This window comes from Nyctereutes procyonoides, unplaced genomic scaffold, assembly GCF_905146905.1.
Source record: "Nyctereutes procyonoides isolate TBG_1078 unplaced genomic scaffold, NYPRO_anot_genome, whole genome shotgun sequence".
Taxonomy (NCBI): domain Eukaryota; kingdom Metazoa; phylum Chordata; class Mammalia; order Carnivora; family Canidae; genus Nyctereutes; species Nyctereutes procyonoides.
In genome coordinates this window covers 17,044,410-17,116,498 of record NW_026575036.1, presented here as the reverse complement: position 1 = coordinate 17,116,498, position 72,089 = coordinate 17,044,410, and the positions used below count along the sequence as shown (strand labels likewise).

Here is a 72,089-nt window from a genome sequence, read left to right as displayed (position 1 = left end):
AAGAGTCTTTGCAGTGGGATCTCAGGACCCTAAGATAATGACCTGAGCCAAAACCAAGAGTCAGACACTTAACCAATTGTGCTACCCAGGCTCCCCAAGAAATGCCTTTTTAGGGATAAAGACAGTTTTGATTTGGGACAAAATGAGTTTGAGGTATTTATAAGACATTGAAGTAGAAATTTCCAGGAGGCCCCAGACTTTAAGAGCATAACAAGTTGAAACTGGAATTGGTTGAAATTACTGAGAGGAGACTATAGATACAAGAACACAAATGGGAGCTGAATCTAAATACGCCTCCAGGTAGTGGTTAGAGGGGGATATGTCTTCAGTCACCTGTTAGACATTTTTTTAAGCTATAAGTCTCATTGTCACCTCACACCCAAAGCAGTTAAAATAGAGCTCATATTCTCCTTCTGGTTCCCAGCACCTTCTTCCCCTTCATTGGAGTTCACATTTCTGAGAAGTTTAGCTCTGGTTCTTCTAGTTACTCAGACACCAAGCTTTCGAGTCAACGGTGACTCCTCATTCTTTTTCACCCCTTTTTTTAGTCATTAAGGCTTATTATTTCTTTCATTCATTCCTTATTTTTATTTTCATGGACTTTTCCTTAAGCTATTTTAATGATCTCTCAAATAAACTCTCAAATGTTGGCCTCTTACCCACTTTTCTTTGTTTGCAAAGCATTTTTTTAGTGTTTAATCATTAAGCCAAGTACTATGCCAAATGCATTATATAAAAATATTTTTTTAATTTTCATATACTCCTATGAGAAATCTGGGAACATAAAGTGTTTAAGTACCTTGCTGATGGCCATACCAAGCCAGGGATCCAACCCAGATACATGGGAACCTGAAGTCATCTGTTAACTTGTATCATTTTCTTCCTCCACAAAACTACCACATTAATAATCTTAAAACCTTTTTCATATTTTACCTCTTCAACATCCTTCTTCACCCATGAGATAAAGTGGTAAAAAGGTTTTGGCAGTATACAAAGCCCTCTGTAAATATGACTTCCACCCATTTCTCCAAACTTTCATTAATCATCTGTTCTGGTAAAGTTGATGTGATCCCACACCCTGCCCCACTGCTATAATATACTTAGCTCAGAATAGTGTTTTATCTCACACTATAGCCCTAAAATGGTTACTCCTCACCCCATCCCTTACAATTTAAAATAATTAATCGCATTTCTCTGATGTAAACTATAGTTACCTAAACCATTAATGTAGAGGGTTTTTTTGTGCCTATCATTCAAATTTTACTTTTTCCTTAAAGAATAAAATGATTTTAAGATTTTGTTGATTTATTTATTTGAGAAAGAGAGAAAGAGAACACACAGGAGGAGGGACAAAGGGAGATGGAGAGAGAGACTCTCAAGCATAGTTTGGAGCCTGATGCAGGGCTCGATCTCAGGACCCTGAGATCATGACCCGAGCTGAAATCAAGAGTCTGACACTCAACCAACTGAGCCCACCCAGGCACCCCAGGGAAAAAAAAATAAATCCCTTTATTATTCTTTTCATGCACAAAATTATAAACTCTAAGTCCATTTTATAAATGTTTAGGAAGTAGTGATGACTGTAAGACATACTAACCACCCAGTGGTATCATATTCACTGTATTATTTTTTTAATCATTAATGAAGACTATAAAGTCTTTGTACCAGTCTAGTCACCTTTCAAAGTTGGATATATCTATCATTGTTGGATATAAGAATTTTCCAACTGACTTCAAGCCATTTGATGGTAACTATAGTTGCAAGACAAATTCAGTTCTAATTTTCTAAAATAATATTTTTAAATATACTAATGCCTTAAGCTGATGTCCTGTAGCCATTTACTTTCCAAGTGATTGAATAAATTTGTCAAAACATATTTGGCAGTACTTTTCTTGGTAAAGCCACACTATAGTACATGATTATAACAACGGGAATATCTATAAGCTTGACATCCTAAGAGTTGTTCCTTGTTTGAATTATGTTGCAAAGTTTGACACATGCTGAACACTACATTTTCACTATCCCACTTTTTTTCCATTTAATCTTCAAGCATTCCAGTGACTACTGTGTTTTTCAAAAATCCTAAAAATACATTATTTCTTTAAAATAGATAGGGGTGCCTGGGTGGCTTAGTAGCTTAAGCATCTGACTCCAGCTCAGGTCATGGTCTCAAGGTCTTGGAATGGAGCCCCATGTGGGGCTCTGTAGTCATGGGGAATCTGATTGTCCCTTCTCTTCTGCCCACTCCTGACTCATGCTCTCTCTCACTCTCTCTCGCTCAAATAAATAAATAAATAAAATCTTTAATAAAATAAAATAATTGGTATATATTTTTCTACTGTTTTATAATCTTAGAATAGAAGATCCTTCATGAATCACCTAGTCCAATATTTCAGCTCACAAGTGAGAAAATGAAGACCTACAGTGGCGCTATGCTCAAAGTTTATAATTTGTTAGTGCTAGAACTTGAGGTTCTTCAATTTTGACTTAATGCTTTTTCTACTTAACACACTATATTCTGTTTTGTATTCTTAATATATTTTTAAGAAAAATATAGTTTGAAAATTCAAAAGTTCTGGCAAATCTTATTCTTCTTACAGTTGACAGCAGCCTCAGCACTGAACCTTGATACTCAGAAGCAAGTGCTCTTAACCACACAAGCTGCTTCTTCTGTGGTTCATATCTCTTGCTCTGAATTAATATAAATACTTTTCCTTGCTTTTTCAACTCAGAGGCATAATCTGTAGAATTTTGCCCCACACTACACACACATTCCTTAAGTCCCTATCCTTTGAATATTTTTATGTCAGAATTTTTGATACTGTCAATATTTCCTGTTTATAAGTAATTATTTTTCAGGGCTGGAATTTCCTTCTTTGTTTCTCCAAATCTTTCCGCCTTATTTAGCTTGAGATCTTTGCAGCTTGGTTCATGGATTCTAGCCTTGCCCGTTGCACAGTATATACTGATCCAGATGATAAACCAGTGAACTATGTCAAAAGCACTCTCAATATTACATTTGACAAAAAGTTTTGTACTTTTCACATAGCTTGTTGCCCCGTAAAAGGGTTAACGGCACAATTTTTTAAAAAATAAATTAAGAAGTATTTATAGGAAAAAAAAGTACTTTTCTTACCAAGAAAAGTACTGCCAAATATGTTTTGACAAATTTATTCAATCACTTGGAAAGTAAATGGCTCCTTTTTAAAACTGGTTAGTTTGGTATATATCTTTCACTAATTCTTGCACTAAATTACTTTTGATAGACACATCAATCACATTCCCATTAATGGCCATATGGGGTTGTTTTGGGTACATATGTCAGAGTTTAGCTAAGCTACCCCATGGCGTTGCTGCCTTAGCATCCATTGTATTTGGGCAGGCAGCCTTCAGTGACTTTTAAACTGACACTCGCCCCCTCATGCATCCGTGTGCCCTAATAGCAGCTATTGTGACTTTGTTAAATTAACATTAATTAAAAAGAATCCCCTGAGTATTACAGTTCAACAACAGGAGGAACTGAAATACAGATTATTACTTCCAGGTCCTGGAGGAAATAACCAGTATATCTCCAGTGGCCACAGCCTGAGGTCAAAGTGGAGTGTAGACAGAAAGAATCAGGTGCAGGTGCACTGCCTTGAATAGGGTCAGTGCTTTATGAGGGTGGAGTGCTTTGAAATTCCCAGACTAAGTCTAGATTGGTCAATTGAAACCAAAAATAACAGGATTTTGATAAGCTCCAAGGAGGTCTTATCCAAGGCGTGCACAAAGGGAAGGCCTGGGAGGTAGGGGAGAATGTTTCCCATGAAGGTGCAGTGGTTGTTGTCACACCAGAACTTCACACTTGCGACTCTGTGGGCTGTTATCTAGGCTATGGGCTCAAGGGGGAGCGGGTAATGTCAATTCAAGGTCCTCACAGGTCACTTGACCACAGGAAATGGATGTTAAGACAAAAATATTATGGAGTAGTTTAGCTAAACTCCATAGCAGTACACAGAGTCACAAGTAAATATAAATATAAAGTTCCCCAACAGAACTTGTGATCAACAGTCTCTCCTGCCTCCCAGTAGCTTCCCCTTTGGTTTACCAAAACTCTACTCTTTTGGTTTGAATGAACCAATCTGGCCTTAGCCTGAGACCCCAAAGCACTCCAACCACAGGCCCTATTAATGGCAGCACCTCAAGTCCTAACTTACTCTACCTTGAACTTCCCATGGAGCCCCTGGAAGGACGCTGTACTTCTTCCACGCCCTGTGAGTAATGGACTTTTCTATTTCATTTCCTTTTGAGGTCTGTTGCTGAACCATGGCTCACCATCTGGCATCCTGTGCACCACTTAGTAAATGTTAATTTGATAAATTCATAATTATTTAAGTAAATTTTTTATTTTAAAGCAGTTTTAGATTAATAGAAAAATTGTGAAAGTAATATAGAGGTCAAGCAGATCTGCTCCTGTGTGTTTTCTTCCAGGAAATTTAGAGTTTTAAATTTAGGTGTCTGAGCCATTTTGCATTAATTTTTATGAAAGGTGTATGGTCTGTACATAACTGTTGTTCATTAGTTTCAAATGTAGGGTTCAATAATTTATCAGTTGCATATAATACCCAGTACTCATCTCATCATGTGCTCTCCTTAATGTACATAACTGTTTTTGAAAAGTTTGCTTATGTGGCTGGGTCATGTTGCAGCACTGAGTTCTTCTCAATCTCTTTAGCAGCGAAAAAGTTTGGAGGTTGAGTTTTTCTCTCTGTACTTTAACCAGTAGCATGAAAGCATTTTCTTGGATGTAACACTCTTTGCTGGTACAAATTTCTATGTTAAAATTTAGAGGCACTAGACCCTTAAAATCTTTCTGTATCTTGAATTTTGTAGGAAATTTCTGGCTTTCTGTCACTAAGATGAGTCTTGCAGAAGATGAGAAGGGCCTTTGAAATATCCTACATCTTGTTTAGAAAGATATTTCCTCAAACTAAGTAATATGTAATTATGAACTAATATCTATAATTATTTAACTTGTAATAAAATAAATTATTGATTATAGTTATTGTGTAGTCAGTATTGTTAATGACAAATGAGGTCTTTTTAGATTTACTTAAAAAGCATTCCTCTTGTCAGTTAAGTTACACAAATTTTTAACTAGAAAAAAATGTTTCATTGAATATACATAAGGTAGTTGGTGGTTGGAACAGTAGTTTTCTCCCCATTTTAGGAAAAATCAAACCAAGTATTGGGGATAGATTTATGAGTGATTTAGGAAAAAACTCAGATTTCTAACTTCTACCATAATATTTTCAAATAGGATACCCTCCAGAAAATTGCTATGATATTGGCAGCATGAGTAGGATTATGGGTAAGAGAAGAGAATAGTATGTCTTTGATCAATCAGGAGGATTCCTCTAAAGGTTCCAAAGTAAGATTTTTCAGCAATTTCCTCTTAGTAGCCATTACATGTGCCTTTTGGTGCTGTAATACCAAACAGTCTTTTGGTAGCTGTGGAGCCTCTACATTTTGAGTGGAGAAAGGAATCAGTATAGAATAAGTATCCTTTGAGGATGCACACCTTTGCAAAGGGGTGTCATTCCAATTTTGTGCAGTGCTGTTTTGACTTTGGCATGTCTCTGAGTGTTAAGCATGCAAGGACTGAATTCTGAAGACACAGTATCTCAATGTATTCAGACCTCACTGGGTTGGAACTTGACCTGGATATAATTCTTTCCCTTCTACCAGAATTTAATTTAGATATATATGCTTTTCTTTTTTTTTTCCTTTTCCCACCACAGAATAGAAAAACCTGATGTAGTTATTGTCTGGCATCAGCTATGAGTTTAAGAAACATTCTCTTGCCAGATTTTTGACAGAGACTTCATTAGTGTCTGTCTGCCCACTGAGAAAGAATATATGTAAGGGAGTACTTGCTTAGAAGATTCCAGCTTGGTAAATCTGATAGGAAACAACTCAAGTATAAATCATTGCCTTGACAAGGAAAACAACTCTAATTGCCATTTCCACTTATGCTTAATTTTCCAGTGTGTGAGACAGGAAAACTAAAGATGAAAGTGTAACTGTTTGCTGGCATAAAAGTTCTCAGGCAGTTTTTGAAAGAATCAACAAGCATAAGAAATTATTAAATCTTGATAGAAGTAGGTCACCTTTAGTGCATAAAAGAGGAAAAAATAAGATAGGTCAGAAAGAAGAAAAGAAGAAGAAGAAAAAGTTGGAGGAGATCCTGGGAAAACAAGTGAGATTACCATGTGACAATAATGGAAAAGTCTCAGGGTTGGAAGTCAGCACAACTGTGTATTTGTTTCAGCTCAGCTGCTAAATAGCTATTTGATTTTAGGCAAAGAGATCACTTTCTTGGATTCAGTTTCTCCTTGTATTCCATGGAGGTCACAACATCTGAGATTTCCTTCGATTTCAGCTTCTATGTAGCCATAAGATGAAAAACCATAGGTGAAAACATTTTTATAAACACAAAACTCTATACAAGGGTCAGGTGTTATTCTGATTGATGAAATTTCTTACCTGAAGAGGAGACCAGGGGCAGATTTCACAGCTGTTCCTGACAAGTGTGGAGAGTCTGTGTGCAGCTGTAGCACACGCACACCCTGCTCCAGGTTGAGCCTTACAGGCATGAGGAGTTTCGCACTCAAGTGGGGCTAGAGGGATGGTGCCAGTGACGCCTGGATGCCCAGAAGCCTTCTCAGCATTGCACACGGGGCGAGGACAGGCATGTTACAAACATTGATTCTTGTAACCCTTTCTTGAAAACAGACAATCTCCTTAGTAGAATTTTACTTCCTTTAGCCTCTGAAAAGACCAAAGAGTTTCCAGGCTTCCTCACAGATTGGCTTTCTTCAACTGGTTTTTGTAGCCTTTGCATCAGCAGCCCCATAGATTAGGACTACATTCTGTAAGGAAAAACAAGGAACATGACCCAATTAGTTGTCATCAGTGCCCACACACATGCCCTTCATCATCTGAGAATGCTGAGCCCACGATGTAGTTTAGGAAGTCAGGAAAGTGACAAAATAAACACTTTTGAGGGAATTTCTTGTTTCACTTTGTTTCACTAAGCTCTTCCTTTCTCCCCTGTGGCTTTGTAAAATATGTTTTTTAAGGACTTCTGGGGGAAGATGGTGGAGTAGGAGGACCCAAATCACCTTGCTGCATGCATACAACTACATAACACTCGCATCAGTGTAAACAACCCAGAAAACAATCCAGAAAAGGATGTAAAGTGTGACACTATATACCTAAAACATGAAGGCAGGGAGTAAATATTTTTTAGAATGAATTCAAATTTATGTTACCATCAACTTAATATAGACTGCTATATGCACAAGAGGTTATATGTAACCTAATTGTAAACACAAATAAAAAACTGGTAATAGATATGCAAAAGATTTTTTAAAAAAGGAATCTAAGTGTATCACTAAAGAAAAGCAGGAAACCATGAAGGAACAGACAAGGAAAGAAAGGAACAGAGAAGAACTATAAAAACAACCATGAAACAAGTAACATAATGGCAATAAGTACATACCCATCAATAATTAATTTGAATGTCAATGGATTAAATGCTCTAATCAAAATATGGAGTGTAATGGAATGGATAAACAAAACCTATCTCTATGCTGCTTAGAAGAGATTCATTTCAGCAATGCCTGAGTTGCTCAGTAGTTGAGCATCTGCCCTTCCACTCAGGGCATGATCCTGGTCCTGGGCTTGGGTCCCACACTGGGCTCCCACAGGGAGCTTGCTTCTCTCTCTGTCTATGTCTCTACCTATGTCTCTGCCTCTCATTAATGAATAAATAAAATCTTTTTCTTTTTTTAAGAAGAGATTAATTTCAGACTTAAAGACTCATGTAGACTGAAAGTGAAGGGATGGAAAAACGTGTATCACGTGAAATGGAAGTGAAAAGAAAGCTGGCGTAACAATACTTAGACAACATAGACTTTAAAATAAAAACTGTAATAGGAGACAAGAAGGATACTACATACTGATAAAGGGAACAATCCAACAGGAAGATATAACAATTGTAACTATTTATGCACCCAACATGACAGCACCCAAATATGTAAAGCAGCTAATAACAAACATTAAGGAAGAAATTGATGGCAATACAATAATAGTAGGAGACTTTAACACTCTACTTCCATTAATAGACAGATCATAAAAAAGAAAATCAACAAGGAAACAGTGCCTTTTAAAGACACATTGGACCAGATATATCTAACAGATATATTCAGAACATTCCATCCTAAAATAGCAAAATACACATTATTTTCAAATGCACATGGAACATTCTCCAGAACAGATCACAGACCAAACCACAAAACAAGTCTCAACAAATTCAAAAAGATTAAAGACTTACAATGAATCTTTTCTGACTACGATGCTATGAAACCAGAAATAATCCAAGAGAAAAAAATCTACAGAACAAAAATGCATGGAGGTTAAATAACATGCTACTAAACAATGAGTGGGTAAACCAAGAAATCAAAAGGAAATTAAAAAAAATACATGGAAACAAATGAAAGTGAAAACACAATGGGCCAAAATCTTTGGGATACAGCAAGTGGTTTTAAGAGGGAAGCTTATAGTCATGCAGTCCTACTTCAAGAAGCAAGAAAAAAATCTCAAATAAACAACTAGCATTATACCTACCAAATCAGTAGAAGGAAGGAAATAATAATAAGGGTTAAAGTATAAGTAAACAAAATAGAAGCTAAGAAGCAATAGAACAGATCAATAAAACCAGGAGCTGACTCTTTGAAAAGATCAACAACACTGATAAACTCATCAGGAAAAAAAAAAGAGAATACTCAAATAAAATCAGAAATGAAAGGAGAGAAATAACAACTGACACCACAAAAATACAAAGGATTGTAAGAGAATCTTATGAGAAATTGTAGGCCAACCAACTAGACAACCTAGAAGAAATAGATAAATCTTAGAAACATATAAGCTCCCAAAACTAAGTCAAGAAGAAATAGAAAACTTGAACAGACTGAAAACCAGCAAGGAAATTGAATTAGTAATCAAAAAACTCCTAACAAACACAAGTTCAGGACCAGATGGCTTCACAGGTGAATTCTACCAAACATTTAAAGAGTTAATACTTATTCTTCTCAAACCATTTCAAAAAATAAAAGAGGAAGGGAAAGAAGCTTCCAAATTTTTTCTGAGGCCAGTATTACCCTGATACCAAAACCAGATAAAGCAGATAAAGACAACACAAAAAAAGAGAACTACAGGCTAATATCTCTGATGAATGTAGATGCAAAAATCCTCAACATCATATTAGCAAACTGAATCCAACAATATATATTTTTTTAAAAAATCGGGGATCCCTGGGTAGCTCAGCGGTTTAGCACCTGCCTTTGGCCCAGGGTGTGATCCTGGAGTCCCGGGATCGAGTCCCACATCAGGCTCCCTGCATGGAGCCTGCTTCTCCCTCTGCCTGTGTCTCTGCCTCTCTCTCTCCGTGTCTCTCATGAATAAAAAATAAATAAAAATAAAAATAAATCACTCACAAAGATCAAGTGGGAAAGTGGAATTCATTCCCAGGATGGAAGGATGGTTCGATATTGGCACACCAATCAACATGATATGCCACACTGACAAGAGAAGATAAAAAGCATATGATTATTTCAACAGATGCAGAAAAAACATTTGACAAAGTACAACATCCATTAATGATAAAAACTCTCAACAAAGTAGATTTAGAAGGCACATACCTCAACATAATAAAAGGCCATATAAAAAAAACCCACAGCTAATATCATACTTAATTTTGAAAAACTGACAACTTTTGCCTTAAGATCAAGAACAGGACAAGGATGTCCACTCTCACACTTTTATTCAACATAGTAATGGAAGTCCTAGCCACAGCAATCAGACAGGAAAAAGAAATAAAAGGCATCCAAATTGGTAAGGAAGAAGTAGAACTTTCACTATTTGAAGATGACATGATACTATATGCAGAAAACAGTAATATACCTGTATACTGAAAACTATAAAACATTGATGAAAGAAACTGAAAGATATTCCATGCACAAATTGAAGGAACAAATATTATTAAATGTCAATACTACCCAAAGCAATCTACAGTTTAATGCAATCCCTATTAAAATACCACCAGGATTTTTCACAGACCTAGAACAAGTAATCCTAACATTTGTATGGAACCATAAAAGACCCTGAGTAGCCAAAACAATGTTGAAAAGAAAAAAAAAATGAAGGTATCATAATCCCAGACTTCACGATATTACAAAGCTGTGTAATGAAAATAGTATGGTACTGGCACAAAAAAACAGACACACAGATCAATAGGACACAACCCAGAACCCAGAAATGAACCCATGACTACATGGCCAATTAATCTTTGACAAAGGAAGGAAGAATATGTAATGGTAAAAAGTCTCTTCAACAATGGTATTGGGAAAACCAGACAGCTACATGCAAAAGAATGAAAGAATGAAACTGGACCACTTTCTTATATCATACACAAAAATAAACTCAAAATGGGTTAAGGACCATAAAAGTCCTAGAAGACAGCACAGGCAGTAATTTCTTTGACATCAGCTGTAGTAACATTTTTCCTAGACATAGGGAAGGGAAACAGGGCAAGGGAAATAAGGCAAAAGCAACTATTGGGACTACATAAAAATAAAAAGCTTCTGCACAGGGAAGGAAACTGTCAGCAAAACAAAAAGATGATACACTGAATGGGAGAAGATATTTGCAAATGATATATCCAAAAGGGGGTTAGAGTTCAAAATATATTAGGAACTTATACAACTCAACACCAAAAACAAACAACCCAATTAAAAATGGGCAGAAGACATAAACAGACATTTCTCCAAAGCAGGCATATAGAAGGACAACAGACACGAGAAAAGATGCTCAACATCACCAATCATCAGAGAAATGTAAATAAATCAAAACCACAATATCACTTCATATTTGTCAGAATGGCTAAAATTAAAAACACAAGAAACAAGTGTTGGCCAGGATGTGGAGAAAAACAACCCTCATGCACTGTTAGTGGGAACACAGACTGGTGCAACCACTGTGAAAAAAAAATGTGGAGACTCCTCAAAAAAATAAAAATAGAACTACCACACGATGCAGTAATTCCACTATTAGGTATACACCCAAAGAGTAAAAAACACTAATTTGAAAACATATATGCACTCATATTTATTGCAGCATTATTAACAATAGCCAAAATATGGAAGCAGCCCAAGTGTCCATTTATAGGTTAGTGAATAAAAAGATAAAGATGAACGGAATAATACTCATAAAAAGGATGAAATCTTGCTATTTGCAACAACATGGATGGACTTAAAGGGTAAAATGCTAAGTGAAATAAGTCACTCCGAGAAAGACAAATGCCATATGATTTTTATACATATGTGGAAGTTAAGAAACTAAACAAAGAAAAAAAAAGAAACAAAAAAACAGACTCTTAAATCCAGAGAACAAATTGATGGTTACCAGAGGGGAGGTGGGGGGGGGAGGGTGTAAAATACATCTGAAACTAATACAACACTGTATGTTAATTATATTGGAATTAAAAGATGCTTTTTTATTTATTTACTGAATAGGAAATAATTTTCATGATAAATTATCAAAATAATATTTAAAAATCAATTAAAAAGTTTACTCCTGTCAGTCCAGTTTATCTCCTGCCCCCTACAGACAGCAGGGCGTTAGTTGCTTCTGTATCTATTCAGTGTTTCTTTGTATCCAAACGAGTGTGTGTGAGTAGGTTTGTCTTATTTCTCCACTTCCCTAGAGAAAATGTTGCAGACTAAATACACTTAGGTGCTCCCTGTTGCCCAAACTTTTCTAACATAGCCTGCTATTTAGGTATTCCTTGATGTTCAGGTTGCATGATCCCATTTACAGTAAACAGAAAAAGCCAATTCTGATTCATTGAAGAGGTTATTCCTCTTCTGAGGAGGAAATTAAATCCTGTGTTGCAATTTTAATTTTAAAGTAAATTTTGGTGCCGTGGCATAGCCCTGACCCTAAGCAGTAGCCTCATCTCACTGTCTTGGAACATTCTGTTGGCATTTGATGTCCTTAGTATCCCGAAGAATTCATCACATAAAAGTACTTCAGGGACACCTGGGTGACTCAGCAGCTGAGCATCTGCCTTCAGCTCAGGGCGTGATCCTGGAGTCCTGGGATCGAGTCCCGCCCGCATCAGACTGCCACAAGGAGCCCGCTTCTCTCTCTGCCTGTGTCTCTGCCTCTCTGTGTGTGTCTCTCATGAACAAATAAATAAAATCTTTAAAGAAAAACAACAACAACAACAACAACAAAAAGACACAGGTCAGATCAGGGCATTCATGCTTGAAATTCTAATAGTTTCTCATCCCCTTCAAGTAAAAACTGAAGTTCTTACAATACCACAAGGCCTACATGATCTAGCTCCTTTACTTCTTAGTGAAACCACATGATAAGAAGTTCAAATAAATTTAACGATGGTAAAGACCATTAAGAAAATTAAAGAGTAATATGTGGCAGCATTTCTCATTCCACTGAGCAATAATAAATAATTACTATATACAGGTTACTACTAAAACTTCAGGTATGAGGATAGTTATTATTGAATACTAAGTACAGGCATTGACTTAAATAACCATAGATTGCCTTTCACAAGGGCACCTTTATATTTAAGGGAAACAAATAGAAATACATGCTTTTGCTGTTTTGGCTGAACCATTGTCCTATCTAGTAATTAGCCGATAAGAGAATAAGCCAGAAATCACAGCAGGAAAAGAATTAATTGACAATGGTAGACCTAAACAGGCTGAATTGAAGATATTTGGGTCTCTCCTTTGGCATTTCTCAGAATTCAGAGACAGCATCAGTAATGAAATAATTCAGTGCCTTCTAAATTATATATATATCATAACCTCATAAAATGCTATTTTGTTCTACAAACCCATGAAAAGATCCCAACTATACCTTTTTCATCACACTCATAAGAAGGATATTTGTTTCTTCATTTGCTTACAAATACTGAGTCAGATATTAAATGCCAGAGACAAATTCCAGCCAACTGATGAGAAGACTTTAGGATTCCGATGACTTATTTTCTTCCATGTAACTTTTGCAGAACAAATTATACTGCTAAAATTCCCAAACGATATATGAAAAAAAAAAAACGCACTTTCAAATTCTTGAAGGAAGTACTTCACACTATTCATCACAAGTGTATTCCAAACTCTTTTAACATATGCTGTAGTCAAACTGTAGACAGTCAAAAATGTCTATTGAATGCACGAATCAATAAATGGACAAGTGTAAGTCTCCGTTGTATATTTCTTAGTAGAAAGGAAATGAAGGATCAGGAGCACCTCGGATATTCCTAGCCCTATGTTTAGAACAGGATCCTTTTTTTTTTTTTTCCCATTGAAATTCCTTCCTGTTACATATGTTTAGTCTTTGCTTTAGTCCCAGTGAAGCAGTGTGGGTAGCAGAATGAGCAAAACAATCCTGAGCTCCTATCATGGCATCTTGCTTACTGAGTGACATGTTACTTCTGTGTTTCTTTGCTATCTGGAAAATTAGGCAAATACTACATCGTTCACAGAAACCTAGTGAGGATTAAAGGAGATGTAATCTCGGAGCCTTCGCCTTGCGGCTATTGGAACACTCTTCCTTTAGCTATTCCCTTCTTCACATTCAGGATGCAACACAAATATTTTCTTCTCCACAATGCCCTTATCACCTTATTTATTTCAAGTGTCCCCTTCTTTACTCCTCTCTGTCATATCACACTTTAAAAATTTTCTGCATAACACTTACTATTATCTTAAATTATCTTTTTTTTTAAGATTTTATTTATTTATTCATTAGAGACACAGAGAGAGAGAGAGGCAGAGAGAAGCAGGCTTCAGGCAGGAAGCCTGATGCGGGACTAGATCCCAGGTCTCCAGATCATGCCCCGGGCTGAAGGCAGACGCTCAACAGCTGAGCCACCCAAGGGTCCTTATCTCAAATTATCTTATTCACTGATCATATTCTGCCTTTTTCTTAGAACATAATTTCTTTGATACCAGGGACCTTGTCCCCCTAGTTCACTGCTCAGTTCCCTACTCTGAAAATAAATGTATTGAATGGATGAATGACAACTACTAGCCCAAAGATGTAAATCAAAAAAATGTTAGGTTTTTTCCTTCTTCCTAAGGGCAGGGCCAATATATTGGGCATGGTTCAAAGCATATAGTACATGATCAAGAAATAGCTTGGGAAAAAAATAGGAGAAATTTCTGTCCTATTAGAACCTCTAGACATATGCCTAAAAATATGTCCTTTGGTATCCTATATTAATTTTGATTTGCACAAGTGTGTATACATAGCTGTTTAAGTTCACAAAAAAAAATTGCTCTCTTCTGAAGGTAAACCCAACTGGCCTTCCCAACACCATCTCTACATAAAGTTGGATAATAATGTCCTTTGAGTTTATTCAGCCAAATATTCAGCTAAGAATTTGTCTTCAGCCAAAAATTCATTGCAGGATGCTCAGGGTTTGCTTCTTTATCATTGTTTATGATGTCTTAAGAACAATGACTCGTTCCTTTTTTTGGGAGGGGGGATTTTATTTATTTATCCATGGGAGACACAGAGGCAGAGACATAGGCAGAGGGAAAAGCAGGCTCCCTGCAGGGAACCAGTTGTGGGACTCGATCCTGGGACTCCAGGATCATGCCCTGAGTCAAAGCCAAATGCTCAACCCCTGAGCCACATGGTTGTCCCTCAATGACTAGTTTCTAAAGGGATTTTCTTTTTAATTAAGGACAGTGATTAAAAAAAAAAAAAGGCATTGCTCCTGGACCTGATGAAACAGCCCAAGAAGTGAGCACAACAGCATTGTTAACCCACACAACTTCTTTCTAGCCTCTTCACTGATAACAAGAGTTTTTATAATGAAGAGCCTGGGAAGTTCTCTGTGACTCAAATAAAATAAGGAAGCTACATATCAGCTGACAAAAATTTCAAAGGTAAAAAGGAATTGACAGAAAAACAAACTATCTGGTTTGTGGAAATTTGGCTTGCTCCACAATATACTACTTCAAATGATGCAGAATCCTATTGCTCTATAATTCAAAGAATTTGCCCTATAATATGGAACTTTAACTTATAAATTACTATAAGTCATTTCACTACTGATGAATGTTTTATTTCTATCCAGTAGTACAAAGTGCTGTGGTGCTTCTTCATAGAATTACAGTAAAATAAAAAAAAGGAATTACAGTAAAATCAATACCTCTTATAAAATTGATAGTGTCCATGCAAGGAACAAGAAATAACACAAAGCTCAAATAGTGCATATTTTGATTATGAAGGTGGAATGAATCCAGTGTAAGAGTTTTTGACAAGTCTTTGCTTTACATGATCATTTACTCTTCAATCAAAATTATATTTAGTCCTTTTATTCCCCAGCTATCCAGATAAACTTGAGGTTAACTGTTTTCCAATTCTGAGTCCTAAATTACATATTTCCAAAAAAAAGAACCCCGCAAAACCTATAAATGTATTTCAAATTCAGCCTTTTCAAAGAGGAACCGTTGTTGGTTATATAGAACTATGGGAGAGGTCTAGTAGAAATTTGGGAGACATTCGAACCATGGCAGGCTGACTACAGCATCACCCCGGGAGCAGCCTTCCTCATACTGAATCGTGGCTCTGCCACTTACTAGCTGTGTGAATTTGGAAGCTTTTCAATCTTTTTGTTCTGCATTTTTTTCATCTATAAAATGCACATAATACAGAATTATACCTACTTCATATGATTGTCTCCAATAGTTCCTGTGAGAATTAAATTAGTTAATCATGGAGAGCTCACAGAACAGTACCTGGCATGCAGTAAAATTCAATAATTTGTATTTAATGATGATAATAAGCTTCTCCATTTCTGGAGCCAGAGTAATCAAAGGTAATGGATGGAAGAAACCTCAGTCCAAGTATTTCCTTCCTCTGTGATCACCAAGCTGATATGATATGAATACAGGACTCCTGCTGGTCCTTCTTCCCGCATGAGTGGAGCAATCTGGCTGCAGTAGGAAAGAGTAGGTTAAGCAGCAAGAGAAATAGAGAGATCAAGATAGGGGAAAATATATTCTGAGGCCCAGTTCCAACCCTGAGGTTCTAGGACAGGCTCAGATTCTTGATGTTCTTTCTTTAATCTTCCAATAAATTTCCTTTTGTTTTACTTTGTTTTTGCTTAAGTTGGGGTTGTTTTTGTTACTTACAGCTGATAGCTTCTCACTGGAGCATGGGGCTGAGTAATGGCAGAAAGGTCACACCCTCATTTAAGGCTTGCCAGGTTCTTAGGCTTTAGCCTCACTCCAGAGTCTATTTCCACCAGGCCTTTTTTGGGGATCCTTTAACATTGACTTCAGGGACAGAAGGGCACTAAGTAAAGTAGGAGAAGGAAAAAAAAAAAACATAGAAAAACAAGTAGGTAGTCTATGGCTCTGTGATAGAGACACTTTCTGTTTTTTTGTTTTCCAAGTATGTGGCGTCAGAATTGTGAAAATAATTCCAAGAACATAGATTAATCATTTCAATAAAGAAAGACCCACAGGGGGACTATTTTAGATATTTACTTAGATTTATATAACATCAGCTATTTACTAAGGTCAGTGTAATGAATCATTTAAAATAATCCAAGAGAGAAGTTTGGATTCTGGTGACAGTTGCGATCTACTCTTTTAGGACAAAATACAAGGCTTATTGCTCTTATTCTATTTTTTTTACATACTTGAGAGATTTAGAATCAATTAATTCAATGTTATATAGCACCATCTGAGCCAAATGTCTAAAAATGTCTAATGATTTCTCAACCCATGACCCAAAAAATATGAACTGATAATGAAATGTTTAAAGTAGGTAAGTTTATATGTTATATAAATAAAGTATTTAATATCATGGAGGTGAACTGAATTGCTAGATTTGGCAGCATAAGAGAATAGGAACATTTGCTGTTTAATCTACCAACAACCTGTTTAATATCAGTTGTAATTACAAATGAATTAGTACTTTTAAAAAGACATCAACACAGGCGTATAGAAGTCAGTTTCCCCAAAATCCATCCCAAGTGATTGCAAATTCTTCCCTTTCCTTTTTCCACACCCTTTGGCAGTATCCTTCCATAGTGACTCTGCCTTGGCTCTGTGATTCACTTTGTCTAATGAAACAGGAGCAAACATAAAATAAGCAGAGACTTGAAGATTGCTTGTGCATTGTGACTTGCCCTGTCTTGCTGTGCTTGGGAGCCCTGACAATGCTACCATGTGAAAGAACACAAGCTAGCCTGCTGGAGACATATGGCCGTGTCCTGACAACCCCAGTGAACAGTTAGCTACCTTCCTAGTCAAAATAGTTTATCTGAACTTGTGAATCTAGCTGAGACCAGTAGGAAATCACCCAACTGAGTCCAGTCCACATTGCTGACTTAATCAGAATCTTGAGTTATAAAAATAGTTGTTGTTTTAACTATTTTGACTTTCTTGGATATTCCTTTTATGTTTTGATCTACAAAAGTGAAAACAAAGGTATTGATAATAAATGTAAAATTTTATAGAATTGATTAATAACATTTATAACCTCCTATTATATCAGATCATGCATGGGTTAAATTATTGTGATTTAAGTCACCTTTTTTTTAAAAAAAGATTTTATTTATTTATTCATGAGAGACAGAGAGAGAGAGAGAGAGAGAGAGAGGCAGAGACACAGGCAGAGGGAGAAGCAGGCTCCATGCAGGGAGCTTGATGTGGGACTTGATCCCGGAACTCCAGAATCACACGCTGAGCTGAAGGCAGCCGCTTAACCGCTGAGCCACCCAGGTGTCCCATCACCTTTTTAAGAAAGAACATTCTCATTAGATATAAGAATTGTCTATTTTAATTGGCAAGGCAGGCAACATAAATGAAAAATTGCATATCCATAGATGAGTGTATAGCTTCGCCTTTGTTTTTTGTTGTTGTTGTTGTTGGGACAGACACCATTATGGGAAGATGGCATCCATAACAGCCTACTTATTTATGTAAAACAAAACAAACAAAAACCTTTCCTCCCACAACATCGGTAAATATAACAGCAAAAGTATTACATTCACATTGAAGCAATAGAAAATCATTATGCATACAAATGAGAACAAAATTAATGCTGCATTGTTACCGTTATTCGACATGTCTTGATTTGAAAAGAGAAAAATTTAGGTATGATGGTCCACTATTTTAAAAATATCGATGTAACAGAAAATATGTAACATTCAAACTAAACCTCAGTGACTCAGAGCTCCAACACATTTTCAGGGAAAGCTGTGAAATTGGCTACCTGAAGAATTTATCATGTAACTGAATGACAAAGAATATGGTCTTAAAATGGGATAAAAGACAAGAGGAACACGGGCTGCAAATACAACTGCTGATATTGCAAAGAGCAATGCCTTTTATAAAAAAAAGACTTTATTTATTTATTCATGAGAGACACAGAGAAAAAGACAGAAACATAGGCAGAGGGAGAAGCAGGCTCCATGCAGGGAGCTCAATGTGGGACTCAATCCTGGGAGTCCAGGATCATGCCCTGAGCCAAAGGCAGACACTTAACCACTGAGCCACCCAGGCGTCCCAGAGCAATGCCTTTTATCTTTAGCCTCAATGTCCTTTCTAGAAGTTGTGCCTTGATTTTCCACTATACATTTACATGCAAGAATATTTTAATTTTAGATATATTGGATAGACATTCATTGGTGATATGCATCAAATGTTTTATATCACTGTGATCACCAAACTGATACTATAATTCTAATAATCAAAGATACAGGTATTTCTTTTTATAGTTACTACACACACAACATACAAATTTCTAAGTAAATGCTTATTTAGAACATTACTTTTCTTCCAATAAGTGGTAAATATGTTTCTAAGTAGTACATATGTAGATATATATTTCAAAATAAATGTTTCAACATTTGTATAAAAGACATATTCTTAGTGTTAATGAGTATTGCTATAAATTGAATTACTGCTGGAGGATCTTGTATGTCATTTTTATTTTAATTTATTTATTTATTTATTTATTTATTTATTTATTTATTTTTATTAAAGATTTTATTTATTTATTCATGAGAGACACACAGAGAGAGGCAGAAACACAGGCAGAGGGAGAAGCAGGCCCCAGGCAGGGAGCCTGATGTAGGACTCAATTCCGGGACTTCAGGATCATGCCCTGGGCCATGATCCAGGCAGGCTCCAAACCGCTGAGCCACCTAGAGATCCCCTGTCATTTTTATTTTAAACTAAGGAGGCATTCTACTGAAACACACACACACACACACACACACACACACACAAAGAAAAACTATATTGGCCTCTAAGCATCAAGGTAGTTGAATGTCAGGTAAAAGATTAGGAAATGAAAATTCCATAGAATATTGCTAGATTTAAATCTGACTAGAGTTATTCTAGTTTGGCATCCTTAGGCATCTAGTTATTCATATTTATTCAAGCAGTCAGTCAAAAACAATTTACTGCATATTTGCTGTATAAGTGCCTGACATTTGTGAGTACAACAGACACAGTCCTTGACTACCTGAAGATCATACTAGTCTAGTAAAGAATAAAGACAAGGAAGCTGTCAGTTTCCATGGTGTGATAATGACTATAAGAAAAATAGAAAAATATTCAGTTATGAAGGCAGCAGTGTCATGGAAAACTTCCTGAATATATCTTCTTATAATTTATCTTCTCATTTGATATTAAATTATACATACTTTACAGCAATGAGGAGTTTCAGGTACTTAGCAAATAACTACTGATTGATCTAGTAATTATATTTTTTATGGGGGTCTAAGAAAAAAACGTAGAAAATACAATCACACATACACCTCTATGTTTATTATAATAAAATGTTTTGGTTTGTTATAAAGAGTGGTATATTCCTATACTGGATGAATCCATGGATGTTCTTATGAGAGCAGCTCAAAGAAGACTATTCCCAAATAAAGTTGGTGCAACGTGTGACTTAGGTTCTTAATGTTACCAACCTTGCTATGTAGGCCATAATGGATTGGACCAGTAATTGGTATTGAAGTCAAAGGGGGTTATTTATGGATCATATTGAGTTCTAGTATGGTTCAGAGTGAAAACCTGCCTATTGTGTACATTGTGAGTGAAAGCAGACAGATCCAATATGAACCTCTGTGGGTTCTGGTGTAGGGAAGGAGGTAGAGAACCTAAGAGAAGGCAGATATTTTGAACTCTGTTTTTATCTACAGTGGCATTGAGCTGTTGTCAAACTTCTCCATGAGGTTCGCCATACATTCCAGTTTTATAAGCATTGGGACTCACAGTGACAGATGATATAGACGGGAAGACAATATCCTTTCTTAATTTATGTTTCTTTATCCAATTTCAATGACTCCCCTTAGCTCTTCTTTACATCATTAAAAAACTCAAGTAATGTGATTCTAAAAAATGTAACATATGTAACATTTTTAGAACACCAAACTGCTGTTTTTAGAAGACAAGCTCATTAACTATATAGTTAGCAAATACCCATCACAAAAGTTACCAAAATCCTTGTCTTTTTAAGTTAAAGAACCAAAATTCCATTTTAAATAATGTCAAAAAGTTTTCCACAAACTCCTTCGGATGGTAGGTAATGATTCAATTATCTAACACTATTTATTTAACATTACACAAAAAAATACTGTAAAAGATAATTAAACTATTTGTGACACAGCCTCAGTCACATTTAATAGCTAATACATATCCCTTACTGGTGTGTGATTACAACTATCAGACAGGTATCTCCTTTTCTCATTTGATCCTGGCAGACTCACTTACCTAGGATCACATGTGTTAAAGGTAGAATTGGGATTTGAATCCATGTCTTGTGATGCCAGCCTGAGTGTTCTATGTCTTACAGGTGCCTTACAACTTCAGACAAAAGACAATCAATCAGAACTTAGTGTACAGTAAATAGGAAGTTTATTTTTATTTTATTCAATTATTTTGTCCTTTATTAGAAGGAAGTTATTTTAATAATTATAAAATGGTTCTAAACTAGAACATTTTTAACTCTAATTTTGATCATGGTTAATTTATCTTTATCAAATATTAAGCCCAAATTAAACCATTAAGAAATAGAAGGCCAAATTTGATCAGAATCTTCTTCTTAGATGATTGCCAATTATCTGTCATAATGAGCTACTTTTCTTCCAAAAACTACCATTATTTCAATTTGATAAAAATTTGCTAATAGAGGAAAACTGGAGTATGAAGAAAGTAAAATTATACTAATTCCTTACAGCTTATGAGAAACACTTAACTGGGAATTTACTAAGAAAAATAGCAGTACATCTGGAGGATCATAGAACACATGCTAACAAATTTATGATCTTCCAAATTGAATTACTTATCTCTTGAGACTGAGAAAATATCATTGGATGGTAAATAGTCCATGGAAGTTTTCATATATATATCTATGAGAAAACTAACATAAAGAGCCACTATAATATCAAACACTATAAAACTCAGAAAATACATAAATAATCTACCAAGTCACATCATATATCACTGTAAACCATTTGGAGGTTTGCAGAAACTTTCAAATTGCATTTATTTCATCTAAAATGAATGACTAAAACATTCATTTCCTATGTTACTCATATAGCAATACAAATACAATTACTGCTTTCTCCCCTTATCAAGTAACTGGCTCTATAGAACAGCTGTCAGAGAATGGCTGACTTCTTGTCTAATGGCCAGATAGAAGGGAAACAAGAATTTTCCAACAACAAAACTTTTGAGAACTATTATGTCATTTTGTAAAATATATATATATATATATATATATATATATATATATATTATACACTATATATATTTAATTCCAAAGGAATTAAAACTGTGTTTATAAGGTCCAAGGTCCAGATTTGAATGGTATTAGAAATGAAAAAAAAAAGTAGAAAATATAAAGTTTTTCACAGATTCTTAATAACGGGAAAATGCAGTTGTAATTATCTAATTCAAGTTTGCACTGGTCACATTTCCAAAATGCTCTCCGATAAAAATAAGCAAGTAATATTTGCCTAAAGCTAAACATACTTAAAGAATGTCTTTCTGGGACACCTGGGTGGCTCAGTGGTTAAGCATCTGCCTTTGGCTCAGGGCGTGATCTGAGCGTCCCGGGATCGAGTCCCACGGCAGGCTCCCTACCTGGAGCCTGCTTCCCCCTCTGCCTGTGTGTCTCTGCTTCTCTGTGTGTCTCTCATGAATAAATAAAAAAATAAAAATAAAAAAGAATGTCTTTCAAAAGTAATGAAAAAATCATTAGTATTTATAACATTATGTAGGTAAATAAAATGGTATATTTCCTGTTGTACTAAGACTGGAAAAGATGTCCAAGATCGCCACCTCCAGTGTAATTGAGGAAAATGCATTTTGAAAACAAGATTAGCAAAAAGGGGATTAATGGTTGTTCAGTACAATTAGTTCTCCCCACTAAAGAATTAACATTACTCTGAATTTTGATTGTGCAAGCAGACATCAGTCTGGCCTTTTAATCCAGGTCCTATTATATTCTTCTTCCTTTTTATATAAGTATTCTGGATGCATTCCATAATAAACGAGCTTCCTGAATAAAATATTTTAATAAAGAAATTCTGACAGTCAACAATATACGAAGAAATGTTTCCTCTCTGGACTACCCCTTCCTATTCACTCTTCATCTTTCTTCACCTTCCTACTTCACCTTCTTCCCTCTTTTCCTGCATGTCCTAAAGTTCTCACACTCCTCATTCCCAGAAGTCCTTGTATGTATGTAGGCAGGCAGTGAGGGGTGTGTGGGGCGGGGGGGGGGGGGGGGGGGGGGGGGATGGTGATGGCTGGAGGCTTGGAAGGGACACACATAGATATCCTCATAGGATACTGAAATGTTAATGCCTGATTAGCCTTCATGTGTTGTTTTCCCCTGCATTATTTCAAAAAGGGACAAAATCCTATGATCAAGCCATAGATTTCTAGGTGGGTCAATTAAAAATCGCTCTCCAAGATCAGAAAGCTCTCCTCTGCTTGTGGATCTCCCTGGTCCAAAGGCCTCCTTACACCTTACACTGTATTTGGTCAACCAGTTTGAAGCCCAAATCCTTAACACAGGCATCATTTAACATTCCAGATCGGGCCAGGTTTCTTAATCTACATTTTGTTCTTTCACTATATTTTGAGAGACCGATGGATTGTAAAAGAAATAAAGTTCCCTGACCAGAATTTACTGAGATCAGTCTTTCTGAAAGAAAGCAGGCATTTCCTGCTTCATGAGAGGAAGCAGGTACTTCCTCTAATGAAACATTTCTCCTGAGAAGACTATATGTCTCCTCCTGGCTTCAAAACCTTTCAGGCCAAACATTTTAGGGTGCTCCCCTCAACCTCCATGTTCCTTAAGAATGCCCTTCTCCTTAATCCAACGGGATCTAAGGAGGGACCACAGGGCAATTCCCTTCATCATTTTCTGGCTATCCTCTCAAATAGCGAGTTTTCCTCCAGCCCATTTATCATAGGTATGTTTGTAGGATGTGTGCTCTCTTTGCTCCTCATTGCATATAGCAGAACATTGTTTTCTACATAAAAATAATCTCAACTTCTTTGCTTTCTTTATTTATATAATTTTTATAAATTTATTTTTTATTGGTGTTCAATTTGCCAACATACAGAATAACACCCAGTGCTCATCCCGTCAAGTGCCCCCTCAGTGCCCGTCACCCATTCATCCCCACCCCCCACCCTACTCTCCTTCCACGACCCCTAGTTCGTTTCCCAGAGTTAGGAGTCTTTATGTTCTGTCTCCCTTTCTGATATTTCCCACACATTTCTTCTCCCTTCCCTTATATTCCCTTTCACTATTATTTATATTCCCCAAATGAATGAGAACATATAATGTTTGTCCTTCTCCGATTGACTTACTTCACTCAGCATAATACCCTCCAGTTCCATCCATGTCGAAGCAAATGGGGGGTATTTGTCATTTCTAATGGCTGAGGAATATTCCATTGTATACATAGACCACATCTTCTTTATCCATTCATCTTTCGATGGACACCGAGGCTCCTTCCACAGTTTGGCTATTGTGGACATGGCTGCTAGAAACATCCGGGTGCAGGTCTCCCGGCGTTTCACTGCATCTGTATCTTTGGGGTGAATCCCCAGCAGTGCAATTACTGGGTCGTAGGAAAGATCTATTTTTAACTCTTTGAGGCACCTCCACACAGTTTTCCAGAGTGGCTGCACCAGTTCACATTCCCACCAACAGTGTAAGAGGGTTCCCTTTTCTCCACATCCTCTCCAACATTTGTTGTTTCCTGCCTTGTTAATTTTCCCCATTCTCACTGGTGTGAGGTGGTATCTCATTGTAGTTTTGATTTGTATTTCCCTGATGGCAAGTGATGCAGAGCATTTTCTCATGTGCGTGTTGGCCATGTCTATGTCTTCCTCTGTTAGATTTCTCTTCATGTCTTTTGCCCATTTCATGATTGGATTGTTTGTTTCTTTGGTGTTGAGTTTAATAAGTTCTTTATAGATCTTGGAAACTAGCCCTTTATCTGATACGTCATTTGCAAATATCTTCTCCCATTCTGTAGGTTGTCTTTTAGTTTTGTTGACTGTATCCTTTGCTGTGCAAAAGCTTCTTATCTTGATGAAGCCCCAATAGTTCGTTTTTACTTTTGTTTCTTTTGCCTTCGTGGATGTATCTTGCAAGAAGTTACTGTGGCCAAGTTCAAAAAGGGTGTTGCCTGTGTTCTCCTCTAGGATTTTGATGGAACCTTGTCTCACATTTAGATCTTTCATCCATTTTGAGTTTATCTTTGTATATGGTGCCAGAGAGTGGTCTAGTTTCATTCTTCTGCATGTGGATGTCCAATTTTCCCAGCACCATTTATTGAAGAGACTGTCTTTCTTCCAGTGGATAGTCTTTCCTCCTTTATCGAATATTAGTTGACCATAAAGTTCAGGGTCCACCTCTGGGTTCTCTATTCTGTTCCATTGATCTATGTGTCTGTTTTTGTGCCAGTACCACACTGTCTTGATGACCACAGCTTTGTAGTACAACCTGAAATCTGGCATTGTGATGCCCCCAGATATGGTTTTCTTTTTTAAAATTCCCCTGGCTATTCGGGGTCTTTTCTGATTCCACACAAATCTTAAAATAATTTGTTCTAACTCTCTGAAGAAAGTCCATGGTATTTTGATAGGGATTGCATTAAACGTGTAAATTGCCCTGGGTGACACTGACATTTTCACAATATTAATTCTGCCAATCCATGAGCATGGAATATATTTCCATCTCTTTGTGTCTTCCTCAATTTCTTTCAGAAGTGTTCTATAGTTTTTAGGGTATAGATCCTTTACCTCTTTGGTTAGGTTTATTCCTAGGTATCTTATGCTTTTGGCTGCAACTGTAAATGGGATTGACTCCTTAATTTCTCTTTCTTCAGTCTCATTGTTAGTGTATAGAAATGCCACTGATTTCTGGGCATTGATTTTGTATCCTGCCACGCTACCAAATTGCTGTATGAGTTCTAGCAATCTTGGGGTGGAGGCTTTTGGGTTTTCTATGTAGAGTATCATGTCATCGGCGAAGAGGGAGAGTTTGACTTCTTTGCCAATTTGAATGCCTTTAATGTCTTTTTGTTGTCTGATTGCTGAGGCTAGGACTTCCAGTACTATGTTGAATAGCAGTGGTGAGAGTGGACATCCCTGTCTTGTTCCTGATCTTAGGGGAAAGGCTCCCAGTGCTTCCCCATTGAGAATGATATTTGCTCTGGGCTTTTCATAGATGGCTTTTAAGATGTCAAGGAATGTTCCCTCTATCCCTACACTCTGAAGAGTTTTGATCAGGAATGGATGCTGTATTTTGTCAAATGCTTTCTTTGCAACTAATGAGAGGATCATATGGTTCTTGGTTTTTCTCTTGCTGATATGGTGAATCACATTGATCATTTTACGAGTGTTGAACCAGCCTTGTGTCCCGGGAATAAATCCTACTTGGTCATGGTGAATAATTTTCTTAATGTACTGTTGGATCTTATTGGCTAGTATCTTGTTGAGAATTTTTGCATCCATGTTCATCAGGGATATTGGTCTGTAATTCTCCTTTTTGGTGGGGTCTTTGTCTGGTTTTGGAATTAAGGTGATGCTGGCCTCATAGAACAAATTTGGAAGTACTCCATCTCTTTCTATCTTTCCAAACAGCTTTAGTAGAATAGGTATGGTTTCTTCTTTAAACGTTTGATAGAATTCCCCTGGGAAGCCATCTGGCCCTGGACTTTTGTGTCTTGGGAGGTTTTTGATGACTGCTTCAATTTCCTCCCTGGTTATTGGCCTGTTCAGGTTGTCTATTTCTTCCTGTTCCAGTTTTGGTAGTTTGTGGCTTTCCAGGAATGCGTCCATTTCTTCTAGATTGCCTAATTTATTGGCGTAGAGCTGTTCATAATATGTTTTTAAAATCATTTGTATTTCCTTGGTGTTGGTAGTGATCTCTCCTTTCTCATTCATGATTTTATTAATTTGAGTCTTCTCTCTCTTCTTTTTAATAAGGCTGGCTAATGGTTTAATCTATCTTATTGATTCTTTCAAAGAACCAACTCCTGGTTGTTGATCTGTTCCACAGTTCTTCTGGTCTCGATTTCATTGAGTTCTGCTCGAATCTTTATTAACTCTCTTCTTCTGCTGGGTGTAGGATCTATTTGCTGTTTTTTCTCTAGCTCCTTTATGTGTAAGGTTAGCTTTTGTATTTGAGTTCTTTCCAGTTTTTGGATGGATGCTTGTATTGCGATGTATTTCCCCATCAGGACTGCTTTTGCTGCATCCCAAAGATTTTGAACGGTTGTATCTTCATTCTCATTAGTTTCCATGAATCTTTTTAATTCTTCCTTAATTGCCTGGTTGACCCTTTCATCTTTTAGCAGGATGGTCCTTAACCTCCACATGTTTGAAGTCCTTCCAAACTTCTTGTTGTGATTTAGTTCTAATTTCAAGGCATTATGGTCTGAGAATATGCAGGAGACGATCCCGATCTTTTGGTATCGGTTCAGACCCGATTTGTGACCCAGTATGTGGTCTATTCTGGAGAAAGTTCCATGTGCACTTGAGAAGAATGTGTATTCAGCTGAGTTTGGATGTAAAGTTCTGTAGATATATGTGAAATCCATCTGGTCCAGTGTATCATTTAGAGCTCTCGTTTCTTTGGAGATGTTGTGCTTAGAAGACCTATCGAGGGTAGAAAGAGCTAGATTGAAGTCACCAAGTATAAGTGTTATTATTATCTAAGTATATCTTAACTTTGGTTATTAATTGATTGATATATTTGGCAGCTCCCACATTCGGGGCATATATATTGAGGATTGTTAAGTCCTCTTGCTGGATAGATCCTTTAAGTATGATATAGTGTCCCTCTTCATCTCTCACTACAGTCTTTGGGGTAAATTTTAGTTTATCTGATAGAAGGATGGCTACCCCTGCTTTCTTTTGAGGACCATTTGAATGGTAAATGGTTCTCCAACCTTTTATTTTCAGGCTGTAGGTGTCCTTCTGTCTAAAATGAGTCTCTTGTAGACAGCAAATAGATGGGTCCTGCTTTTTTATCCAGTCTGAAACCCGCGCCTTTTGATGGGGTCATTAAGCCCATTCACGTTCAGAGTTACTATTGACAGATATGAGTTTAGTGTCATCATGATATCTATTTAGTCCTTGTTTTTGTGGCTTGTTCCACTGAACTTCTTCTTAAAGGGGAGTTTTAAGAGTCCCCCTTAAAATTTCTTGCAGAGCTGGTTTGGAGGTCACATATTCTTTCAGTTCCTGCCTGTCTTGGAAGCTCTTTATCTCTCCTTCCATTTTGAATGAGAGCCTTGCTGGATAAAGTATTCTTGGTTGCATGTTCTTCTCATTTAGGACCCTGAATATATCCTGCCAGCCCTTCTGGCCTGCCAGGTCTCTGTGGAGAGGTCTGCTGTTACCCTAATATTCCTCCCCATGAAAGTCAGGGATTTCTTGTCTCTTGCTGCTTTAAGGATCTTCTCTTTATCCTTGGAATTTGCAAGCTTAACTATTAAACGTCGAGGTGTTGAACGATTTTTATTGATTTGGGGGGGGTCTCTCTATTTCCTGGATCTGAGAGCCTGTTTCCCTTCCCAGATTAGGAAAGTTTTCAGCTAGGATTTGTTCAAATACATATTCTGGCCCTTTGTCCCTTTCGGCGCCCTCGGGAACCCCAATTAAACGTAGGTTTTTCTTCCTCAGGCTGTCGTTTATTTCCCTTAATCTGTCTTCATGGTATTTTAATTGTTTGTCTCTTTTTTCCTCAGTTTCCCTCTTTGCCATCAACTTGTCTTCTATGTCACTCACTCGTTCTTCCACCTCGTTGACCCTCGTCGTTAGGACTTCTAGTTTGGATTGCATCTCGTTCAATTGATTTTTAATTTCTGCCTGATTGAATTTAAATTCTGCAGTCATGAAGTCTCGTGAGTCCTTAATGCTTTTTTCTAGAGCCAGCAGTAGCTGTATAATAGTGCTTCTGAATTGGCTTTCTGACATTGAATTGTAATCCAGATTTTGTAACTCTGTGGGAGAGAGGGCTGTTTCTGATTCTTTTGAGGTGAGGTTTTCCTTCTAGTCATTTTGCTCAGTGCAGAGTGGCCAAAAACAAGTTGTACTGGGAAAAGGAGAAAAAGAGAGGAGAGAAAGAAGGAAAGAAAAGAGAAAAAGAAAAAAGGAAGAAAAAAAGGAAAAAAGAGAAGAAAAAGAGAAAGAAAAAGAAAGAAAGGAAAAAAAGGGTGGGGGAAGCAAACAGAAATCAAAAAGCAAAAAACAAAACAAAACAAAAGGAAAACACGGGGGAGTATCTTCTGATTCTGTATACTTTAAGTTGCTTGACTTCCCCTGGAACTGGTCCGTCCAGCTGGTCTTCTGGGGGAGGGGCCTGCTGTGCTGATTCTCAGGTGTTAGCCCTTGGGGGAGCTGCTCTGCCCGCTGCCTGGTGCAGGGCTCAGCGGGGGTTGTTTACCCTGAGAGGCCCCAGGAGGAACAACCCCAGTGGCGGGGCCAGCTCTGCAGCCTGCAGCCTGGAGTCAGCCCCGCAGTGAACTCCGGGGCTCTCCGTCTGCAGGGCCTGGAGGCTCCGGGGCGGGGCCGCTGATCTGCTCAGCTCGGGGCAGGAGCGTCCTCGCGGTCCTGGGCCCTCCCGGCCTCTGCCTGTCCCGGGGGAGGCCGGATCCTGGGCTGTGTCCCGGCGCCCTGTGCTCCGGGGCCTGCGCTGGTGGATTCGCGCTCCCGCCCCGCAGCCCCCTCCGCGGAGCCGCCGCCCGAGCCCCTCCGAGCTGCTCCGGTCGGTCCCGCCGTGCGCGCTGCAGCCCTTAGGGAGCTCGGCGCACTCTCCCGGGGCGCAGGTGCCTGTTAGTGTCCCCGGGAGCCCGAGGGCATCCCCGCCCTCCGGGTCCTGCTCCAACTCCCTGCGAGCCCCTTTCCGCCCGCCCGGGAAGGTTGGTGCAGCTCCTGCTCCTCCGGGACGGGGCTCTCCTGTCCTGGGGACACTCGCCCCGGCCTCAGCCCGGCTCCTCGCGGGGCCCCTCCCCCTCGGAGGCCTTTTGTTCCTTTATCTCTTTTTCCCCGTCTTCCTACCTTGATAGAAGCGCGGACTCTTCTCACTGTAGCATTCCAGCTGGTCTCTCTTTACATCTCAGGCCGAATTCGCAGATTTTCAGGATGATTTGAAGGTTATCTAGGTAATTTGGTGGGGCAGGTGATTTGGGGACCCTGCTCTTTTGCCATCCTGCCCCTCCTCTCTCTCTCAACTTCTTTGAAGCACAGGCTGTCAGATTATACAAATTTAGAGATTTAGTATAGCACCCGGTGTAAAAGGGCAGGTGCTCTTGGAGCCATACTTCCTAGGTTTGCAATGTATCAATCCCTCTACTTCAATTTCCTCATCAATAGAATGGGAATAGCATCAGCCTCAGTTAGTATGAGGCTTAAATAAATTAGTCCATATTTAAGACTTAGACTAGTACCGAGGGCATATCAAGCGCTCCATTAATGTCACTGTTGCCATCACCTAGTGCTCAAGTGGGATAATTTTGCTGAGCAGTTTCTGTTCACACCCCTTTATTCTGCGTGGAATGTTCAGTCTTTACCCATTCTCACCAAATACAGTCTCAGATGTAATTTTTCCCATGAAATATTTCAGTCAAATGTAGTATCTATTTCCAAGTAAACTCCCTTGCTTTAAATTCCACCGTAGTGATATCATGCTTTGCAATAGGTAGCCCCCAATTAAGAGGTGAACTACTCTTGTCTGGAATAGGTTAGTCACTTTTGTGTTTTTGATACCATTCTTACATAAGGGATCTTCAAATAGTTGTTGGACTTAATTATAAATTTTATGATTAGGTATATTAATGGGCCATATTATCAGTCTGTAATTCATTGTCCCCACCTATTTTTAGCTCTCTTTAGTTCTTCTAAGCAAAAAATAACCCCCAACTTCCTTATCCACAAATGGAAAGACTATATATAGTACATGACAACTATAATCAAGACAAAGTTCCTGAGCCGGTAATGGTAGAGGAACTTTTATCATATTAACTCTTCAGCAGATTGACTAACATAAAAGAGAAAATATATATATAATTTAAAAGCACTGAGGAACAAACAAAAGCAGGCAGGAATTGGATTGGATAGGATTTGACAATTGGAAGAGCCCACTGGGTGAGAACCATGTTTATATGACTTTTTTCCGAGCCCAGAAAGCTGCAACATCACTGGCTTGAGGTGTGAGAGCACGGTGTTTAAGGTGGCTAAAAATGAAGAGAAATCCTGGAAAGGAAGGACATAAAAGAGGAACCCCCAAACCCATGTATAAGTTGCTGGCTGACATATAAGTGGGGAAAACTCCAAGAAGCCCAGTGAAAGTCAGAACTGAACATCTAACAGAGCAGGGATCTCTTCTCCTTACCAAAATGTGGTATTTGAGTCCTGCCAAGGTAAAGGTTTTGGAAAAGCATTCCCGGCTTTCTAAAGACCTACACTAACAATGAAACCCAAAACTCTACAAGTTCAAGGTGATCATCCAGTAGTTTCACTGTCTTCCATTACTATGAGAATAAAAGGAAGATTATATACTTATCCACAATAGTGATGGGCATTCATACAGATGCTTACAAATTCTGTTCAGTTCCATTATTTCAAGACTAATAAAATGTAAGATTTGGTGGGTGGTAAACAAAGAAAAATGGCTAGTGGCATAGAATGAATGAGCCACTGGTATCCAGTTTAGATTAGAAAATATGTTAAAGAAAAAAAAAAGAAAAAAAAGAAAATGTGTTAAATAGACACGGTAAATTATTACAAAACATGAATTTATTTACAAGCAAAATGAAACCATGGTATCTGAACAAACTTCTTAAAAAGGAAAACAAGTCTTTTATTCTTATAAATAGATGTACTTTAAAATCAGTGACATAAACCCACAATTTTAGAAGTAAAATAAGCTTCTCCATTTTACAGAAGTTATCTAATAAAATATAAAACTTAAAAGCATCTACAACATTTATAGGTTTTTTTTAAAAAAAGGATTAAGCTTTTCCAGTCAAAATTAAAAAAAAATTCCAAAGTGTATCACGTTTGACAATTTGCTTCCAAATGGGAGTCTCTTTAGAGAAACTAAGTAACAATTTTCAAACAACTATGCCCCTCCATTTGGTAGCTGGAATCATCTAATTAAAACAAAGGTCTTTACTTCAATGTAAATATGGCTAACACTCCAATCCTGATGGGTATTTTTTCCCTCCCTTAAATTCATAAGTACGTACATATTTCACTCCGAGACACCATCACCAAAACAGAAATGGAGGATAACATGGCAGATGGAAGATTATCTGGCTCTGGAATAGCCGAAACTGGTGTGGGCCTCATATTCCTGACTTATAAAAACAGAGAGTATAATCATTCCTCATGCTTACTTCGAATTTTAAACTTTACTATGAATTTGAAGATAGACTTGAATTTGAAGGTAGACTTCAAGCTCTTCTCCCTCCCCCCATCAATTGACAGCAGTTAACCTGGATTCTGGAGTCAGCCTGCCTACATATGAATCCCAGCTCAGCCAGTTATTTTGCAATCTTGGGAAAAGTATTTAATCTCCCTTTACTCAGTTTCTTCATGTGTAGAGCAGATATATTAAAAACAGTACTGATCCCACAATGTTGTTATGATCCATAAAAAATGTGGGTAAAGCACTTACAACAGTGGCTAATACAACGACACAGGAGGTTTCAAATTTGTCACCATCATCATTCACTGAGTGTGGGAAAAGATCTTGTCTATGTCGTATGAAGTAAAGAATGCCATATGGGAAGATATATTAGGTTAAATCACCTAAGACATTATAAAACACAAAATTATATAACACAAAACTGATTGTTTTTCATATTTACCTTAGCTTCATATAATTTAGAAAATATTATGAATAACATTATAATAAATAGACATGGATGACTATAAATTACTTTGTAGTTCAAAACTTAAAACTATAAAAAAAGTTTTAACTCAGATTAAGAAAGTTTAATTACCAGAACACTCAGAAATGTAGTACAATATCACCACCTAGTGGATACTGTATTTAAAAACATTTTATAGATCGTGCTTGCCCTATTTATCTTTAGGAGGAAAATCCTTTTCAAATAGAAGCACATTCTCTTCACTAATGTAAAGGGGATTTAAAAAAATAGAAAACAAATTTAAACTATATTAGCAGTAATCTTAAACACTATAGCTAAAAATACCTCCTACTAAGTTGTGTATCTCAAATTTATTTCTAAACAAGGTAGCAGAGTTAAAAGTACAATTTTTGTTCGGAAATTTAAAATATATTGAAGACAGCATGCAATTCACCAGAAATACTTCACCATGACTTCTCAATTAATGCAAAAAATATTAGTTGTAACAAACAATGAATTTCACATCACTGGGTTGTGGAGCATCTTAAAAAAAAAAAAATCTTACACTACCTACTAATCTGAATCTCTTCTGAAGCATTCCTGATAAACAGAAATCTTGCCAATGAGTGGGGAAACTTGTTCTTTTCTGGATCCATTCCCAGCCAGAGACTACGTAATTAGAGAATGTATGTTTTGAATCAGTTGAAATCTGTTGGCCTTTGATATAAACTTCAGGGAATAAACAACAGTCCACTCTTTTTTCCAAATAATTACTCTTCAATTATCAGAGCTTATCAAGTTGTAGGATCTCTACTTCTCCAAGTTAAGCATCCTACATATTCCTTTAAAAGCCATTTATCTTACAACTGTTTGTGCACCTTTAAACAGCTGCTAGCATTTTAAAAAATGACTTCATACAATACAAAAAAATAGTATGTCATGAATGTTCCGGCTAATGCAAAGTAAAGACAGAATACGAATTCTCTCTCCACATTTTACTCCTCTTAACGAAAAACTTTCTCAGTGAGGCAGAGTATCAGTTAAAAACTCACAGGCATGGGAGTCAGGCCAATCTATGTTCTTAAGTGACAGTGCAGACTTTGGGCAACTTGCCTGATCTGCCTTAACTTTAGTTTCTCCAGCAGTCATATAAAAATATGAGTAGGATCAAATGAGATAATGTTTATAAATCAGCCAGTATAATGCCTAAACATTGTAGGTGCTCAAAAAAGCTAGCAATTATTAGTTACCATTAGTTTTCTTCCCTCTCTTATTTTGTTATGTGCCCCCAACCCCAATGGTTCAACTGAACTGTATCATTGTCAAGTTTCAGTGTGAAAAAAAAAAATACAATATTTAATATTTATCTCCTCAGAAAAATACCATATCTCTTTTTGTCTGATGGTGATGCACTGGGCTCAAATTAAATTAACATTAAATTTATCAAATGCCCAACTTTTAATAATCAAAATACATTATTGGATTTCTTCATTTTGGCAACACTTCTTACCCTAGAAATAATTTCCAAATGTTACAGAATTTAGCGTTAGATTCATGGATAATGTTAAATATCATCTATCCATTTTTACTATAATTTTCTCAGCTATACAAGTTTTAATATATTGGAATTGTCTTATTGTCATCATTTAGATACATAAAAAAGTACTCTAGTAGTTAGATGCACCCTAACTAAAGTAACACAAATTATTCATGATTTTTGAAATCTCTTCCCCCTTAAAAGTTTAATAAGCATCAGACATTTTACGGCTTACATTCTAATGGTTGAAAGTTACTTATTGTTCTTATTTAAATAAACAGCAATAATTTTGAAATCACATCCTATTATAATAACAAATAACATATTTACAAGTAGATACATGTATAAGTTTTAAACACTATGGTAAATAAAAAAAAATTAAAACTAGGTCCGAAAATTTAGGCAGAAAAAAGTTTAGAATGGCTTTCATTATGAAGCATGTGATTTATTTCCTAAAATTAGCTTATGGTTACATAGTATGTTTTTTCTAGGACTCACTTCATTCTATGCTAAAAACTTCATTCAGTATACATTTATTTGACATTTACTATATATTTACGAACTTTATGGATATATGACAGGGGCTGAATTATTTCTGAAATAAGGCTAGACACTTGTCAGGCTAAAATAACTACAGTCAAGACAAATACTGTTCTCATTTGAAGTGAGGAGAAAAGATTAAACCACCAAGTGGCTTTATTGAATCTAACAACACAAATACAGAAATCCTAACTTTCATTTTAAATGCTTTTTCTACAAGCCCATGGTTCCTAAGTCATATTCAAATTTCCATTCAAAAAAGCTTTCTCATTTTATTTGCATTTTATTTCTTTCTTGTTTCACTTAAGGAAATTCTAGTTGCCTCAAAGATAATAAATGCTCTCCAGCCTAATTAACATGAATTCTTTTTTATATCACATTTCACTTAAATGTTTACCAAAAATAACTGTCCACTATTTGGGGGGCATAATAAAAATGAGGATGGATCCCTTTTCCTCTCCTCTCTTGTCTTCAGACAATTACAAAGAAAAAGAAAATGTCAAGCACAGTGGCAGTTAAATTCAAACTAGAAATACACGACATTAAGCTATTTATCTAATAGAAATAAACTGCATTAAGCTACTTATATTAATGTACCTCATGAAAGACTAAGCATGTTCCAGAAATAGCTTTAAGAGGAGGAAGAGGCCAGACAGCTAACATAATTTCTCTTACCAAAATGACATTCTATGTTTAAGCTCAGGAACATTGTATTCCCAAATAATTTAAAAACACAGTCAGATACATAAAAAGATTTCTGGTATCCACTAAAAGAAAACATAAATAATACATGAGGAAACACATAGCACACTGCAAGCTTACAAATGCCATATAAAGGAAATACTTTTTATCAATGGAATTTCATATAAGGTAGAAAAAGTTCAAAAAGTTTATTACAAGGCTTAAAAATTTATGGACTAAATCTTTTTATGATATTTTTAAAAATTATTCTACTTAAAAGACTTTAACAATAATTGCTAGGCTCCACAGCTCTCCAACTTATCAATACTTTTTAATAATCATCTTTTAATCAAGAGATTCAATTACATTTAATTTTTTAAAGACTCATGTCAAAAGTATGTACTTAATTCTTGAAAAATATTCAAACCACAAATGCAACTTAGGATATTTCTAAAAGCTATGCTCCACAGCACCATTTAATTCACAGTATTCTTTTCTAAAATGTTGTGTTGTATTTTATATACTTTATAGAAAACATGGAAGATTAACCTGTTTCCCTCTGAGTGTGGATTTCCTCCAAACACTCTTAAAATAGCAAGAATTCAACACTTACAAATGAACTGGGACAATGATTCCCCCATGGAGTGGAATGGTTTCCTCATGCTTGCCAGAAAGGATTAGAGAGGAAGTTTTTGCTTCTCAGAAATATTCCTAACCACAAACGCCTTGTATTAATAATATCAGATCAAGAAGTTATGTATTTTGACTTCCTGAAACTCAGAGCTCCATTACAAAATAATAATTTCTTTGCTTCTTATCTAATTACCAAAGGAAAAAAAAAAGTAAAAATATCTGTCAACCATCAGTTACAACTTGAGAGTCAACCTACTTTCTAACTACTGAACAGAGTACAAGACTGTCCTGTACTTATTACTCAAGACTATACCTATAATTTTCACCTGCACAATTTTATATTTGCAAATGCAGGATATTTTCCAAATCTATCCACTGTTTAAAACCCAGAGAAAGCACAATCCAACAATGAAGACAAAGTATTTTTTTCAGTTATTTTTAAGTTTACAAATGTAAAGTGAGATTAAAAGATAAATTTATTCACAGTTCTAAGTTTTTGCATGTCAAAGTTAACATGTCCAAATAATACTTTTCTGCAATGGAATGACACACAATGAATACATGAGACAGTAGACACGGAATCCAAAGACACATAAAAAAACCCTATCTGAGCAGTTGCTTCCTCATCTACAAAAGAAAACTAGATCAAATGATTTCTAAACTTCCTTTCAATTCTAACTATTTTGGATAATGGAATCAAATACCAATTGCCTTTTCTTCTGTAATTATGTAGTTTTATGTAAATTTACCTTTCAGTAAAGATATATTTTTATTTAAAATATCTCAGCAAAAAAATTATTTCCTACAAAATTTAAGAGGTTTATCCTAAAATATCCTTTGGTAACTTCAGTGGGTGAAAGGTATCCCACAAAAAGATGTCTACCCAGAACCTGTAAATGTGCCCTCATTTGGTAAAAGGGTCTTTGTAGATTTAATTAAAGATCTCCATGTGAGACCCTCCTGGATTAGTATAAACCCTAACCCAATGACATTGTCCTTATAGAGAAAGAAGACCATGTGAAGACAGAGGCAGAGATTGGAGTGCTGCGCTGGAAACCAAGGAACAGCAAGGACTGCACACAGCCACCAGCAGTTAAGATTCTCCCTCAAAGCCTCCATAAGTAACCAGCCTTGCCAACACTTTAATTTTAGACTTCTAGACTCAAGGGTTATAAGAGACATTCTTTTAAGCTACCAAGTGTGTGGTTATCTGTTACGGCAGCCATAAAAAAACTAAAACAGTAATGTATTTCAGACAGAAAATCTCTTTTAAAAGGTACTATGATTGACACAATTTATCTTTGGCCATCACACATTTCATACCAAGAATTAATCAAAAGGGGGCACCTGGCTGGCTCAGTCAGTTGAGTGTTCCACTTTTTGATGTTGGGGTCATGAGTTCGAGCCCTACTTTAGGTATACAGATTACTTAAATAATATTTAAAAAAAAATTAGTAGGGCCCCTGGGTGGCTCGGTCAGTTAAGCACCCAATTCTTGATTTCAGTTCAGATCATCATCTCAGGGTTGTGAGACTAAGCCCCATGTTGAGCTCTGCGCTAGGGGTGGAGGCTGCTTAAAATTCTCTTTTCCTTTCTCCTGCCTTCCTCCCTCCTCTCCCTTCACTCACATGCTCTCTCTCTCTCTAAAAAAAAAAAAAAAAAAAAAAAAAAAACAAAAAAACAAAAAACAAAACAACAACAACAAAAAAAAAAACTTAAAATTAAATAAATAAAATAAAAATAAAGAATCAGTGAAAGGGCTTGATCATTTCTAGACTTTTAACAAAAATCAACGACTTAATTACAAGATAATCTAGATGAGCCTCTAATTTTTAACATTTACTATGTGTGAGCCTATTTTGTCTTATGATTATATTTACTGAGATGTTAAGTAACTTTTCAATCAAGAATATTACCTGATGATTTGCACATATTTTCAAATACTTTGCCTGCTACTGCTTTCTAAAGACAATTAATAAATAAGTTTCAGTACCAAAAAGCTCAGTTTTCTTAAACTTGTACCTGTAAAATGTTTCCCAGCTTTCTGTATGGCCAGCACTATCAAAGGGGTATCATGAAATAACTGTAAACAATTTCATTTCCCATTATTCAGGCTTATGGAGCAAGTCTTAAACTCTTCTCAGTTCTTAACCACTTCCTTGGATTTATTATATATGTTTAAAACACATATATCTGATGCTTAAAACACAAAAAATCTGACGTGATCGGTGGATCACCACCGTGCCTAAAAGAAAGTCCATAATTTTTACCTGTTCAGTTGTTCATTGTGGAGATAGTCTAAATAAGAAGTCTGTTTTTAGGATTCAAGATATCTCTGATGTTACCACATAAACCTCTGGATGTCCTGACTATTTGGCCACTGAAAAGTCTTGTTCAAGAAGATATAAAAAGTTAAGAAATTGACAACTGCATAGCAACCCAGTTCACAAACAAGTCTAGATATAGGTGGCAGAGGTATGTTAAGCCTATAAATAACATAAGGTAAAATGAAGTAACGAAATTCTAGCAGTTTCTGAGGTACTGTAACAGTAAACAAGCAAATAAAAAACATTAAATTCCAGAAAATCGACTTTGATTTCAGCGAGTCAGCTATACTCCAGCCAGCAAATATATAGACTGGAACTAACAAGTATTTCACAATTTCGTACCTCTGAAAAACTCTTTTCCATACATAGAATGTATAATGTCTATTATCTGCAAGCAAGTATTTATGAGCATAAGTAAATTTCCAAACTAAAAAAAGAGAGACCAAGGTAATCACAAAAAACTGAATTCTACGTTTCCAAACTAAGGAAAGAAAAGCCCGAATTTTGCTAGGAGACAGTAGGTGAGGAAAGGAAAAAAAGAGAGTAAAAGAGAAAAAGTAGAAGAGCTGAGGAAAATGTAGACAGGCTTCATGACTACTTCGATCGCCAATAACAATCCCACCATTAACAACTACAAAAACACAAAATAGAAACACTAGAAGGATGTAGGGCCAAGTCAAAAGGAAAAGCATACTCAAGTTCTTAAAGGACATGGAATAAACCAAAAGAAACTGAAGAATTTTCCTGAACTCTGAAAATGGTCCTTTAATAGAGGGAAGCCTCTCTTCCTTTTTCTTTTGTAGTTCAGTTTTCCAGGCTTCAGTTAGTTTTTGTGCAATGACGTTTCCTGCGCAGAAGACAGCCCAGATGATATTAGTTTGACGAAACATGAAGCCACAAAATCCAAGCAAAGCTGAAGTTTTATGATTTCCATAAAGACACATCAAATAGGCAAAAAGAGTAAAAAACATGGATCCTGCTTCTGTATAATAAAGGAAGTTAAAAAAATAGAGTGTGGGAAATACTGCTAATGTCAATGTTGACAAGATTCTCTGGACACTTGAGGCAGCCTAAGGGGAAGAGAAAACACATGTAAAATTATTTTCACGATAAAATGAATATGCCATTTCTGCTAAGAGAGATTTATTAAAAAAACAAAAACTGTCTGAATCTTAAGTAAAATTATCCAATATTAATCTTATTTCTAGCTTTGCAAAAATACAGTATACATTTTAAGGACACTTTCCGGTCCCTTTTAGTTGTATCTATCAGTTTGGAAGCCATGAAGACAATACATGTTTACGTCAAAGCCTCTATGTCCTGAAATACTTTGAGTTATTCAGCAAATAGAGTTAAGGGAGTTATTGTGTGAAAGACATTGAACTAAATTCTGTAAGGAACATGTTGATGAATGGCACATAGGGCACATGGTTTCACTTCCTTGAACTTAAGTCTTAGGGCCTCCAATCAGCATTTATTTAACCATCATCATCAATTCCTTTTAAAGACAACCCCTTGAAAACTCTACTTTAGAGAAAATATAACTATGTATATAGCATTTATACTACCCATATATACTATACCCAATGATCTTACTGTTTCATGATGAACTTACTGGGTTCTTCCTGAAAACAGTGGGCCCAGTGTAAAGTTAAATATCTTATTTTGGTGTTTCTCACTATTTCAGATTTTGAAAGCATTCTTACCTTCTGAAATTTTATCCTTCATTTAATCTAAATCACCAAATCAAACCATGCCACTCTCTTGGTTAAAACTGTAAGGCTGGGCAGCCCGGGTGGCTCAACGGTTTAACGCCGCCTTCAGCCAGGGCCTGATCCTGGGGACCCAGGATCGAGTCCCATGTCGAGCTCCCTGCGTGGCGCCTGCTTCTCCCTCCGCCTGTGTCTCTGCCTCTCTCTTTCTCTCTCTCTGTGTCTCCAATGAATAAATAAATAATCTTAAAAAACAAAAATAAAATAAAAATAATTTTAAAAAAACTATAAGGCTGTCCATCACTGACTAAAGTCCAAAATCCTTTCCATGACACATAAGGACATTCATGGCTTCACCTCTACTTGTCCAGCCTCACATCCTTATACTTTATAATCCTGTGATCCCAAATAGAAATTCCCTCTGCATCTTGTTGCTCAACTATTTTCTACCTTTGTTTATGCTTTTTCTCCTGTCAGGATTCATTTCCCACCCTATAGACCTGTCTGTTCATCAAGATTCAGGTCAGGGACCATCTTTTCTGCGAAGTCTTACCCAATGACACCTATACATCTTCCTGTCAGGCTGCAAAATAAGTGCTCCTCTACTCCTTCTCTGTCCTCGTAACATCTTACGTCTATCTCCCTCTCACAATTTACACTATTGAAATCATTTGAGTTAAAAATAATTATTATAATTACTATTTATTGAGTCCTTACTGTTCTAGTGGACATTGTTCTAAGCACCTTCCATTTATTAAGCTCCTGTACAGTCCTATGATACAGATCTGTATTATTTCCATTTAACAGATGAAGATATGGGGCAGCCCGGGTGGCTCAGTGGTTTAGCGCCACCTTTAGCCCAGGGTGTGATCCTGGAGACCTGGGATCGAGTCCCATGTCGGGCTCCCTGCATGGAGCCTGCTTCTCCCTCTGCCTGTCTCTCTCTCTCTCTCTCTCATGAATAAATAAATAAAATCTTAAAAAATAAACAAAAAAAAAACAGATGAAGATATGGAGTCACTAAGAGTAACCTGCTGAAAGTAACACAACTTGTAAATGGACAGAATTCATAGCTGGGCAAGCCACCTCAAAATTCCTGGGTTAAATATAGGTATTTCTGTCTTCCCTAATGAAAATAAAAGTTTGGTTAAAAAAAAAAAAGCCTTATTTATTTCTGTAGTCTCAGTACTTAGCACATGTAAAAAGCACAATAAACATTTACTGAACTCGTCTGATTTTCAAATACTTCTTTTAGGTTTTACAAATAAATAAGTCATTCAAGTATTTAAATACAAATTCCTCCTAAAATGGGGGGTGGTGAGGGGCTTGCTTTTTTTTTTTATATATAAATTCATTTTTCATTGATGTTCAATTTGCCAACATATAGAGTAACACCCAGTGCTCATCCCGTCAAGTGGGGCTTGCTTTTTTATCTTAAAAAAATTTATACACACACTAAGTGTCGAAGAAACTTTTCACCAGATCTCATAAAACCAAACTGTCAAAATTGTGGACCTGACTATGTATAAACTTGCAATAAATTATTTTGGAAACATACCTTGTGCCTGGGTTGTACCTTGCGGAAAAGCAAATACAGTAAATAGAAGTTGCCCACACTGAAGAGAAGATTGACAAATCTGAGCATTCCGATGGAGCAGACAACATGTTCAGACCATCCAAAGATCCAGCTGGCAGGTTTGACCACTCCAACTGACAGCAGATATAGGCCAGGTAGCGTCGTAATCATGGGATCCCACTTAAAAAGAAGGAAAGGCCAACAATGAAGCAAGAGCAAGATGAAATACAGACAGGCCCCACAAGGGGGTCAAGTTCGAAAACACCTCTACCAACAACCAGACATTCTGGGGGCGTTATTCTGCTACACGGTGGTTGGAAAAGTACTCAGCACAGGTCTCCTCTAAAGAAAAGTTCTGCGTCCATTTCGCCTCTGTACCCGTTTTGTTGCAGAGGCAGCTGGAGCCAGTAGACAACAATCCTCCGTCTTCGTTTCCAACACCTACCCTTCCGAGACCCTGTATTTTGGAGACTAAACTCCCCCAAACGTCCCAGTTTTAGACTGTTGGGAAATATTGGCTGGAACTCTGATGGTTTTGAAGAAAAAGAAGATTTTATTTTATTTTATTTTAATTTTGAGAAAGAAGCAGAGAGATCAAATCACAGGTTCTATGATGATAGGTAACCTCTACTGAGCCAAGAATCACGCCGAATCCTCTGTACTTAACCCCGCAAAACGTCCTACGGGACATCCTGTTAGAACAGCCGTTCGCAAATGAGTAACCAGAAATTAATCAAAATTAATTCCCTGGGTCGCAGGTCCTCGTAAACACGCAAAGGTCTAAAATCAGGCCTTCAACTACAGACTTTATACTTCCCACCACGATTCGACATCGCCTTCCCGGAAGAGTACAGGTGATACTACTACATCTGCTTTATTTTTTGATCTCTTATATTTACGTAGCCAATGGTATATTCAAACATGATGCCGTTTCCCCGGGTCCCAGTCTATCCAATTAAGAGGGGATCCCTGGGTGGCGCAGCGGTTTGGCGCCTGCCTTTGGCCCAGGGCGCGATCCTGGAGACCCGGGATCGAGTCCCACGTCGGGCTCCCGGTGCATGGAGCCTGCTTCTCCCTCTGCCTCTCTCTCTCTCTCTCTCTCTGTGTGTGACTATCATAAATAAATAAAATTTAAAAATAAATAAATAAATAAATAAATAAATAAATAAGTAAAAATATCCAATTAAGAGAAAAAGTCCCTGTAAACAAACGTCCAGGACGGAGTTAACGTCACTCGCCACTCCTTGATGGCTGAATGTCCTCCTAACGTCTTAACATCTATCTCCCTCTCACAATTTACACTATTGAAATCATTTGAGTTAAAAATAATTATTATAATTACTTTTGAGTCCGTACTGTTCTAGTGGGCATTGTTCTAAGCACCTTCCATTAATTAAGCTTCCCTCCCACCCCACCCCACCCCCGCCCCGAAATAGACCCTGAGGCCCTGGACCAGGGCACTCCAGCGATGCTTTCTGACATTTCCAAGCGGTGGCCCGATGCCTCTCGTCTGGGGACCGGGCACGAAAACCTGGGAGAGGTTACTCCTCTCCCATCGCCTCCCGAGAACAGGGAAACCGACTGGGTACCTGGGTTGTACCTTGCGGTAAAGCAGACCGTTTCCCAGGAGTCCATCTCCCGGAACAGGACCTCCTGGGGCGCAGGTGCGCTCCTATTCGCTCCTTAGATGGGCAGGCACAGGAGCGAACGGATTACCCACTCCCCTTCGTATTTCCAAGCTGAGAGGCTAGAGCGGAGGGACCAGAGGACCAGGGTGGAAGGAAGAAGTGCTGGGTGGGGGGACAGGCCACAGGCCGGGGGCCCCACCTGCGAGAGGGAGAAGTGGCCCTCGCAGTAGCGCTGCGCCTGCGGCAGGTGGAAGATCTCGTCCATGTAGGGCTCTCGCAGCGCCCGGCTGAAGGCGGAGAAGAGGAGACAGGACACCAGAAAGGTGCAGCTCAGGGCAGCCGAAAAGTAGTAGCCCTCGAGCTGCGCCATGCCCGTCCCCATAGCCACCGCGCCAGAACCGCGCCCTGGAAAACCTGCTCGGGGCTCCCCGAGCCCGCAGAGCCGAGCTGGAAACTCGGGCTCGAAATGGGCGCGCAAGGCGGGACTGGCCGGACTGGACTGAGCATAGCCGGAAAGCAAAGGATGCTGGGAGAGCGCGGACCTTCCCCCTCCCGGCCCCCCCCAGCGAACTTCCGGAGGAATCCGGTCACTGTTTCCGGAGTGACGAGTTTAGGTAACGGACCGGGCTGCTGGCCTGTCAATCACGGTGCGCGGAGGCCCCGGAGTGGACAGAGCCACCAGGAGGGGCGGGCCTCGGGGGGTCCCCGCGCGCCGCACATTCGCGGCTAGTGCTTCCAGCCCGCAGCTTCCCGGCGGGGTTTTTTCTCCAGCTCGTTTCCACTTCCTGACCAGGAGGTGGCGGCCCTCCCCCGCGTTTGCTTTTCAGAATTTGCCCGTTTCCTCCCCATTTTTTTTTTTTGTCCTGTGATCTGAATTGCAATCTGCGATGGCAGAGTATTTGATATCCCCGAAGCTTTTCAGAATTTGCCCGTTTCCTCCCCATTTTTTTTTTTTTTTTTTTGTCCTGTGATCTGAATTGCAATCTGCGATGGCAGAGCATTTGATATCCTCAACTTTGGCGGGTGGGAGGGGAACGTTGGTTATGGAAGCTAAGATTAATACTTTCCGGTTAAAACGTGAAGATCCTGCTGAGTGAACCTCACGAATTACAAGTTTTTTGTTTGTTTGTTTTTTGTTTTGTTTTGTTTTTAAGGTTAAAAAAGAACTCTTTCAGGGCAGCCGGGGTGGCTCAGCGGTTGAGCGCCTGTCTTGGGCCCAGGGCGTGACCCTGGAGACCCGGGATCGAGTCCCACGTCCGGCTCCTTGCATGGGGCCTGCTTCTCCCTCTGCCTCTCTCTCTGTCTCTGATGAATAAATAAATGAAATCTTAAAAAAAAAAAAAAAGACTCTTGCAGAATGTGGGTACTCTCAAAGGGGATTTAGTGACATCGGGATTCATAGTGCACTCTGATAACCGGATTGAAGTACTCTACAGGGGTTGGGGAAAGCAATCATCTCAGGATTTGGGTCGTTTTCGATAAGAGGAAGGCGGGCTCTATGCCTTCAAGTTTGATTGTGCTTGTTAACATCTCTATCGCAGTATTTTATCTTCATTTTCAGATAATAAGCACTGGCACTATGCACCACTTGTATTGGTAGCCCCGCCGCTTAGGAATTAGTTGAACAGTTAGGAAATCGGGGCCAAGAAAATACGGAGTCAGGACAGCTTTAAAAAAACAAAAACAAAAACAAAAACCAAAAAACAAAACGGCACCAACATCCTGTTTTGCAGCTTGGAGAGGACCGCGCTAACATTTTGGTTTGCAGCCCTGGCAGAAATGACTTCTGCAGAACATCCTAGAATAAGACAGTTAACCACAAAGCATTTGTTAATATAACAGGCAAGGGACTTTGAAGGTATAAAGCCCTCAAATGTCAGCAAAAGAAAAGAAAAGAAAAAAAAAAAGACCTTCAACACGAAGACATTAACCTAACCAGTAGACAGATCTTGACCAAACCCCTGATGGGCACAACTTAGCACACCCTGATGGCTTAAGAAAGTTCTGCAAAAGAGCTCCTAAAAACCCCTAAACTTAGAAACTTGGAAGATGACCCTGGGGAGGTGGTCCCTCTTGGGGAGCTTTATACTATTGCTCAATGAACTTTGCTTTACTGCCCACCACTTTTTATCTGGTCTACCTCTTCATTCTTCCAAGAGGGGTGATCAAGAACCCCGGGGCACTGAGGGGACACATCCTGTAATGCTGCAAATGGCTTTCACATACTAACCGCTTACACTGGTGGACTGTTACAGGTTGTGTAGATGTCACACATTTCTTGTATTAGGAGTTAGGGGCAGGAGGTGAGAGAGTATTTGAAGAATGCTCAAGTAAATTACATCTTGTAATTTGGCTTTGAGCATAGTTGGCAGTGTTTTGCAGAAAAATAACCTCTTGAATTAATCTCAGGTTATCTTCGGTAGAAATGCACCAGAAAAGAGTCAGGATTTGTTTCGTGTTACAAACCTCAGGGTTCTCAGTTCAGCTCTTTCTCTGGGTCAAAGCTAATTCACACAATTTAAACAAATTAAACTGCATGCCTATTCAGTTTCTGCCATTTCCTCATTAATAAGAGGAGCACAAGGTGAATAAGGGGTAAGATGGGAACATATTTAAACCACTGGAATAAAATCAAGTCAGGATCCTGCTTTGATGTGATGCTTAGGTTTGTTTTCCCTACTACCTCCCATATTAGTGTTGAGTACATGGTGTACTTACCTATTTGAGATCATGTCCAGATGATCCAGTCTTCAAAAAGTTGATATGGTCTATGAGTAATAGCCCCAGATCCCATGACTAACTAACTGTGACGTATACAGTATAGGGGTGGAAGAAGATCTTTTCCCTCTAACCTTCTAAGTTCTAACTCAGAGCTCAGTAACAAAAGACAGATTGGAGAGAAAGCATAGAAATTTATTTAATATTAATTTTACATGACATAGGAGCCTTCATATGGAAGCAAAAACCTGAAGAGATAGTTCAACTAGAGTATTTTTTGTGCTAAGTTTGATGAGTGGAAAGTAGTGAAAGGATATGGTAAGACAAAAGGTATGAGGTAAGTGTAGTAAACTGGAGGAAACTTAGCAAGCCCTGTTCATTCAAATTTCTCTGTGTTCCTTCAGCTTCAAAAATAAGGATACTTTCTTGTGGGTATCAGAAGGGCACCTCTCATGTGAAGTTTTTATGACCTGCTTCAGGTCAGAAAGTCCTCCCTAGATTTTATGATCTACTTCATTGGAAGACCAGAAAATGCTTCCTGCACATGCCATTTCTCAAATTCCTTAGGCTTCAAATACTCAATATGCCAAGTTATCATATTTTGAACTAGCATGTCTTAAATCTCACTTCCCAATAATACCCTGCAGTCCATTGATCTTATCAATGGGAAATAGAAATAGTGGGAAATTTTTGAAGGTAGTAGAACAAGGCCAGAGATTTATGCTGCACATTTCTTTCCATAATAATTGTCAGCAACAGCTTACACTATACATCTGACTCATATATACATCTGACTATATATATATATAACTATATATATACACACATATATGTATATAGTTAAACATGAGCCTGCTCTATTATGTACATACATGGCTAAGTTGTACAAAACTGGATTATTTCTTAAAGTTTTTTGGCTGGCCTGAAAAGAACTTGATTTTAATCATCTGTTCTAAAAATCGGATGAAATTGATTCTGTTTCATTTAAGAAACACACTCACGACATAGCAAACAAATACCTATTTTCATGCTGTATTACAGTGAAGCGATTCTTCATTTTCTTTCCTTTCTAAAGGTTAGAAAACTGATTTTAATTTTTCACAATTGAGAAAAATTTTTGTAACAATAAAAATTCCCGATAGATTTCTACAGCATCTAGAAATACCTGAGGAAAACAATGTTTATAGCTATTAACTGGCATTGTAGAGTATCCCAAATATATCAAGTATTTAGAGATCTATATTTTTAAAAATACATGCACTGGCGGGGGGTATATATATATATATATATCTCACACATCCTTTTAAGGTATTTGGAAGGTTTCAAGAAAATATGGGGTTTTAGAACTACTGGGCATCTTCCTTAATAATCTACTTGATTTCATTTCTCAAAAGAATCTGAGGTTCAAATAAATGATTCACCTGAAATCACATAGGAAATTAGTGGCAGAGGCATGAGTAGAAATTAGAATATCAGCTCAAGAGTAATAAAATAACCCCATAGCCTTATGGTTTATTTTTTTTAAAGATTTTATTTATTTATTCATGAGACACAGAGAGAAAGACAGAGAGAGAGAGAGAGAGAGAGAGAGAGAGAGGCAGAGACACAGGCAGAGGGAGAAGCAGGCTCCATGAAGAGAGCCTGACATGGGACTTGATCCTGGGGTCTCCAGGATCAGGCCCTGGGCTGAAGGCGTTGCTAAACCATTGAGCCACCCAGACTGCCCCTTATGGGTTTAAAACAATATTCAGCTTACACTGAAATGAATGTTTTGTTAGTCCCAATAACCTTATATTTACATTCTACCCCTTTATGTTTCTATCAAATTGCAAAAAACAGGTATCATTTTTTTAGATGTCCACATTGCAGAGTAATTGTATTAAAATCTGCTGGAGAGCTTTGTAAAACAAATTAGATTCCGAGGTACCATCTCAAACCACTGAATAATAATTTTCAGATTTGGAAACCATCAGTGCAAAATATGAATGCTAAGAAATCCTATTCATCCAATAGTGACAAAATGCTCCACTAATTTGTTGGTGAATTATTTTTACTGTCTGCAAATTGATGAAGTTTTGTCACTTATCACTTTGGAATTACCACATCTCCAGTAAACTATAAATGCTTTTCCAAGGACTGCCACTAAATCAAGACCTAATAAAATAGCTATCTCTGGGGATTTTGATGAAGTAAGTTATATTTTATTAGGCTTATCTTTAAAAACTGGATCACCATTCATAATCACCTTATATTCTCTATTCAGGATTTCACCCCAATTTCCCAAAGATATTTATTTTGTGGAAAAGAGTTATCCCTAGAATGAGTAAATTCCATTAACATTGCACATCAATCAAATTCTCTATTTTGTGCTGTTTACTTGAATTATGATATAAAAAGGAAAAAAAGAGCAATTTCTGTTGGAGTTCTAAGGATAAGTAATGTGCACAAGAAATAAACTTTTTTTTTTGTTTAAGCCATTCGGATTTTGCATTTATTACTGCCATAAAACTTAGCCCATCCTGATCAATTCTGATATTCCTGATTTGATGAACTCATATGGTATTTTATGTATGAACTTTGTGTGGAACACTTATTCCCAAGCACTGAATTTCCCTAGATTGTAATTCTAAAAATTGAGAAATTTGTCTAAGTACCTTCTTACTTTGAAGTGATAGTCCAAGTATGATTCTTTCTCTAATTGAATGCTTTTCACTTGCTGCTGAACCAAAACACTGACCACTTGATAGTCATAGTTAGTCATGAGATGGCTTACTCAGTTCTAGGTGACAGTTCTAGCCATAGCAGGATACTGCACCTTAGATCAGGATTATAGATGATGACATTCAAAAAGCAGCTCAAGCTTTTTTTATTATCATATTTTATTTAAATTCAATTAATTAACATATAGTGCATAATTAGTTTCAAATGTAGAGTTCAGTTATTCATCAGTTGCATATAACACAACACTCAGTGCTCATTAAATCAAGTATTTTCCTTAATGCCCATAACCCAGTTACCCCATCCTCTCACCCCACACCCCTCCAGCAACCCTCAGTTTGTTTCCTATAGTTAATTGTCTCTTAGGGCTTGCCTGCCTCTCTGATTTCATCTTAATTTATTTTTCCCATCATTCCCCTATGATCCTTTGTTTCATTTCTTAAATTGCACATATGAGTGAAACCATATGAATTATCTTTCCCTAATTGACTTATTTCACTTAGCATAATACCCCACCCTCATCCCATCCACATCATTTCAAATGGTAAGATTTAATCATTTTTGATAACTGACTAGTATTCGTGTGTGTGTGTGTGTGTGTGTGTGTGTGTGTGTGTGACATCTACTTTAACCATTCATCTGTCATGAACAGATGGGCTCTTCCCATACTTTAGCTATTGTGGACATTGCTGCTATAAGCATTGGGGTGCAAGTGCCCCTTCCAATCACAATATTTGTATCCTTTGAGTAAATACCTAGTAGTGCAATTGCTGGGTCTATTTTTAGCTTTTTGAGGAACTTCCTTACTGTTTTCCAGAGTAGCTGTACTAGCTTGCGCTCCCACCAACAGTGTAAGGAGGTTCCCCTTTCTCTATGTCCTTGCCAATATTTGTTGTTTCCTGACTTGCTAATTTTAGCCATTCTCACTGGTGTGAGATGGTATCTCATTGTGGTTTTGGTTTGTCTTTCCTTGATGATGAGTGATATTGCGTATCTTTTCATGTGCCTGTTAGCCATCTATATGTCTTCTTTGGAGACATGTCTGTTCATATCTTGTGCCCATTTCTTAACTGGATTATTTGTTTTGGGGGTGTTGAGTTTGATAAGATTTTTATAGATCTTGGATACTAGCCCTTTAAATACTAGTACACATTTGCAAATATCTTCTCCCACTCAGTAAGTTGTCTTTTGGTTTTATCGATTGTTTCCTTTGTTGTGCAAAAGCTTTTTATTTTGATGAAGTCTCAGCAGTTAATTTTTGCTTTCCTTTCCCTTGCTTTTGGAGGTATGCCTAGCAAGAAGTTGCTGCGGACAACTCCAGCATTGAAGTCAATTTCAACATATTAATGAAAAAAATAATTGTATTATTTTTTGAAAGAGAGAATGCACAAGTAGGAGGGAGGGGCAGAGAAGAGAGAGAGAGAGAGAGAATCTTAAGCAGACTTCACACCCAGCATGGAGTTCCATGTGGGGCTCGATCTCACGACCCTGAGATCATGACCTGAGCCAAAATCAAGAGTCTGATGCTTAATCAGCTGAGTCCCCCATGACCCCTCCCAAATAATTTTTATAATTAACCAATGAATGAATTATTAAAAAAAAAACAGACATTTTCTTATACAGATGCATTAGCCAGTATTTTAACTCTTTACTGAAATATCTTGAAGGTAGAATGTAGGGTGACCAATCTTCTTGGTGTTGGAAGACTTTGCATTTGTGGCCTTGCAAGTTCCAGGAAATCCTTCAATTCCAGACAAACAAGATGGCTGGTCAGTTGGAAAGCTGTACCATACAAACCAAAGCAAAACTTCCTACATATCCTTTATAATAGTGCTTCTTATGGTGTGGTCTCTGGACCAGCAGCATTAGCATCACCTGGATACCTGTTAGAAATGCAAGTTATTAAACAATGCTTGAGACTTACTTAAACAGGAACTCTGGGAGTAGAGCCAAGCAATCTATGTCTTATAAAACACTCATTTAAAAATCAATTATTATTTTCTTAAATTCTTAGGTGAACCTGAGTTTGAGAATACTGAATTCTCTACATTAGTTTTGTTCTTCTGGTCACTTTTGCTGTTTGGTCACCTCCCTGGGATCTTTGTATTCTTTCATCTTTTTTTTTTTTTCTTCTCATAGAGACGAATTTAGCTTATCCAGTTCTTCATCTCCAGGCTTTATTCTGCTGAAAAACACAAAGCTCATCACCAAAACACATAGATTCCTTCCTCGTCAGCAGATGGAGAAGAAAATTTAAATGCTTACAATTTAATATTTTTCTATCATATATAGCCATAATCAAACACATCGAATTTTTCTTTTTAAAAAAATCTCTATGTAAAAAGGATTTTTTTTGCATTGTGATAAATGCAAAAGGAGCAGCTGAATAGTCCTACAGCTATTGCTGCCATTTAAATGAGAAACATTCCAGGGGTAAAGAAACTTCACAAAGGCTTTTGTCCTTACACTGTATAAAATTTAAGGAAACCACAAATTGATTATTAAGTGGATTGATTGAGCTATTATACTGATAAAATCACAGTACCCTTAAATCAACCAAAATGAAAAATTAAAAGAAAGACACGAAATTAATAATTTTATAGTTGTAATTTTACAGTTTTAATGAACATAGTAATATGACCTTACTATAAAAAATTTCAGAATTTGGATTGAGATTTACTGTGCAGTTGTTATTACTGAAAAGACACTTATCCAAGTCAATGTGAAATATTGAAGAGGTTTTCTGGGGTGCCTGGCTGGCTCAGTTGGGGGAAAGTGTGACTCTTGATCTCAAGGTTGTGTGTTCAAGCTTGATGTTGGATGTGGAGATTGCTTCAAAATAAAATCTTAAAAAAATAATAAAAATAAAATTAAGTAGAAATCCTGGAGCATTTTTTTAAAAGAAATATTGAGGAAGGTTTCAGTTTGTTTATTTCCCTTTTGGTTTTGGAGGCAGAGCTAGAAGACATGGGAACACCCTTATGCTGATCATTTGGTGCCCTGTACCAATTTCAAGTTTGGCATACATTCAAAAGAGTATTCTTTATTTGTATGATATTAATTTAGTGAGAACAGAGATACTCTGGATTTTCATTAATGAAATTTAAATGCAGAAACCCTCATTTAGACTTTATTTCCACTGCACAAAGCAGAGACATTGTAGGAATAGCTCCAGTTCTCTGGTCCCTCTTTTTTTAAGTTTCCTTTTGGTCTTGTTTTGATTTGTATTGCTTTACTTACTGAAACAGCAAATCATATTGAAGGATTTATAATGATTTAGCACAATAAAATATAATAGTATGCTGTTTATTACTGTCTCAAAGTTTTAGTTTCTGTAACTGCCAGGTTTTGATGACTGATGATACATCTGTGCAAAAATGGTTGAAATACATCCCTATATTAAAGAATTGGTTTTTCAAAAACTTATTTCCACTAGAGGGTGCTGAAAACTGCAGCAGAATCAGGACCAATTTATTACCTTTCCAGATTGATTCCAGTAATGTTTTAGCTGTACTTATCAATCAGCACTCAAAATCTGCTTAACAGGAATGCTACCCAGATTGGCTACTTGTGGTTTATCAAGTTCATTATTTTCTGTATTAATAATTCATTACCATTTTTTTTGTATTGAGGTTCCTTATCATATACAGTTTGAGAAACACTCTATGGTGATAAATGCAAATTTAAGTCAAAAAACAAAATTAAAAAGATGAAAAACCTTTGTGATATGTCCAGAAGATACATAATGAGACTAATTTTTAACCTGGTAACCTTAGAAATGTAATGTAATGAATATCTAAGCATGGTGTTTCCATTTGGCCAAGATAACTTAATACAGTATTCAACACTCTAAAGTTTTCCCTTCTTTTATTTTCAAGAATTCGGTGCTCTGTGAGTGAAAATTTATTCATCAATCTAGCTTAAATGAAGGCAGTTTTTGGAAATTGGCAAATTTTGTGTTTTCTCTCAGGAATATAGGTACTCCACCTTTGTAGAGAGAGGCTGGTAACAGTTCTGTTTCTCCACCTCTGCAGCCTCACTATCAGATGGTTCATTGCAAAATTGGCCAAATTCCTTGGAAGGTGGTTGTGTGCTAGCACCAATGAGGCCAGAGTAGACATACAATCTATTTGCAGATAGAAAACGCTCTTCTCCTCTGCTGTTTTGTAGGTCTCCTGGCTAGAACCCTCATGATTGCCTTATTCCTGAGCAGATGTGGTGATACTCTTAAACTACAATTGGCAAACCTTGTAACCAGCTCTTCAGACAGAATTTTTTTTTTAAGTGGAGAGAAACTGAATTGTTCCTTCTGAATGTGGAATGCTATGGGTCCTATAATCATTTAACTTAAATAGCAATGATACCAGCAGTCAAAAAAACTATTTTATAAAACTTACATTAATTACTACACTTTAAAATATCTATACAGGTGTAAGATCCTTTAAAAAATAACTTTAAAAAAGAAAGAAATTAGTTTTATTGAGATATGACTTATACACAATAAAATTCACTCTTTTTAAATGTACAGTTCTATGTTTAATCCTTCATAGGTACCAATACAAGTCTCTTCATATGCTAATTAGCCAAGCTCAAATAGTTGAATCAAAGATAATTAATATGCTAAATGGTTGGTCAAAATATTTCGATTCAGTTTAACCAATTCACAAACATATTATTTCCCAATCTGATGTAAACATAACAGCTTTCTTAAAATATCATATGCTTTCTGTAATGTAGAATATTTAATTATCATAAATCTGGTTGCACTAATTTCTTGCACAAGTTCATAATCAGCTTACATTCATTCAATGCCACTGACCTAGGCAAGAAGGCCTGGAAATACAGTTTTTGTGGAAAGATATTCTTTTTCCAAATGATTTCCTCATGATTCCACTACTAATGTCTTTTTTTTTCTTTTTGACACATCTACCATAAGTATAAGGCCAAGGTTGACAGACATTTTCTGTAAAGATCTAGATAGTAACTATTTTCAGTGTTATGGCCATATGGTCTCTGCTGCAACTACTTTACTCTGCTTCTGTAGTGTGAAAACACCCATAGACCGTACATAAACACAAAAGTATGGCTGTATTCCAATAAAAATTTATTTACATAAACAAGTAACAGGCGGGATTTGACTCACTGATTATAGTTTGCCAAAGCCCCCAGTAAACCTAATAGTTTCCAACTTACTTATTAAGATTAAGATGTCAAAACAGTTTTGTAATGGTGATATTAACAATAAATAATCAGGACAGTATTTAAAAGCCTATCTATCCTGTGAATACCAACAGTATTATTTCAACTTAGAATAGCTATTATTTACAAACTAGGTTAACATAAACACACATTCTTTCCTCCATCCCAGCTGGAGCTCTATAAATGTGCTACCATAGGACAGTGGATCTATTGGGAAATAATTTAAGACCACCAATAATTCACCAATTCATTAAATCTTCAACTACACTTCTGCATTAGAGAAGAAGCTTAACTAGGTCATGGAATCTCTGGGTATTCCTCATTGAGAAAGGGAGGGCTGTTGCTTCTAAGAAATGGAGATTTGAGGACCTTCTCCAGGCTCGTTGATCTGTAGGAATACTTTCTCTTACTGAGGGTTCCATGTTGAAAGGTACATTAACTAGGGTCAGGAAAATATTAAACCCCTATCAGCTGCTATCTGAATCATTTGTTTCAAAAGGTGAAACAGCATGAAAAATGAACTTGCAAGTGAGGCAGGTTCTGCAGAGCAGGAAAATGTGCGTGAAATTTTAAAAAATATCTGCTAAGTGTCATACAGGAGAAGGTTATATGGAAGAGCAGGTTTTCAATGATGATGACATTGGCTTCTTTTACAGGATTTTAACAGACACATTTATATAACTCAAATAGGATGGATTTTGACTGACAAAAATGCTATGACCAGAGACTCACAGGTCCCCTTAGAACAATAGTTCAGTATTTGCTAATTCAGTGTTTATGATGACTTAGTGGGACATAATTACCAAGAATAAAGAGAATCAACCATATATCACATCAAGCAGAAGAATTTAAAACCACTGCCCAATTAGCCTCTTGTTTTATTCTCTCTGTCATAAGAATGTCAGGTCCTAAATAGGGACTGTTTCTTAAGCCTGAGTTCTGAAATGGGAATGAACAAAGAGTTGAGTAACAGTAGCCAACTCACAGATATTTACATGTACTATGAATGAGAAATAAATAAATGTTGCTTGAGGTTGTTACTGCTGTGAAGCTACTTAATATAGTGCACTTATCATCTTGCCAAAATTACTTATCAGTGAAAAATTATTTATGTAAACATTTGATAACAAATAACATGTTAGTATGCATAGTATCAAACACACAGTAGCCCTCCATAATTATTGAATGAATGAATAAATAAATGGATGAAATAAATAAAAAAAACCTAAGAGATATCATAGGATATAATATCACCCACATTTGTTTGGGAAGGATAAAAGTAGTTAACATGATTGGGGTTCTTTGTTCCTCTGCATTATGCAGGCATCCACACCTTCTTGTGCAATGCCCATCACGTTCCTAAGACATGATGGAGAAAATTCAACAAACTGATTTGACTACATTGGGCTTCCGGTCATTAGGGATGTTTTTGACTCTGGCAGAGTGGATATTGTCTCTATCTGTGACCCCTGACTGCAGCTTCACAGTCTACATGTTCCAGTATGATTCTAACCAGTGGCTCAGTCAAGACTGAAACATGGAAGCTTGTCATTAGTAGAAATCTCATCTCCATCTCCCAGGAGCAAGAGCCCACCTACATCAAATGGGGTAATCCTGTTAGTGAATATACTGTTGGGTCCACTGTTGTCTTCACCAACATGAAGAAGCTAGTGATCACTTGATAAGGAAGAAAAGAGTCATCATCTCCACCCCTTCCACTAATACCCCCATGTTTGGAATGGGCATGAGCCTGAGATGTATGACAACTTCCTCAAGATTCTCAGAAATTCCTTCTGCCTTATGAAGTGCTTGGGTTTTTTTGGCCAAGGTCAACCATGGCAAATTTGGCATGGTGGAGGGACACATGACCACAGTACATGCCATCACTAAATGATCCCTGATGGTCCCCTCTGGGAAGCTGTGGCATTATGGCCATAAGACTGCTCAAAATTTCATCCCTGCTTCTACTGGCACTGCCAAGATTATGAGCAAGGTCAGCCCTAAGCTAAACGGGGCCTCACTGGCATCGGTTTCTGTGTCATTATCCCCAAAATGTCAGTTGTAGATTTTCTCTGCTCTCTGGAGAAAGCTGTCAAATATGATGACATCAAGAAGGTGGCAAAGGAAACATTGGAGGATTATTTGAAGGGCATCCTGGGCTATGCTGATAACCAGATTATCTCCTACAACTTTAACAGTGACATCCACTCTTCTACATTTGATGTTGGGGCTGGCATTGCTGTCAGTGACCACTTTGGCAACTTATTTCCTGGTATGACAATAAAGTTTGCTACAGCAATGGAGTGGTAGACCTTATGATCTACATGGCCTCCAAAAGTTCCTGGACCACCTGCCCCAATAAGAACAAGGGAGAAAGAGACAACCCCCCCCCCCAGCTGCTGAGGAATCCTTGCTCCAACTCATCCCCCAACACACTGAGAATCTCCTGACCCCTGCACAGTTTCTATCCCAGACTTTCTGGAGAAAGTAGGGGGGGGGGGCTAGGGAGCCCTACCTTGTAATGTAACATCAATAAAGTACACTGTACCCAGTCATAAACAAACAAAGAAACAAGATCACTTGGGGTTACTTGAGGAGACGTGAATAGATTGGGTCCTAAAATCACCATGAAGCCATTTGCCCTACTCTGTGCAATACCATTTGTCCAAGACTTTGGTACTAATTTGGTATAGAAAGTGAAATGGTAGAGCTTGAGTGAGTAATGCGTCTTATGCTTGATGTGCTTCCAGTAAATATTTAATAAATGTCTGTTGATCATAATGCCATTTTAAGTAACATTTCATGAAAAATGTATCCTGCCTTATTAAAATAAGGAAGTAAACTAGAACCCAAGGATAGTACATCAAGATTATAATATTTCTTTGATGAGCAAATGAGTGATTAAAAAATTCCTTGTTACTAAATCAAGGCCACAGCAACACAAATTTACTCAGTTTATTTATTTTGAAGAATATATTTTAGCTTTATTTATGACAGTTTTAAGCATGCTCACGAATGTATTGCCTTGTTTGGAAAGTATAATTAAATCTCTACTTAGGGAGATATTGATATTATTAATGTGTCAGTATAAGTCTGAAAGCACAGTGTGAAAATGGGAGCACTAATAGCTTAGTCCAAATCACCACCTTTCACTTTGAGCAACTTTAAAGTTTTTTTTTCTTTTTTAAGATTTTATTTGTTTATTCATGAGAGACACAGAGAGAGAGCCAGAGACCTAGGCAGAGGAAGAAGCAGCCTCCCTGTGGGAGCCTGATGTGGGACTCGATCCCAGGACCCTGGGATTGTGACCTGAGCCAAAGACAGATGCTTAACCACTGAGTCAGCCAGGTGCCCCTCTCTTAGAGCAACTTTAAACATTATGTATATATGGTGAATTGTTTATATCCAGAAGGGTTAAAGTCGATGTAAAATCCACCTCATGAGACTATTACCACTTCCTCCTTTCTCAGAATGGTAGGCAGGTAATATGTTCTTTATTTAACACCTGATATTTTGGAAGAATAGTAAAATGTAGCATAGTAAAATGTAGCATAACATTTTTTTCTTTGTGTTTTAGGTTTTCACAGACACAATAGTTGTTCTAAGCCGAGAAGATTTTATCAACCCAAACTGGACCAATGACTATTACTACAAGGAGAACTTATAACTGTATATTTGGTCTTTTTTTTATGTTCTTCTAAGTTTTAGGCTGACCTGCTAATTAAGAAAATTCTAAAACATTGCAGTATTTGCTTACTAAATCAGTGAATTACTGTGAGTATAAAACATAGAATCTGAGCTTTAACTATTTATTTTATTGCTAAAGAAAGTACATTTGTAGAATTTGGTTAAGGGAAGAAAAAGCTTCAGGCGAATCTTAAAGACTTTGATACATAGTCATTCAATAAAACAGGTGATTAATATATTAACTATAAAAATTAAAAATATTTGTCTGACAAATTTTTAAGAAAACTAATACACCTGCAAAAATACTCATAAATGAGATTCATTTATTCCTAGAATTAGAGAAACCTTCCCAAAGATGCTCAGGCTTATAATAAAAACCAATAAAATGGGCAGCCTGGGTGGCTGAGTGATTTAATGCTGCCTTTGGCCCAGGGTGTGATCCTGGAGACCCGGGATTGAGTCCCACATCTGGCTCCCTACATGGAGCCTGCTTCTCCCTCTGCCTGTGTCTCTGCCTCTCTCTGTGTGTGTCTCTCATGAATAAATAAATTAAATCTTTTAAAAATACAATAAAATTTAGTTAGATACCAAAAAAAAAAAAAGGAAAAAAGAGTGAAGGAGGAAGAAGAGCTATTTAGAGAAAGCAGCATGTGAAAAGGTAAAGATATATAAAACCTTTAAGATTTGGAGAACTTCATTCAAATTTGATTTTCAGAAGAAAACTACAGAGAAATATACACATACATTTTTAGCATAGGCTATTTGAATCCCCATCATATGCATTAATATATCACTTTGTGCAAGGACATAAACATAACTCCAGGTTCCAGGATAAGTGACCAGCTCTTTAAGAGTTATTGGTTCTCAAAGGTATTTCGTTTGCCTTTTTTTTTGTGTGTGTGTGTGTGTGTGTGTGTTGTTTTGTTTTGTTTGAAGGAAAGAGAGAGAGAGAGCTAGCAGGGAAGGACAAAGGGAGAGAGAGAGATAGAGAATGTTAAGCTCAACATGAGGTTTGATCTCTCAACCCTGAGACATGACCTGAGCCAAAATAAGAGACACTTAACCAGCTGAGCCACCCAGGCACCCCGAAAGAAGTATTTGTATTTTCCATGCATTATTGTCCACAGTCATACTCACTTTACTGATCTCTTAAGATAGATCAAACTTTGGCTGAAATTGCTGTGGTTAAAACTATAGCTATTTCTTATATACTTTTTAGAAGTACTTGCACTCCAAGGAAAATGGAATCTTTTAAAAGATGAGAACTGAGATTACCTCTAAGTCAACACATTATCTATTTTTGAAAGTAAATCTGTGCTAATGGAAAGCATTATTTTCCAGCATGAATTAAATTATTGGTGCTCTATATTTCCTGCTGGACAGAAAAGGTTTCCAGCACTATGGTGTTACATTTGCATTTTAACACACAGTTTTAGGCTGTTCCCTTAAAATTCAGAGAAATACAAATATATTATACCTGAGTATTCTTGAGAGAAATGTAAGTAGTCCATTATATTTTGCCAAGCATATTTATGGAACTTACAATAAAATCTGTAATATTTATAAATCAAAGAGCCAACTAATAAAATATCTTATTTTTCATAAAGTAGGATACATGCATCTATTTCATCATTGATAAGCTTATCTCATTTTTCTAGGACATCAATAATCTATTAGAGTTGTTTTCATTGTAGGAAGATTCTTAAAAGCCAACTTGTGAAGCTTATACAATAAGATACAGATGAAATGTCTAGATTCTTTGCCAGTATAGTCTTAGGAATAAAAGTCATTTTTTTTAAGGTGACAAATTTACAACAAAAACATTACAGGGATGATTTTTCAAATTACATAATAACTCCATTGTGTGAAAACAAAATATAATAACAAAAAAGTTAGAGTTCCTTTATAATGAAATACTCTAGTTTAATTAAAGAAGGATTCAACTTGTAAAATGTAAACTTGTGTAGAACTTGCAGAAACAAATTTATTCAGGGAAGCTAGTAAATATGTAAAGATATTAGCATTAAAAACAAACATGTCTGAAACACTTGATACTGTACTAGAGTCTATGAAGTTTTTTATTGTGACAGAGTCCACTCAGTAAGAATAATAAAGTTAAAAAAAATAATAAAGTAATCTTAACCTAATACTTGATGGTCATTATTTACAACATACCAGTAATTCAATTTTATTTGCTTTCAAATTTACATACTGTTTTCTTCCATAGCCAAAATGTGGGGTATAATGTCACAAATGAGAGGGTTTGAAGAAGTTAACTATGCAAGAGGGTAGGCTTTCTAACTTCAAGTTTATCATTATTTATAATAATCATGGAAAATAAATTATGTGAGAAGTATTTATTGAAAATATATTAATGTTATATTTACTAAAGAAAAGGTATATATACCCAAACTTCTATTCCAAGATGTCTACTCCATCACAAAACTTCTTAGTTTTTTTTTTTAAACATTTTATTTATTTATTCATGAACGACACAGAGAGAGGCAGAGACATAGGCAGAGGGAGAAGCAGGCTCCCTACATGGAGCCCAGTATGTGACTTGATCCCAGGACCCCAGGATCACAAACTGAGTCAAAGGCAGACACTCAATCACTGAGCCAAAACTTCTTAGTCCTGAGGCATAACTTATATACTCAGCTTTCTTTTAAAATAGAGAATTCTATCTTCCAACAAGCTTTTATTAAGCACTAAGATTAAGGAAAAACCAGTTAACAGGATAGGAATGATTCCTTTACTCATGGCCTACAGTCCAGTGTAATGTCTTTCAGTCCCTGTTTGTTAGTGGATGTCTACTAAAGATATGGAATTCCTCATAAGAATTTTAATTTTTAAAATTTTAATCTGAAAAGATAAATAGAAAAATGTAAGTATATTCTAAATAAGTGCTGTTTAGGACTTTCTATGGTAATGAAAATGTTCAGTTTTATGCTGTTCATCATGGTAGCTACTAGCTGTACGTGGCTATTAAGTATTGAAATGGGACTTGTGTGACTAATGAACTGAGATTTTTATTTTATTTAAAATAATTTAAATTAAAATTTAAATATTCACATGTGCCTAGCAAATACTATACTGGAAAGTGTAGGTCTAGATGCTCTCAGAGTTGAACAGTGGCATTTAAACTAAGCACTTCTGGATTGGGTTTTTGTTTATTTGTTTATAATCAGGCTTAACCATGTGAAGCCCAAATGATATCATGGTCTCCTATCCTATTAATACAGGAAGATTTCCAAATAGGTTAAATATTGAAAGATGGTGGGAATTTTCAAGCATCACAAACTGGTAAATAAAAATACCGTACTCAAAAGGTCCAAAGCATAGTAGCAAGCATGCCATTCAGGTTATAAGTAGTGATTTGTGTCCATTTAAATAGCATTTAACTCCCAAATTAAATTACTATCAATAAATTGAATCATGAACTTTTAAAATCGAGAATTTAACTTGTAAATTTACTTTGTGTATAAAGATTTATTTATTTTAGAGAGAGAGAGAGAGAGAGAGAGTTTGCATGCACATACACATACAAAGACACAAAAATGAGAGGAGGGTTGGGGGAGGGAAAGAATCCCCAAACAGAATCCCTGCTGAGCACGAGCCAGAGGCCGGCTGGATCTTAGGACCCATGAGATCATGACCTGAGTGAAATTAAGAGGTGGACACTTAACTGACAGCCTCCCAGGAACCCCAGGCACCCCTACTTGGTGTATTTGTAAAAGAGCTATAAGCCAAAGGGGTTTGCCCAGTTTTATGATGCACCTATTTAAATAACAATGTACTTTAAATATTTTATCAATACCAAAGAGATCTTTTCTTTTTTTCCTTGAAAAGGTATCATTAATCACTCAAAGGTTAGGAGTACTAGAGTAGCAAATTATTTATCAGTCATTATTCAACTAGGTGTTTTTTTTTTTTTTTAAGATTTTATTTATTTATTCATGAAAGACACAGAGAGAGAGAGAGGCAGAGACACAGGTAGACGGAGAAGCAGGCTCCGTGCAGGGAGCCCGATGCGGTACTCGACCCCGGGACCGTGGGATCACACCCTGAACCAAAGGTAGATGCTCAACCGCTGAGCCACCCAGCGTCCCCCAGCTAGTTTTATATACGTACGAAGCTTACAATTTAGGCAATTTATTTGAAATCCAATAGTTGATAAGTGATGGATTTAAGATATAAATACACATTCTTTTTTCTCCAGATATAGCATATTCAGTATGATTGGTAAAATAATGGCTCCTCCAAGGATATCCACTTCCTAACCCCTGGAATCTGATAATATGTTACCTTACACGGAAAAGGATAACTTGCAAATGTGATTAAGTTAGGAATTTGAAGACAGGAAGCTTATCCTAGATTATATGGTAACCCCGATGCAATCACAAGGGTCCTTTTAGGTGAAGGGGTAAGGTCAGAATCAGAGAAGGAAATGTGACAATGGAAGCAGAGGTCAGAGTGATATGAGTAGAGACTACAAGCCAAAGAATGCAAGTGGATACTAGAAACCGGGAAGGTCAAGCAAATAGATTGTTCCCTAAAGTTTCCAGGAAGAATGAATTTCTGCTAATATCTTGATTTTAGCCCAGTGAAACCCATATCAGACTTCTGACATTCAAAACTGTAAGATAATGCATTTTGTTGTTGTTAAGCAATTACATTTCTAATAATTTGTTGCAATGGCATGAGAAAGCCAATACAGCCAGCTTATTCAAGCAATGCCTGCAGATAATAGCATCCGTACAAGGTGGTTTAGGGTCCATTTTCATGTCCCTCAACCCAACCCCTTTCTTCCAGCTTAAGTGGCAATAAGAAGGAAATCTCATTCAAACACACTTAGGACACTCTCACAGAGCATTCTAATAAATGCATTCTTCTCCTTATCCATTGTATTTCTGCTTAATGGCTAATTAATTATAGATTGGATAGATCTTTGAAAGCATTTAGCTTAACCACATCACAATCTGGCTCAACATCATCCACTTAAGTTTTTATCAGAAAACAGAACAAAATTAAATAGACATATTTGGTCTGGAAAAGAAGCTGGAAAACTTAGGATGTTGCCGAGATGTTGTACAAATGGCCAACAGGTGTACAAAAGGTTCTTGACATCACTAATCATATGGTAAAAGCATATCAAAACCACAATAAGATTATCACCTGACACTTGTTAGATTGGTTATTATCAAAAAGAGAAAAGATAAATGTTGGTAAGTGTTTGGAAAAAAGGGATACTCTTATACACCATTGGTAAAAATGTGAAATTTTGCAACTGCTATGGAAAACAGTATTGAATGTCCCTCAGAAAGTTAAAAATAGAACTATAATATGATCCAGGAATCCTACTTCTGGGTATATATTCAAAGGAAATAAAATTAGTATCTATGAATATATTACATATGTGTATATATATATATATATATATATATATATATATATATGACTATTTTGCCATCCATATAAAGAAAAACATCCTGCCATTTGTGACAAGATGAATGAACCTGAATGACATCATGCTAAGTGAAATGAAGCAGACACAAGAAAGCAAATGATCTCACTTATATAAAAAATCTAAGAATATTGAATTCATAAAAGTGGAAAGTGGAATGTTGGTGCTATTGGATAGGGGTGGGGAAAATGAAAAGATGTTGGTCAAATGATTTAAAGGTTCAATTATATAGGATGAATAAATTCTGGAGATCTAATATATATAGAATGGTGACTAAGTTAATAAGGTGACTATAAGTTAATAATATTAACTATAGTTAATAGTGTATTTTATACTTGAAATTTGCTAAAAGAATTGATCTTAGGGATGCCTGGTGGCTCAGTTGGTTGAATCGACACTTGATTTGGGCTTAGGTCATGATCTCAGAGTCCTGGGATCAAGCACCTTTGGGCTCCAAGCTCAGTGAGGAGTCTGCTTGAGATTCTCTCTCTCCCTCTGCACCTCCTCCCACTCTCTCTCTCACTCTCAAATAAGTAAATAAATGCATCTTTAAAAAAAACAGAATTGATTTTAATGTTCTCACCACACACAATCATAATTCTATGAGGTTATGGATGTGTCAATTAGCATGATTGTGTTAATCATTTCACATATCATATATATATCAAAACATCACACTGTGCACCTTAAAATATACAATAAAAATATTCTTATATCAAAATATCACACTGTACACCTTAAAATATACAATAAAAATATTCTTACTTTTCATAGGTTGCTGGAGAATTTTAATGTTGATATAGATATCACATAAAATGACTCAATTATATATATAAAATGGTTAACAAAATAAAATAAAATACCATTTAATCCCCCCCCCCCAATAATATTCTGTATGTTAAATTTGCTGATCCATGTTTTACTGGAGAAAGGGCAACATCTTTTTCCCACCACATACACTTATTTCAGTAAATGGTGTAATCACCCTGCTAGTCTCATGATGGTGCTATTTCCTGTTTTTTCACATTCAAATTTTAATTTCTTTCTAATGTGTAGTTTTTAAGACTAGAAAGGAAATCTGGATTTATTCACTAAGAATATATATATATTTAAGAACCATTTTTACTTTATTTAAATATATTCAAATAACTCTATTTGTAATAGGGAAATAACAAAATCACTTACATTGATAAAAGTCCCAAATTTACAAAGTTGATGAGTTTTTGATCTTTACATAAAACTTGTGATTGGTAAAGCAGCTAGTGATTACCATTTTATAGCTGAAAAAATTGGCATCTAGATATGTCAACATGCTAAAGTCATGTAGATGATGAAGTGGTAAATCTGCAACTTAAGCCCAGTTCTTGGCATTTCCTTCACCAAGATTGCTATTTTAGCTCATTGGTGAGCCAATCAGTAAAATGCAACAAGTACACTAACACCTAGAAAATTAGAATTGTCCATCTGGAGAAACAGTTGATTTCATTATAGAACTTCGGGTAGAATATTAGGGATGGAGATCAGCCTGGGTGGCTCAGTGGTTTAGTGTCACCTTCAGCCCAGGGCCTGATCCTGGAGTCTCGGCATTGAGTCCCACATCGGGCTCCCTGCATGGAGCCTGCTTCTCCCTCTGCCTGTGTCTCTGCCTCTCTCTTTCTCTCCGTGTCTCTCATGAATAGATAAATAAAATCTTAAAAAAAAAAAAAAGAATATTAAGGAAGGAAACTGGGATCCCTGGGTGGCGCAGCGGTTTGGTGCCTGCCTTTGGCCCAGGGCGCGATCCTGGAGACCCGGGATCGAGTCCCACGTCGGGCTCCCGGTGCATGGAGCCTGCTTCTCCCTCTGCCTGTGTCTCTGCCTCTCTCTCTCTGTGACTATCATAAAATAAAGTAAAATTAAATTAAATTAAATTAAATTAAATTAAATTAAATTTAAAAAAAGGAAGGAAACTAGCAGTTGTGTTGGAACTTAGATATAAATTTCAAAATTTTACTTCATTAAGTTCATTTTCCTTAGGTTTTATCTATATCACTGAAAAATATCTCATATTTGAACATTTTCATATAACTTATAGCTGGCTATTCATTTGCATATTATGGTGTCCTTCCTTGCAATTGTTGATAGATGTATTGTCTATGTAATACTTGGTAATACATGCTTGGCATTTGTATATTATTCAATTTAGTCTTCATAACAACATTCTGAGTTACATATTATTTTTTGCCTTGAATCTGAGACACAAAGATGGAATATCCTGCACATGCTTATACAACATGGTAATGGTCATCTCACAACCTTACTTTCCACCAGATTGTCTACCATTGAATTTGAAGTGAGTTATTGACTTTTGATGATAGATCTCTGTAAATCAAGTAAAAGAGGATCTCTTGGAGAGAACATGTATTGTTTCTTTTCTATAAAATGTTCCTTTCCTAAGTGATATCTAGTGATTGATGTGAGTGATTTCTCCATGTGATAAGAATAGCAGGTAATAACAGTGTTTTAAAGGAGAACTGCCAAGTCCCAGGGAAACCTTTAATCAAATACATAAGAGTGGACAAAGGAAGGACTGAAGGTGACCCTGGTAGCGATGACCACAGAGCCAGCCAATGAACAAGAAAGCCACTACAAACAGGACAATGGCCCAGGTTAGAATGCCATAGGGGAATTGGAAAACAAAATTAGTTCCTGGAGGAGGGTACACATTACAGCATGACTCTTAACATGGCATTGATGGGAGGTAGAGGAGCAGTATGGGTGAAACCAGTTTCCTGAGATAGAATGATACTTTGGAAGGCATCTCATTTACTTGATACATTTTGATTCCTGAAAGTAATGTATATGGATTCTTATTTCTGTGCATCTCTTGAAAGTAAAGGTCATGGTCATACAAAATGAAGCATATGTTGTCTGTTTTGTTCTCTGACGGATTTTGATCATATAGAACAGTTTTGACACATTGTAGGCTCCCAATAAGTATTTCTTGGATGAATGAATCAGTAAATCATTGTACGTGAGCCACCTTCAGTATCATAAAAATAGAAATGCATTTGCTTGACACATGTATGTAGCATCTACTTTTAGAAGAAATCTAAAAAGCTGTAGAAAAATCTTAGCCTAATCTCCTCAATTTATAAATACAAATGAGGTCTAGGGGCACCTGGGTGGCTCAGTCAGTTAAATGTCCAATTCTTGGTTTCTATTCAGGTCATGATTTCATGAGTTCTGGTATTGAAAACTGTGTTGGGCTCTGTGTTCAGTGGGGGAGTCTGCTTGAAGATTCTTTCCCTTTGCCCCTCCACCCCCTCTTTTGCATGCACATGCATGCTCTCTATATCTCTCAAATAAATTAATTAATCAATGCATGCGTGGGTTATATATAACATATATATGAAAATGCAGATAAAGATTCAGTGTCTTATGCAGCCTTATGATCTTGGTAAATATTTGTTGAGTAGCTGAAAGGACAGGAACTACATTTAGAAGACTCTCTGGGTACTAGGTTAGTTTATGGCTCTTCTCTGGGGTCCTGTACCTGTCAGTAGTCCTTTGATTTTCTGAGAAGCTTTCTGGAAATTCTTAGCAAAAATATTTGGCATATGTACATATGCTTTTAAAAAATAGCAGGACCTAGAATGTATTCATCTCCATAGTGATTTTTCATAGATGGGGCACAAACATTGGGGCTAATGTGTTTCACTGAATATGAAGAGTTCACAGAGCCATTGGAAGAAAGAACTCAGCCTCAGGCCACTCTGAGTACAAATGAAATGCCATCCAAGTACAACGTGTTTCCTTGGGATCAGAACATGTTAGACCTTGGGCAAAAATAGCTGACCTCTCTGTTCTAGGGAGGCTGAACCAGAAAATCAGAGAAACGATGTATCAGACTTAAACCCAGGTCAGTGGATGAAAGTCATTCCTGAGGCAAAATGGTATCTTATGCCTATGGCTCAGTCTCAGTAGACAAGAATAGTTTTTTTTTTTTTTTTAAGATTTTATTTATTTATTTATGAGGGACAGGGAAGCAGAAGGAGGGGCAGAGAGACTCTCAAGCAGACTCCCTGCTGAGGGAGGAGCCAGATATGGGACTTGATCTCATGACCTAGATATCATGACCTGAGCCAAAATCAAAAGTTGGATCCTGACTGAGTCACCCAGATGCCCCTGTTTTTTATATAGAGAAAACATTGTAAATGTTTTCTGTGCCAAGTAGATGCAGAAAAGAAAATGATTCATACATGTTTTAGTAAAAGCTCATCTTGGGCCCATTGGAAAATAGACAATGTAGCTATTTTATAAAACACTATGTGTGTTATTAACTGCATGTGAAGCAAATATGTGGGCATGTAACGAATGTTCATTAAGTGATAGTCATGATGACTATGAAGATGTTTGCCTTTGGTGCTTCCTGCCCAGCCTCCTGGTATCTCTGAAGGAGCTTTGCCATCCTATCACCTTGTTCCATCCAATCAAAGTGTGCATAACTCATTAATGACTGCTCTCATCCTCACTCAGGGTGAGGTAAGTGATTCACCTCTACGTGATATACTATGTCATCAGCTACAGACTAACTCTTGTACAGATTCTTCACAGAGGAATAATAATTGTGGGAATTTCAAATACAATGCCACATCAGCAGGAAATGTGTTGTAATAGACCAGAATCTTGCTACTCAAACTGCACTTATATTGCACAATAATATTATTTGGGAACTCATAGAAAAGTCCCATCTCAGCCCCATCACTGTTTTACTAAAGGAGATTCATAAACATAAAAATTTGCAAAGTACTCCTTTAGACTTTAAGCATTTGGAGTACCTGGCCCACAGTAGGCACTTGACATGTGTTTATTTTTTATCCTGACAGGTTTTGAAGACTTTCCAAGCTTTTGAAATCCTAGTACCACTTCCAGGGCTAAGGACACTGCTGCAGAGGACAGGGCTAGGACATTAGCTGCTTTCTAATTAGGAAGAAAGGAAAAAGAAAAAAAAAGAACTAATGCTTAGGAAGCCTCTGCTTGGATTCCTGATTAGGGTATGTGGCAATTTGGAGATTAAGTTTTCGTAAGAAATCTTTGAAGTGAGGGCACCTGGGTGGCTCAGTTGGTTAAGCAGCCAATTCTTGGTTCTAGAAAAGTTCCATCTCAGCCCTGTCACTGTTTTACTAAAGGAGATTCATAAGCATATTCTTGGAACCAGATCATGATCTCAGGGTTATGAGATTGAGCCCTGCATCAGGTTCCTCAGATTAAGAAGATCTAAGGGGACCTAAGATTCTCTCTCCCTCACTCTCTTTCCACTGCCCCGTTCTCTCTCTCTCTCTCAAAAAGCAAAAACAACACAACAAAACAAAAAAATAAAAGAACAAAAGGAGAGAAATCTTACAAGTGATTCTGTTGCATCTGTTTAGCCCTTTTTTCCAAAAGGTAACAGACCATTTACTCAGAAACTATAAACTACACTTAATGTTCCTGGACAGCTTGGATAAGGCACAAAAGCACAACATAGCATGTTGTGTTTAGGACACTAGTGGGATGCAATAAACCTCATGGAGAGCCTTATGGAAGGCTAAGAAAAAGGAAGGAAAAGGACCATGAAAAAATGAATATACTATATAGGATGTCTGGAATTTGGAGGATACTGATGGCAGGGGGTGTGTTTCAGGGGATCAGGTGTCTTTTTGGAAACCATTCTGATAGTACTGTGGAGGATTTTAGGAGGGTGAACTAGAAACCAGGTCAGTTAGCAAAATGTAATCATATTCAAGGTGAAATGTCGTTAATTACATCTGAACTCTGGTGAAGTAAGTACAATGGAGGGAAATAGATATGTTAAAACATAATAAGAGTGAATTGAAAGGTATTAGTAATCATGGATGAAGTCATGTGGAGGAAGGAAGAGTTGACTCCTGGGCTTCAGTATTACATAAAAGGGTATTGCCATTTATTAAAATAAAGTCTGAAAAGGAACAAGTTTTAGAAGAAAGATAGTTTCAGTTTTATACAATTTGTGTGCAGCCTACCTATGGCAAATCCATATAGGATAATCTAGTAGATAATTGAATGCATGAGTCAAGGTGCAATATAAAGATACAGCTGATTATGTGGTATATACTATAGAGTAAGTGACCTAAATCAATCCTCAGTCTTCCCTCTAAATTATCTGACCACTTGTCTATTCCAGCAGCATTTCATTACTTCCTCTAATGTTCTGCTTACCAAGAGTATGTCAGAACATATAAAGTGTGGCCCTTAGAAATAGAATAAATAATTCTGCTATTCCTTAGATATTTGACTTTGGCATAATGACTTTAATTTTGAGGTCCAGGGTCTTCATCTTCAAAGGGCATTATGAGGATCCAAAATAAATACAGATCTTCCTTGACTTACAATGGGATTTCACCCTGATAAATCTAACATAAAATGAAAATACCATAAGTTGAAAATGTATGTAACACACCTAACCCATGGGACATCACAGGTTAGCCTAGCCTACCTGAAACATGCTCAGAACACTTACATTAGCCTAAAGTTGGGGGAGATTCTCTAACACAAAGCCTATTTTATAATTAAGTGTTAAATATCTCATGTAATTTATGGAACACTGTATTAAAAAGGAAAACCAGAATGGTTGTGTGGGTGCAGAATGGTTGTAAATGTATCAGTTTCTACCCTTTTGATCCTGTGGCTGGCTGCCAGCTGTGGCTGTTGCCCCTGCCCAGCGCCACAACAGAGTATCATACTGTATATTGCTAGCCTGGGAAAAGGTTCAAATTCAAGATTTGAAGTATGGTTTCTATTAAATGCAGATCAATTTCACACCATCACAAAGTCAAAAAATCATAAACTGAACTGTCATAAGTAGGGGACCATCTATATCTGGGATAGTGTGTAGAATAGTGTCTGAACCAGTGCTCAACCACTTTTTCTGTTTGTTTTTGAGTTGAGGTGACTTAAATATCCTATCAGGAAATAGTCACTGACCTGCTACCTGATTATTCTCAGAAGAGCATTGAGTGAATTCTCCTCCCCCAAACACATAGTATATCCCTAAACGTCAAAGAATATCTTCTTCAAGGAGGAATAATTTAGATGAAAACATAATGTACTAGACAATAATATTCCCTTTTATACCATTGGAGTCAGAGGCCTTTTCTGATTTCAGTTGTGCCACCACTGAGTACTTACTGAGTGTGCTCAAACAACCTTCCTGGCTCTCAGTTTCTTTTCTGAATCATTGGCTATGGAACGACCCTTCATTCTTTGTTCATCTGAAATAATATGAATCTAATGATATTCAGTTCCTAGTGTGTAATATCAAATGGTAAACTTCAAAACAATATCCATCTAATGAAACCTTTTGCTGGCCAGGTTCTAGAAGCTGCTGAGTCCCACCACATCAGTGACATGTTTAGCAATCACAAGAACTAATTATGGATGAGATATCTGAAAGAACTTACGGGCCCAGGCTCCTTGTGGTGCTTTTTCAGGGGAAGCTTGATTGGCTTAAGCCTTGGATGATGAATAGACTTATTTCCTGCTGTGTTCTTTGGCATTATCTATTGCCTGTTCCAAATCCTACACCCTAGATTGGTGGATCTCAAAATCTGGCATCTGGGCTCACATTATCAGCATTACCAGGGAATTTTTTAGCAATGAAAACTCTCAGGCATCAACTTGGAATGACTAAATCAGGGTAAATTGTTGTCGAGTCCAGGAATCTGTGTTTTACGAAGCCTGCCAGGTGATTCTAATGCATGCTGAAGTCTGAAAACTGTTATTTTGCATCCTCTTAGTCACATCCACTAGCGTCAGCATCACTTGGAGCTTGTTAGAAATCTCAGCGACCCCCACTCCCCCAGCCATGGTGAATCAGATCTGCAGTTTAACAAGGTATCTTAGGGATTCATATGAACATTCAGGTAGAAAGATGCATGGATCCTGAGCGAAGCATCATTACATGTAGACAATCAGGTTATTATATGACAGTATAATAAGAGGGACTCTAAACGTTTACAGCTGTATTCTGTTTAAATATTCTAAGATTATCCTCATACTGACCATACCTACTTACAGGTCCTACTCTAGCACTTTTTTTATTTTTTTAAGTTTTTATCTAAATTACAGTTAGTTAATATACTGTGTAATATTCAAGTGTACAATTTAGTGGTTTTAATAGTTACATACAACTCTGGGTGATCATCACAAAAGGTGTGCTCCTTCATCCACTGCTTAATTAACCCATCCCCTTACCCGCCACCCCCCCCCCTCTGGTAACCATCAGTTTGTTCTCTAAAGTTTTTAAATATGACCCTTAGAAAATTCACTAAGATGGTCTGGGAAGGACATTGCTGACATTCTGGCCTTATGCAATATAGGTCTGACCACTCATTAACCTTTGCTAATAGACATAGAGATAGTTCTTCCAGTCTCATTCCTATGTATACTCAACTGTACAAATATGCTATTGATGCTTCTTCTCCCTACAAATACTGTAAGTAAAACCTATTGATCATACAAAGCTTCATTTCTAATTAACTTGTTGAGAGTTACTGTGTCATTGTCAAAGAAGAATGTTTTTTAATCATTAAAACACATTCTGTTAAGAATTCTACTTATGTATGATTGTCATAGGAAAGATGACTTTCTCTTTTTGATCTGTCAGATTTTTCTTTCTTTTATTCCAAATTTGGTAAACCAAATATTTCTTATTATGGCTATGAATTAATTAGAATTTGAGACTGCTAACAATGTATTTCTTTATGCATGATTGTTTTATCATTTGCATTTGATAATTTCAGTATCTGAAGTCTCTTTGGTCCTACTTATCTTTCAGTTTTCTTCTGGTTTTAAATTACAGACTCAATGTGGTCTCCATTATTTTTTAGTATACCTTAAATATTGCATGTGAAAAAAATGCAAGAGTGATTTGAGGTATATTATGAAGGTAGTTTTTCCAGAGAATATATCCTTTGCTTCTGCGGTACCAGAGAGCATTACCAGCCTGCAACTAGTCAAATATAGCTTAAATTTGAGATTCCTTGATCCAAGAAAGTAAAATCTGGCCCAAATTCCATGTAATAGCTCTCTTGCTTCTAGCTTTCCTTAACCTTGAGTGTATAGCACTTTGGGATCCCCAGCTCAT

The 72,089-nt window shown here is 37.0% G+C and overlaps 1 protein-coding gene and 1 pseudogene across 1 annotated transcript; one reads left to right on the top strand and one right to left on the bottom strand.

The window, feature by feature from the left end:
• Nucleotides 1-37,677: 37,677 nt before the first annotated feature.
• Nucleotides 37,678-43,655, bottom strand: ALG10 (ALG10 alpha-1,2-glucosyltransferase). The gene is made up of 3 exons (XM_055318722.1): nt 43,358-43,655; nt 41,513-41,710; nt 37,678-39,312 (listed from the first exon to the last, which is right to left on the bottom strand). The coding sequence occupies exons 1-3, from the start codon at nt 43,538-43,540 to the stop codon at nt 38,257-38,259; spliced, it is 1,437 nt and encodes a 478-aa protein (XP_055174697.1). The 5' UTR covers nt 43,541-43,655; the 3' UTR covers nt 37,678-38,256.
• Nucleotides 43,656-44,147: 492 nt separating this feature from the next.
• Nucleotides 44,148-56,243, top strand: LOC129505503 (glyceraldehyde-3-phosphate dehydrogenase-like; annotated as a pseudogene).
• Nucleotides 56,244-72,089: the final 15,846 nt, after the last annotated feature.

Excerpts from the sequence above, each read along its gene's own strand:
- ALG10 (XM_055318722.1), bottom strand. The coding sequence starts at position 43,540 with ATGGGGACGGGCATGGCGCAGCTCGAGGGCTACTACTTTTCGGCTGCC. Across the intron at positions 41,711-43,357 it reads GCCACTTCTCCCTCTCGCAG|TGGGATCCCATGATTACGAC; the intron begins GTGGGGCCCCCG and ends CTTCTTTTTAAG. Across the intron at positions 39,313-41,512 it reads AGGTACAACCCAGGCACAAG|GCTGCCTCAAGTGTCCAGAG; the intron begins GTATGTTTCCAA and ends TCTTCCCCTTAG.